At 38.8% G+C, this 72,089-nt stretch overlaps 3 protein-coding genes and 2 long non-coding RNA genes across 14 annotated transcripts; 2 read left to right on the top strand and 3 right to left on the bottom strand.

Annotated features, from left to right (window-relative positions):
* Nucleotides 1–7,963: 7,963 nt before the first annotated feature.
* Nucleotides 7,964–14,506, bottom strand: LOC114290331 (kinesin-like protein KIN-5C). 8 transcript variants are annotated; one of them, XM_082892438.1, is made up of 11 exons: nt 11,819–14,142; nt 11,332–11,384; nt 11,193–11,260; nt 10,870–10,968; nt 10,700–10,779; nt 10,441–10,597; nt 10,231–10,284; nt 10,100–10,144; nt 9,934–10,010; nt 9,627–9,724; nt 7,964–8,209 (listed from the first exon to the last, which is right to left on the bottom strand). In XM_082892438.1, exons 2-9 carry the CDS (start codon nt 11,348–11,350, stop codon nt 10,005–10,007), a joined length of 528 nt encoding a protein of 175 aa, XP_082748564.1. In that variant the 5' UTR covers nt 11,351–11,384; nt 11,819–14,142; the 3' UTR covers nt 7,964–8,209; nt 9,627–9,724; nt 9,934–10,004. The 8 variants fall into 8 exon arrangements, with proteins under 8 accessions (XP_082748564.1, XP_082748560.1, XP_082748559.1 ...); XM_082892434.1 differs by adding an exon at nt 14,152–14,506 and having other exon boundaries at nt 9,627–10,144; nt 11,819–12,284; XM_082892433.1 differs by adding an exon at nt 14,152–14,506 and having other exon boundaries at nt 9,627–10,144; nt 11,819–12,350.
* Nucleotides 14,507–24,719: 10,213 nt separating this feature from the next.
* LOC114306492 (uncharacterized) lies at nt 24,720–26,254 on the bottom strand. The gene is made up of 3 exons (XR_003644701.2): nt 26,115–26,254; nt 25,326–25,425; nt 24,720–24,915 (listed from the first exon to the last, which is right to left on the bottom strand). It is a non-coding gene; the product is annotated as an uncharacterized LOC114306492 (long non-coding RNA).
* A 1,636-nt stretch (nt 26,255–27,890) lies between these two features.
* On the bottom strand, nt 27,891–32,551 carry LOC114287013 (retrovirus-related Pol polyprotein from transposon RE2). Of its 3 annotated transcripts, none has more exons than XM_082892442.1 (3): nt 32,128–32,454; nt 31,710–32,036; nt 27,891–31,520 (listed from the first exon to the last, which is right to left on the bottom strand). In XM_082892442.1, the coding sequence occupies exons 2-3, from the start codon at nt 32,026–32,028 to the stop codon at nt 28,048–28,050; spliced, it is 3,792 nt and encodes a 1,263-aa protein (XP_082748568.1). In that variant the 5' UTR covers nt 32,029–32,036; nt 32,128–32,454; the 3' UTR covers nt 27,891–28,047. The 3 variants fall into 3 exon arrangements, with proteins under 3 accessions (XP_082748568.1, XP_082748569.1, XP_082748567.1); XM_082892443.1 differs by having other exon boundaries at nt 27,891–31,545; XM_082892441.1 differs by having other exon boundaries at nt 31,710–32,551.
* A 21,431-nt stretch (nt 32,552–53,982) lies between these two features.
* Nucleotides 53,983–54,725, top strand: LOC145801732 (uncharacterized). The gene is made up of 2 exons (XR_014343386.1): nt 53,983–54,060; nt 54,425–54,725. It is a non-coding gene; the product is annotated as an uncharacterized LOC145801732 (long non-coding RNA).
* A 3,174-nt stretch (nt 54,726–57,899) lies between these two features.
* Nucleotides 57,900–59,213, top strand: LOC145800722 (uncharacterized). The gene has a single exon (XM_082890451.1). It carries the CDS (start codon nt 57,900–57,902, stop codon nt 59,211–59,213), a length of 1,314 nt encoding a protein of 437 aa, XP_082746577.1.
* The last annotated feature ends 12,876 nt before the right edge of the window (nt 59,214–72,089 follow it).

Raw genomic sequence — 72,089 nt, forward strand, 5'->3', positions numbered from 1 at the left:
AGGGACCAAGTGTGCACATTTTGATGTCAAATGCAATGCAAACCAACAAACCAAAGCCCAATTCCTATCACTAGATCAAGGAACAAGACATGCATGCTAGATGCAATGCAACCTAGGCATGCAAGCTAAGGATGCAACATAGGAATGCAAGATGTGTATGCAAGCATACAAACAACATGCAAGGTAAGCATGCAAGCAAGCAAATGATGGACTTAAACATGATTTGGGCAGCTCTAATTAGGCCCAAAACAGTGGCCAAAACCAAGGAAATGAGGCCCAAAACACACGCGCACATGTATGCAAATATGGTCCAATCCCTAAGGCCCACCAAAGAAGTGTTGAACTACACTTAGTGCAACCACACATGGCATGAATTAAATGACTAAAAATAGAATTCTAGTATATTAGGACAAGGCCTAAAGATCACTTAGATGGCATCCAAATGTCCTAAATTCAAAGGCATGCACAAATACCAAAACATGGAGCATGCTACACAAGCTTCCAAAGCTTCAAAGAGGCATCCAAGGCAAGAATACAAGCATGTTAAAGGGACTGAAATAACATGGTAAATGGTCCCAAATCGCTAAATTAAGGCAAGGATGCATGCTATACATTCACACACTTAAGGCCAACAAACCAAAAATGCAAAGGGGCTATACTAAGCATGCCAAAGTCGACCAAACCAACCTAGGACAGACCCCAAACATGGCAAGATAAGCACAAAAGCTTCACAAAGCTAGGCCTAAAACATGCTAGAACAAGGGTTTACAACCTAAGGCATGTTAAGGCAACAAAGTGGCATTACAAGGTAGGTATGCTAAGCATGCATGGTGTACCAAAACCAACAAAAAATAGAGGCATATTATGACATAATAAACACAAAAAATAGCCAAGGCATGGTCAACAAGAAGCTTAGCTAAGTGCTCCCTCAAGAGGCCAAAAATGGTCCATTTCAAGGACAACAAGGAGAGGGGTTGGCCCTCTCCTTCTTGGGACATCAAGGCACCATCCTTACCACTAAAATCCCTCAAGATTTCAGTGGTGAGGAGGCCCAAACACCAAAGTCTCGGAGCTTACACAAAACAGCCCAAAATGGGGCCTCTCAAGGCCTAAGAGGGGTCAAACACCTCCAAACCACAAAACACTCTAAACAAACTACTTAGAGGGCCTAAAAACAGAACGTTTTTGTATTATACACTAAGCTCAAAAACAGTTCTAAGATAGGCAAAAATAGTATGCAAAAATGGGGAATAAAGGGACAACTTCTTACCCTTGAAGACCCTCTTCACCAATGAAGCTCCAGCAGCTTCTTTGTGCTCAAAACAACCCAAGAACCTCAAGAACAACCTCTGGTCCTTCAAGAAATCAAGGAAAGGTGTAACACTATGTGTTTGTGTGCAATAGTAAGACACAAACACACTTATACACACACAAAGGCCAAATGAGAGAGGGGTATAGAGATAGAATATGTATGGAACCCTAAACCTAAAACCAGAGCTCTCACATAACTTTTCTCTCTAAAATGTCTAACCTAGAGCCAAGAGGGGAGGGCTCCTCTTATAGAGGAGCCAATCTTGTAAAGCTTACAAGGTAAGCTAACAAGAAGTCCATCCCTCCATGCATGGAGGGGAACAAAATGCCATACAGCTGTATTAAAATATCTGCAATAGCAGATGAACAGTAGTCGGCTGCTCAAAATTGCCATTTTGTCAAAATTGAGTGCCGACCGGCAACAAAGAATGCCGACCGGCAATATATATTGCCGATGGCATCAAAACACCAGCCGGTGGCTTCTGGCAATGGCCGGTGATGTGTGGGGATGCCTCACAAGGCATTCCCTACCCCTCCAAGGCAAAACACAAGTGTTTGGTGCAAAACCAGACACTAAACAGTCGAGTTTGGAGATCCTGAGGCAAGGCGCGTAGCCGAGACCTCCGGGAACTCCAAACGAACACAAACATAGATGATCACCGGGTGTTCAAACGGTGACGTCCAAGTCTTGAGGACGGTCAAAAATGGGGTGTCTACACACATATACTCTGCTTTACTTTGACTGTATATTGCATACACTGTATACTCTGTACAATACACTGCACAACACACGGCTCTACCATTTCTGCTTTATTCTGTATTTTGCTTTATCTGATAGTCATACTTATATCTGTTCTGCAGTTGTGGGTGTATGCCTACTTTCCCAGGCTTGCCCCAGTACCTGATGTGGAGACCCCACTCGGCGTCTCCTTTTCTCATCGCTTTGATGTGCGATGCGTGCGGAGACCACGAGAGTCTTTTATTTTCTTCTGCCGCTACTTCAACACCATCACCGCCGCGGAGGTATGTTCAACTTTAGAATTTTCTTAGGCTTCACTTATCACTGTATGTTTGATAACAGATAGATAACAAACTGCATATTTACCCGCAGATCACCTAGCAGCCCTGGGCTCCGTTGCCAGCCGTGACCGGATCACTACGAGGGCGCAGAGGAGACTGCCCGTTGCCGGATTCTGTTTGAGGGCCCGGTCTGTCGGGCTTGGTACCTGGGTGAGCATTTCTTGCGTTAGACCCTGGGTTTACCGGAGCAGATAGTTCCGGGTCCGCCTCCTACACATATGAGAGATACTGAGAGGTTCACCGCCCAGGAGATGGCCGATTACATGATCGGCTGGGACGCGGGGGACTTCAGGGGCGAGGGCGACTTCAGAGAGTACGTCCAGACCTACATTATGCGGCCTCTGAGCGGTGGCCGCCAAGCTGAGAGAGGGGGACCTGCGGCACCAGTAGCTGGAGCAGGAGCTGGGGCAGGGACGTCGAGGACGGCTGGTGTCCGTGGCAGGAGCGGAGCTCGGAGGGGTCAGGGGGTTAACTGGCCAGGGCTACCCACGATACTGACATGCTGAGGGCAGGGTGAGGCGACATACCAGATTCCCTTTGTTCCTCCTCCCGCTGACCATGAGTTGGTCGGGTTCTATGACTTACCTCCGGTATGTACTACTTCCTCTTGCATCTTGCATTGTCATTTTATTTCAGTTTATTTTGATATTCCGCAGAATACTGATGCCTTTGATACTTTTGCAAGCGTCCTCCGCGTACACCTGGCAGTCTCTGGAGTTGAATGCCTCCATGATGGGGATGCTACAGCAGACCTTCGACCTCCTGGCCCTCTATAGTATTCCGGCATTTCTTCTGATCACGGCCTCAAACCATACTCATAAGCTACTTCACATAATCTGGTGCACAACACAACACTTGATAAGCTGCTCACGTCATTCATACACTGTACTCATATACTGCATTCTGCACTAATAAACTGTTCACGACATTTGCACACTGTACTCATACACTGCATTCTGCACTGATAAACTGCTCACGGCATTCACACACTGTACTCATACACTGCATTCTGCACTAATACACTACTCACAGTATTCTGATGTATTTTCCTTTTGTGCTTTTCAGCCTCCCTTCCAGATTCCTCTAGTGGGTGGCGCTCCGGCTGGGCCCTCTATTCCTGCTCGTGGAGGGCGTGGAGACGCTGTACGTCCCCATACCAGGGCAGGGCGTGTTCGTATCGGGAGTAGCTCTCGGGCGCCGACCCCTGATGATGACGATGATAATGATGATGAGTCCGAGGCAGAGGCAGAGGCCGGGTCATCTAAGGAGGCTGGAGACGACTCAGACTCAAGCTCAGATGGCGATGCTGATGACGATGACCCTGGACCTTCGTCCAGGAAGAGGGCGAGGACAGATCCCCGGGCCCCGAGACTACTGATGATGATCCAGATTGCTGCTTTTCTTCTTTTTTGTACTTTTTTTTTCTTTTTCTTCCTTCTCTTTGCTGGTAGTTAGATTACCTTGTACTGCCGCAGGCAGATTTCTGTTTTCAAAGCTATGTACTTGAAAAAGATAATGAAATGAACAAACTTTTTGTTTAAAAAGTGTTACATTTACATATCTCATGTATTGCATCGCATCACATCATGTTACACCTCAATGTGAATGGAATTGACCTGCTGTCTGAAAAATCGAGCATTTGTACTGTAATTATCTGATAACCAAACGGCCTCATAGCAAAACAGCCCAAGCAACACACTGCTCAAATTGAATGCACTGCCCATACTCTGTTAGGGATTAGTCTGCATACAGCCCCTAACACCACACTCGGTTCATTCTACACACAGCAAATCTTGAACAAACGGCCCAATCTGACAAGACGGAACACAAAGATGGAACCAGTTGAAGTTGAAGCACGCTCAGATGCCCTGAATTTATTTCTTCTTCTTTTGCTTCGCACAGATGTAGAGAATGGCACAGCACTCTGAGCATAAACGATTTTCGAAGTAAAAAAGGATTTTCAACCGGGGTATCGAGCCTACAACTGAACATAGCGGGAAGGACTCAAACAAAAGGGTACACAACCTAAACACAATGAGACATGCTCGGAAAAGACCCAAAACAAAAGTTGAGGTGAACAAAACGAAAGACACGACACGCGAACATGTTCAACGAAAGACCTCAAATCTAGAGGAGCCAGTTCCTCCGGGTATATTTCCCACCCTTTTTTATTTGTGATTCTCACATCACTCGGCCCTCAGGCTCGTTTTTTTCCTCTCAAAACCCTTTTTCTTACTTTTCTCTCAACTTACACCTCTCTATTCTTTATTCTCTCATTTTTCGTCCCTCCCCAAGGTGATTGGTGAACGAATAGGAAGTTGCGGGTTCACGCCCGACATGGTTAGCTCATGGTTGTTTCTTCCGGTGGCGCTTGGTCGATGCACGAGGTAAGGGAATAGAGTACCTTGATCCCTTCAGATTCGTGCTTCGCACTTGGTTCGATACCTCGTTGCTCGGAGGTTGAGAGAGCTCTCAGCCCTTTAATGACAGCTTAAGTTGTGCCCTTCTTGGCAAGTATGCTGGCGATGGGGGAAAGACAGGAAGCCTGACTCAACCGTGCCCATAGTTCATCATTTTGACCAGTTTTTTGTTTGGGTTTTCTACTAAAACAATTTTGACCAGAATGAGAGTCGGATTAACACACTTGTTCGATTTTTGATTTGAAAACCATGCAAGTCAGACTATGAGGACTGAAAATTTTCCTTTTTGGGTCCAAGAAAATGGTCCAGTTTCGGAAAATGAAATAATTTTCGAGAAAATGGTCAACCTCAGTAAAAATTCTCAAAAACTATTTTTGTAAACGGCCGCCGCCCAATGAGCGCGGAACTCACAACCTCGGATTGGAGGCAATGGAAAATTGCCCCTGGCTTGGAAGGGGTGGATGGCAACGGAAAGTTGCCCCTGGTTTGAACGGCGACATCATGGCAACGGAAAGTTGCCCCTTGCTTGGATGGTGCCGCAGCAGTCCGCAAACAGTCTTCATTGGTGGTGGTCGAACTCTTGGACACGGAGATGACGAAGACAGTCATAATCAATATATGGACACAGTCACTTTGGAAGTGTTGGCGACTGGACTTTGGGATGAAATCGAAACCGTTGTATGGACCGAGATGCTATGAAAGCGTTGGGGGCTGGACTTCAGAATGAAGTTGCCTACGTATCCCAAACATGGGAATCAAGCCTTACGTAGTTCCGGTTAAGGTACACTCGGGTATTCTAACCTTCACTTTTCAGGCTCTAACTTTTGCCAAGGTGCCTGATGCGGGTTTTCGACCTTGCGAGCTTCTTTTCATTTTCTTTTTTTTCTTCTTTTTTTTTTTCTTCTTTTTTGTATCTTTTCATTCTCATTTTTTTTCTTCTTTTTTTTTTTATTTTATTTCTTCTCTTTTTTTTTTTTGCATTTTTTGTATTTTTCTCTTGTTCTAACTTTTGCCTGGGTCGCCCTTCCGGGTTTTCGGCCCAGCGAGCCTCTCAAAGGGTAAAAGTGTAACAAGTCCATGCCAAATGGTTTTTGAAGTTGAAGCCTCTCTGTATCTAGGAGAACGGTTGTTGCAATGATTTGCAGAAGAATCCATCATGGCTGCTCCACGAGCTTCTTCTGGTGAGATCTAATCTTTTTTATTCGACTTTGGTGCCTCTTGTTCGAGGGCTACTTCAAAACTGGCCACACGGGCCTCCTCTGACAGTTGACCGTTGAATGTTCCGAATAAGTTCGAGGTTCTAAACAAATAGGTCGAATCTTGAGGCTGAGAGCGATCCTAGGCTGCACAATCTCAAGAGCGATTTCACACAGGTCTTCACAGGGCCGCGCAAAACATTTGTTTTTGAAAGTTTTTAAGAAAGCGACAAGTTGCTCACGCCGAAGATAGTGTGGAACCAATCTGGATCAAGCCAGGGTCCTTCTCAGTACTCACGCTAACAAGCATGGCTTCATTCATTAAAGGCTTAGCATGCCTCTCCTTTTCTCAAATTGATCAAAGTTTTGCAAAACTCGAGGAATCCCTTCCTCTTTGTTTTCACCGCAGTGTTAAAGAGGTTTTCAAAAACATAGGTCAATGCAATGATTTTCAGGGCACAAGAGAACAGGTGGAATGCACGGCCATTCGATTCAAATCCTTTTGACATAACTAGCTCAAAGTTAGCAATAAGCATGGAAACATGGTAGCTGCAGCTGCTCCATTCAAATTTCTCGGATGTAACTGGCTCCATAGCAGAGACAGACTCAAAAAGAAAGCAAAAAGGTTAAATACAAAAATGGTGTTCGAGGCAACAACCCCGGAATCACTCGACATTCTATACAGGGGGACTGACTCGCTACAACAAGACAGACCCTTAAACAAAAAGACTGAATCAAAACAAAGAGGCAGACTCAAAAACAAAACAGAGAACTGACTCAAAACCCAAGCCAGAAGCTACAAAACTGCATTTACAAATGCTCAAAAAGTGCGTGCCAGACGCCACATCTGAAATACACCGAGCACCGCTCGTAGGTGGTCCAACCCCTGATCACATACTCACAGCATCCTCAAAGTCCAACAGCTCGGTGGTAACAGACTTCGCTGAGGTAGGTGGAAGAATGACCTCATTATCGATCAGATCCTGCACCTCATGGCGAAGGCGGAAACAGTTGTCGGTGGCGTGACCGGTTTATTGGTGGTATGCGCAGTACAAAGCAGCATCATGTGTGAGAGGGAGATTCTTCGGGAGAGGCCGAGGTTCAAGGGGTTTGAGGTGCCCCCTTTCGGCAAGAATCTGAAGTGCCTTAGACAGAGGCAAGTAGAGAGCATGAAAGATCCTGCGCCCTCGGGGCAGGTACTTTGAAGTCTGAGTATTCTTACTAGACGCACTAGCAAAAGGGTCGGCAGGCACTGCCTTGGTTTTCTGATCTTTCACTACAAGAAGTTGAGTCTTGGATGACGAATTTTTTTTATCTCCGAAGAGCTAATTTCGTCACTATAGATATTTGTGAGGAAATATTTTCGTCACCAGGTTCGTCATTGAATGTTTGTCACTAAAAAGCATCGTGACGAAAAATAATTTCGTCACCAATGAAATTACTTTAGTGACGAAACTTTTTGTCACCAATAAAACAACATTTTGTCACAAAAAATCCTCATTTTCGTCACCAAATAGTTATTCAGTACCGCATTTATAACTTTAGTTGACGAATAAATTTGTCACACATATTGATCATTGATGAAGAAATAATTTCGTCACAGTAAGATGTAAAGCTGACGAAATGTTTCGTCTCCAAAAGTCAGACATGGGTGACGAAATATATTTCGTGGCAAAAATATGTATACATGACGAAATGTTTAGTCACCAAACAACAAAATCAATAAAAACTTTCATATATAAGCTGCAATAAATTTTGTCACAAAATATATTTATTAGCGACGAATAATCACTTTTCCATAATAACAAGTACAAATGACGAAAAAATTCGTCACTAAACGTGTCCTATATTTTATATTTCAATTAAAATTATTATTTCACAAATATTCCTTCTCATATCCCAATTGCCTTTTAAATAAAAAATCCACCAGCTATTATACGCAGTCCACATAACAAATTCACCAAACAATTTATATTATAAGTCAAAATATATCCATCAAATAAATTTAATAATAATCCATTAAGTATAACAGAAAAAAACTATCATAGCAAATCCTAAATTGAACTAACGTGGAGTCCGCACAAAAAATCAACTCTAGATCTTGATTTACAATTAGAACTAAATATCTGTTCAGGAAAAAAAAAAAAATCAACACTTGATCTTGATTTGCAAGTACGCTTCCAAATGTCATCAAAAACTAATCTGCAAAGAAAATAAACAAGGAAAATATTAATATATTAGCAATTACATCTAAACTCATATTTAAATAATTTATTTTATAAACCAATTTAGTAGAAATGCATATAACAATCCAAAACTTCAAAGAGTTAAAGTGATCCTTGATGATAAGCAACATGGATAACAAATTTGATAACAAAAGATTACAGGAATAAAAGCAAACTTCATGTTAGGAACAAGGGACAAGAAGGCAATTACTAACAATTAACAATTAACAATAGAGGACTTAAATTAGTACTGAAAAAAATCACTGTAAATAAATTAATTCTTCAGGGCAATAGCTGTGTAGGTGTTATATGAGAGGAGGGAGAGGAATGATATAAGACAAACCATGGCACAAGAAAAAAAAAACTAGAGAGACAAAGTTATAAAGGATGTGGTAGTGATGTCATGGACAAAGAAATTTGACAAAAAATTAAGGGTAATATTGATTTGGTGGTTTGATTATGTGACTTTGATTTCAATTATCTTGAAAGACTTGTGGTCATTTGTTGTTGATTTATGGATTTGGTGGTTTGATTATGTGGCTTTGATTTCCCTCGACATGCACTTAATTAATTTCCCATGGCTCATTACTAAAAAAAGTACTTTTTGTGACCGCTACAAGCTGTCGCAAATAATGAAAAAACAATTGCAAAAGACTTTTTGCGACGGCAAAGTAACGGTTGCAAATTATTTGCGGCTATCTAAACTACTTATGGCAATAGCTATTTTGCCTTCGCAAAAAATAAAGAAAAATGGTAACATATTTTTTGGCGACCATCTTGTTACCATCGCCAAAAAAAAAAAAAGTATAACATTAAGCACTCAAAATTGATCCTCATATCTGCTGCACAATATTAGAACTCATGTATGGTAGTGATTTTAAATCAAACACAGTATTCAAGGTTTAATCAATTCGGACTAGTTTTGTGTTGCTACAATTCTTTCCTGGCTCCAACACAACTCTCATAAGTGACGGATGATGTTTTATTATCACATGAGTAAAAGAGAGGACAGATAAAATATTTATTATCTTAAAAATACTGTCAAATGAAACACAAGTACAGTTCAATGCATGTTCACAATTGAACATGGCAGCGAACATTTAGGAGCTGATCTTCTGAGTAGCTAGTATGCCACTCACAGGTCTTGCTCCATTGCTTAAACCCAGAAATGGTACATTTAGCAGTGTAGATTGTTGTGGCAGCCAAGAAAGATGGTGGGAATTTGAGTATCTCATACTCCATGAGGCATAAGTTGATCAAGAAGATCAATACGAGCCCAAGTTGTTGCAAGGTGCACATTAGAATTACAATTTCTCATTTAGGCTGACTGTGATATGAAAAAATAAAAACTAAATAACACAACATATGGACCGAAATTGAGATTATCTGCTTACTTTCTATCAGATTGAGCAGCCTTAACGTATCTGATCAAGAAGACACATGGGGTTGGAATTGACATGTTGAACTGTAGTGTATTGAGCACCAATCTCTCCTGCATGAATGTGAACCCAAACATGTTTCATGTTAAAACAGAGTCTGTCAAACATTTAAGTGAAGCTTCAACTCTTACATTTTCAATTCAAACTACTTTCAATCGTTCAACCAAACAAGGTGAATGTATGGAACCATTTCAATTCTTCACCAACATTATTTAGATGGAGCTAGCAAAGAAATTCAAACAACAAAACTATTCAAGCATACCTGCTTTTTTCTGCTTAGAGATAATAAATTCATACTCCTTGAGAGCATACTAGCATCTTCTTAACTCTTCTTCAGTGCTGGCCAACAATTTGCTTGTTTCGTTCAAGTTTTTCTACAAAACTTTCAATCCTAAAACCATATATAACCACATACGGATAGAACTTACCTGGGTGGCATCAAGTTTGTTGTCTATGTTAGAGCATTTTTTAACCTGATCATCGAATTTATCTTGTAATTCCTCAAGTTGTTGGTCATAGCAAATTCTATTGTTTTTACAGTTGGTTAAATTAAACGGACCTTCTGGTGGATTTCTATTGTAACTGCCATTTGTTCAGTCTGATCTGCCATTACCTAAACATGAAGAAAAAAGCTACAAGATTAGAGGTGAATGTCAGATGAATAGACTTCAGAAACCAATGATTGAACGATGAAGGATACATATATGAAAAATGATTTATCAAATCAGGGACGCTTCGCCCCTTGTACTAAGAAGATTCCAATATCAACCTCAGGCTTATTTCTAATATGTTTTGCCCTATGTGCATAGTCTAGTGTACTCAAGGTCTCCTCCAGGCAATGGACTGCAGGTGATACTGTGGTAATAATGCATGTCTTGATTTTTGCACCCAACGAATCGCAAAGCAGATAGGTGAGCTTGTTATCCCTACATTCCAATTTAGCATAGTAAGTGCATAATTGGGATAGGGAAAAAAATCTGAAAAAAGATATAAAAACAAACTAATGGTCTAATGAAAACAACTTTAACCTGTATGGGACATGCACAAGATGCTCCACGAGACCATTAATAACTCGTCTGACAGTTAGCAAGTCTCCATTAGGTCCAGCCTGGCACAAAATATAGACATGGCATCAGAACTTGAAATGAGTAAGTATAGCAAACTTAAACATGAACTAACCACATAAACAACAAAGTACCTTTGAGCTCTTACATTCTCCTTCCATGGTGTAAGTTTTTCTTGTGCCAAGTTTCCATAGGCAAAAATGGCACAATTGAAACCCTCCAGAACTAAAAACCTATATAGTACTAAAAACCTATATAGTACATGAAACATTTAATGGAAGAAGCAGAAACACTTAAACACAGAAGTTAGAGACTTCGCTTCTTGGCTATGGTATTTATGTACCACAGGTTATCCTCTCATAGAATTTATCATTGCAACAAAAAAAAAAATAGTAAAAAAGATTTGAGATCTTTTTATTTGTATATGAGTACGACAAAATGCAGCTTTACAACTTACTAGTGCAGCTGCCACGCCAATGACTATTTGTAGCCTTGTTCTCCAATTCAAGGGAGTCTTCAGAGGATCTGCCAAGAGCCAAACTTTGATAACATAATCAAATTAGGCAAACATGTAAATTTTGTGTTCTAAAAGTTACCATTCAGATGCGCCTTCATGATTCCATTTTCTATGTCTTCAAACACTAGAAACCTGAAAAGGGAACAGTTAAATACATCAAAAAAAGAAGTTTCTCAAAACAACAGCTAAGGCCCTTTAAGGGTTAAATACATCAAAAAGATAAGTTTCACAAATGAGTAGATTGTAAGAGGTTCAAAAAATACACGAAATTTAGCAAACAATCTAGAGAAATGTTCAGATCAAATTTAAAAGCCAAAGCAAATCGAGCTTAATAATCCAAAAAAAAAAAAATGAATCTTCAAATCAAAAACCTGTTTCCAAATCAGAGTTTTCACCGCATTGATAAAAATAAATTGAATTGGAAAAAAATCATGTTGATCTTTGAAATCCACTTCCTCTGAACTAATGTTGATCTTCACGATAAGCCGAAGAGAATTTGGGAGCTGAGAGAAATATATAGGGATTACAGAGCTAGAGTTGGATTCATACATAGAAATTAGGCTTACCGATTATGAATCAATCGAAATCTTCATCAACAGCAGATCGAAATCTTCAAATCTTCCAATAACCATCATGGCTACCATTGATTACTGCACCAGTCTGAACCAAAGGCAATTCAGATGAACTGGAATCTGGCCTCCAAGATGGAATATAAGGTGCAGATGGCTAGCTGAGTGAAACTGGATACCCATTGGAAACAGGAACACTACACACTGGATTAGATGTACTAGTAACTGAAACGTTCTGTGTCCCAGGAGCACAACTAACTTCTGTTTGACTGTAATAATCTGCCCATTGCTTATATTGTTGCTGATATTGTTGTGAAGACCTAGTAGTAGCACTAGCATTATAAGCACCATTTGGGTCTGGAGTGTAGTTTGAATATTGATGAGAAGCGTAACTTGCATAGTTTCCTTCATTCCACGAGTTGGTTTAATTACTGTAACTGCCACTCGCATAACCTCCAGATATCTAATAATCACCAGGATTGTAGTAAGTGCTTGAATAACTTGCAGGCCCAGCATAAGACCCTGAATTCTGAAATGAGGAAAGAGGCTGATAAGGAGCACTTGTGTTTTGATATCCTACTACAGGCTGAGGGTATGGTTGATTAGATTGCTGCTGATAGCCAGCATAATAACCTGTGTATGTGGGATTGCCATATCCATATGGATCGGTATTTGGGTACATTGCATAGCTATTATATTCTTGTGGTACATTTACTGCTTTCTATTTTATTTACTATTTGATTTTTATCCACAATCTGTTAATTGCTAACAGCATACTGAATTCTCATATCTTATTAAAAAAATGAATAAATGAATGATATATAGGGAATGAATTTAATGGTGCATCCAAACATTTCATGGCTTTTGGGGTGGTATGAGATTTTGTGTCAGAACACATTTAGATTTATACTTTTCCTTTTGACATTAAATGTTAATTACTGGTTGGACCTTAACAAATTAAACCATTTAATTAATTTTTGCATTACTCTAAATTAAAAATAAATATTATTTTACAAGCGTACCAAGCCATACTTGTACCCTATTTCTTTTGAATTTTACCGTATCAACGTACCCGTATCATACCAGTACTCGTACCCGTACTTGTGCTTCATAGGTTTTCATGTTCAGATCTTTGACAAAAATGAATCAAAGGAAGAGCCTAAAAATAATTCTATTTAGACGAACCAGTTGATGCATAAGCAAGCCATTTGCATGCTTAAAGGCAGACACACCAAGCCAGATAGCTAATCTAAAGCAATGAAATACATGATTATCAATAATACATTCAAACTGAGGAGAAAGCAATTACAGTGGTCTCTCCCCAAACTACAAAAAAGATGAACATATTTTTACTTTCCGAACATTTTTTATGCCATTGATCTAACCACCTCAATTGAACAAGAGAGACATTGAGATAGTACCAAACTACAATTTTTATAGGAGTTGAGAAAGTAGAAGATATGAAGAAAGATTTATGCACCACACTTCAACCAAAAGAGAATAAGGCACAACTCTTTGCCAAGAGCTCTTCATCTAATTAATGCAAGAGTCACTGTAAAAGCATAAAGCATGTTTAAATATTGGTTAAGGTGTGTTAACAAAAAACACAGATTGGACCAAGTTTTTGATCTAGATTATATGAGTGGGCCCAAGTCTATGTCCTGAAATATTCCATCATGACTAGATAAGAGTTCTACAACTTTACAATTTCTAGGAAAGCCCAGCAGGTTGTGCATATTTTGGACTACTTTCAACTAAGGCTGCAAATTAACCGAACAAATGCTTTTGGTCAGCTCATAAGTTGGTTTGTTCACTCAGCAGACAACCCAAACTTGAGAACTATCTTTAAGCTAGCTTCATTAATAACATGTGTCCAATTTTATAATGTTATTATATATATATACGATTGGTTACATCATTTTCTATATTTTGCACTTAATCTTAACCATTCTCGATTCAATTTGATTTACGATTCACCAAATTAGGATTTCAATTCATGATGCAATTCTCAATTTCACAACTATGTGTGTGAACAATAATACATGTTGAAGAAGTTTAGTTGATGTACTAACCCAACATTATTCATCTAGGTGGAAAAATCTGAAGCACTACTCATAACAAGTGGACCAATAAGAAGTATATCAAACATAAGAATATAAAACAGGACCCAACAACAAAATCTATAATAAAAACAAAATAAATAGTAAAATTTATAATACGGATCGTAAAAATCATATACAATTCACAAACAAAACCCATATCCCACAATCCAAATCGAACCAAATTTGAGAAAAATCAAAGCAATTGAGAAGAAAGAGAAAAGCGATTACCAAGTGATGAGGCTCCTCAAAACTTCGAGTCTAAGTGACCAATCTGATGTGAAATGAAAAAAGCCCTAGACGGAGATGATTAGGCGATACAGAGTCAGAGTTGGGAGATGTGGGAATGATGATCGATCGAGGTTTGTCTGCGAAAATTGGATTTTCCAAAGAGGGGAATTAGATTTTCCGATTGGGAAAAGGAATTGGTTTTGGATTTGGATTTGGATTTGGTTTATTATATATATATATATATATATATTCTTCTCGATGAAGATTTCAAATTCTTCCCTTCAGCGAGATGATCGTGTTTGGGGAAGAAGAAACAATATCTAGAAAAATCAATCAAAAGGTTTAGGGGGAATTAGTAAGGTCTTTTTTTATTATTATTATTATTATCAATATCTCAAAGTTCCCCCCTTTAAAATTGGTGATAAAATAATTTTTTCATCAAAAATTTTAAAATATTAAAATTATTGATAACAAAAATATATTCTTCAGTAAGTAGTTTTAAAACATTTAAAATCAAATTTTTTTATTAAAAAATATTTAAAATTATTGGTGACGAAAATATATTCTTTACTAATAATTTTAAGATAAATTACAAACACACCCCTTGAGATTTGTTTAAAATACATATTACCTTTTGTGATTCTAAAAATTATATCCCGCCCCCTAAGATTTTTAATTTCATAACGAATAACCCCTTTTAATATCAAATTAATTAATAGTTTTTAATAATGTTAAAATTTTATTTTAAATAATAATTCAGGTAATTTTATTATTATATTAGACAGCGGTTAAGAATTTTATTTTTTCACAAGAGGATATTTGTAATTTTTCAAACCACGGGGAGCAATCCGTATTTTAAGTAAACCTTAGGGGGTGCATTTGTAATTTACTCATAATTTTATAATTGATGACAAAAATTTTTTTCACCAAAAGTCTCAAAATTTTGGTGCCACCCAAAAAAATTAGAGAGAAAACCTTTAGTGACGAAATTTAATTTTTCCTCACATAAACATAAGAATTTATTGACAAAAATAAATTTCTACACCTAATATTTTTACTTTTTTATTATATGTGACAAAATTTTATAATTTGTCACGGATTATTCTTATTTAGTGACGAAATTTATTTTCTTCATTATTTTTCGTCACCATAGGTTACTTAAAGAGCTAATTAACTTGTATTTTGTTCACACAGAGAGGGGAGAGGAAAACTGATAAACAACAAAAAAAAAAAAAGGAAAAAAGGTTAATAGTCTATTTTTTTTCATTACACAATATGTCAAAATTTTCCATCAAAAATTAGTGACGAAATAATTTCCTCACTAAAAAGTCTCAAAATATTCAAAATTATTAGTGATAAAAATATATTTCTCACCAAATGATCTTAAAATATTTAAAATCAAGTTTCTCAAAAAATATATATATAAAATTATTGGTGACAAAAATATATTCCTCACTAATAATTTTATAATTTGTGACAAATTTTTTTCTCACCAAAAGTCTCAAAATTTTGGCCCCATCCAAAAAAAATTAGTGGGAAAACCTTTAGTGACGAAACGTAATTTTTTCTCACCTAAAAAGAAATATTTGTTGACGAAAATAAATTTCGTCACCTATTATTTTTATTTTTTTATTATATGTGACAAAATTTAATAATTCGTCATGGATTATTCTTATTTAGTGACGAAATTATTTTCTTCACTATTTTTTGTCACCATAAGTTACTTTTGTTGTAGTGTTTCCCAGGTGCAGGGTTGGGAATAGGAGGAACTGTTCTGGCATGACGGGGCCTATCCCGATTTTCTGACTGACTTGAACTACCCTCAGGTGGAGTGGGGAAAGCATCCTCCATAGTTTTTACCACAACTGCGGATATCTGTTGCTTGTTCATCCCCCCGGCTTTCAAAGCCTCGACTGCCCGCAGCAGTTGTTCAATAGGATCGGCATTTGCCTTCATTTTGTTCTTGCCTCTGGCCTCGGCCTGATCAAGGGTTTGGGTTGCTACATCAGAGCGAAGCCCGGTTGTTGCTGACACATCGTTGTTGTAGCTGGAAGCAACCTCTGGTTGGCTGAGCTCTATCAAAATCTGCCCCAGTAGCGAGGGCTCCTGTGGTATGAAATTCCCGGCATACGGTGCCGCTGGCGGTGAAGCCGACATTCCATAGGCCAGATCGGCCACGGATCTCTGGAGGTCACCAATCATTTCCATCAACTCGAATGTAGTGGGCTCGCGAGCCTGATACAACTAGGGGGTCCAGACCGGGTGCGCGACAGGCGACCTAGGCGGATGCGATACATCAACATTGGTTTCATCCCGCAGGGTGATCGCTTGATCTAGCGTGCTGTCATAACCACAATCTCTTCTGAATTCTGCGTCATCATAAGTCCTGCCTCAGCAAGGGGGAACACTAGCTATTCTGTATCAATTCTCTGGACACTCTGAACTGAAAGGAAAAACAAACAACATTTCAGCCCAAACAGATCAATCACAGGTGTAGCCGAACAACATATCTCTACTACTGATCACTGTTCCCCAGAATCACTGTTCCCAAAACTGAACTTGATACCCGCAGATAACTGATTTCTCAACAACATTGATACTGGTGCCCTCGGGCCTGATACTCAAACTTGCAAACTGATATGTACGTTCCTGTAGAGATGCACTTTAAAAGCACATAGCAAATAAAGAGAGTCAAAACACCCCTATAGAGGGGTAGGGTTTCCCTGTCCTATTTTGTCAGGAGCTAGGGTTTCACTATGCACGCAGTAGTTTTCAAACAACCTAACATCGGGTAAGCAACCTGTCATAATTTGGAATGGTCACTATGGATTTCGATATGCACTAGGTCGAATGGTCGAAAAGGGTGCCCTGGTAAAAACCAGGGTTTGTGTTCCCATACTGTCAGAGCCCACAACCGATCAGCCTTATGGCATGCTTTGACAAAGTCAAGCCTCCGGCAAACCGTTCAGGAATAGCAGATGGCAAACACGGTGTCCTAGGCGCACCAATGCACATGCAATGCAAAGAAACACATAAGCGAAATCAAAACAGGATATCATGAGTTCGAGTCAAGCTCTCCAAAATCCCCAGCAAAGTCGCCAGAAACTGTAGACGCGCCCGCATGAGGCCCTCGTGTTACAGTTCGGACTCGATTTGTGTCACCATCCTTAATCTGAACCAAAGAGTCCAAATCCGGCAAATCGTTTTGAGAAAACAGATTTTTAGAAAAGAAGTGCCAAACATGGACTGCTTTGCCAGATACAGAGTCGCCACCTAAATATTTTTCATGGGGGAATTTAGAAAACCCTGACTCGGTGCCAAAGGCCACGTGTCCGCCATCACCAAAGTTGCCTCGGCTCGGGAGCTTGGGTACGATTGGGTAAGGTCAGCTATGAGCACCCCTTCTCGCCCGATCCGAAGATCGGCCTCTACTAACCATGATATCCAATTTTGAAAACGTTATGTGTTCTTATCCCGATTATTAGCCTAGAATTACTATGTTATGCGCACAACACAAAAGTATAGACTAGATTGCCTAATTTGGGAATAAGCATTGCATATCCGTTTGTTTTGGAAAAATGTTTTGGAATTTGCTACTCGCAAGTAGGCTAAAACACGGATTTCAATGAGCTATTCCAACTCAGACAATCCAACCTTCACCCACAGGCATTCAAGCAGTTATATCACATAAGCAGCTTGCCTCATGGTAATCATGTTATCATGGCAACACTCACACGCATGCAAGGATGCTAAAGCATAAATACTTACATCGTACTCCGTGCCAAAACAAAGAACTCGTTAGCAATCAATGCATGATCCAAGTCTATGTTTAAATGTCTAATGCAACGCATACGGAATGTCAATAGAGTAGGCCTGGCTAGTCTATGAATGACATGTGAAAATGCACAAATAGCATGTATTCAAGTTAGATTTGAAATACTAATGCAGTTAGCATGATGCGCCAAGCCCGGTGTATGCAATACTGATGAATGATGCACGCATGCATAGCATAAGGTATGCTAAATTAAACATGATCTATTACTAACCATCAAAGCAGGTAAGTAAAAGGGAGAAAGAAGTGCGGGTTGGAAGGCATGCACACACTCACCCACACTTATTACAAATTCGCCCTCGCTCGGAGGGGCCAAAAGAATAATACAATTCGAATAATGAATTAACTATCCTATCTAATTAATTATTACAGACCAACTAAATTAATTAAACAAATTAATTAATTTAAGAAAGCAAGAAAAAGGGCCTCGAGAAGAGGGCTCAATGCACGCGTGCTCGGGTCTTGCTCGGAAGTCCACTGCCATGCGTAGGCTCCCTCTGTTTTCCCTGCTCTGCCCCTCTGAGAACCGCCAAAGTCTCAGAATTGCTTCCCTAGACATTGTGAGACACCACCGGCTGAGGAGAATGGCCAGCGGCAGTAAGATGTGATCATTGGCTGTTGATGAAGCTATCGGCCACAGATTTATGGTCGGTCGGCACTGAACACTGCCGGTCGGCCAAGAATGTCTGCAGAACCTGCAATTGACAGCAGCAGAGGGCAAGGCACAGCATGGCAATGCATTTCAAGCAATGTATGCACCGACCATATCCCTTATCATGTTTATGACTCAAAGGGACATGGTCCTTGGTTCTCGGACCATCAAGCGCGCATTTCAATGCGTGATAGCCGAAGAGACCAAGTTGTGCATTTTTCATTTCAAATGTAATGCAATGCACATAGTCAAACCAAGGGGCTTCTACCTCTATCATGACTCACTTCAAGAGGTGAGGCAATGCATGCACAATGCAATGCAACCTAGGCATGCGAGCTAAGGATGCAACATGGCAATGTAATGTGTACATGCAAGTATGCAAGCAACCATGCGAGGTGAGCATGCAAACAAGCAAAGAGATGGACTTAAACATGATTCGACAATTCTCAAACAAGCCTAAATCAGTGGCCAAAGTGCTCAAACATGGAGGTCAACACACGCACACACATGCACATGTTAAAGGGCTAATACTTAAGCACAAAAGGGCAACTCTCAAGCACACTTGAAAGAGGCATAACATGGACAATTAGCATGTAAATTAAGCTTTGAAAATCATGCAAGAACATGGTGCCAAACCAACCCAAACAATGCAATCAAGGTATGCAAGCAAAGTCCAAGATTCAAAGCAAGCTAAAAGGGTATTGAACCACACTTAACAAGACCAAACATGGCATGAATTCAATGACCCAAAACAGAGTTTTAGCACATAAAACAAAGCCCAAAAGATTACTTAGGTGGCATCTAAATGACTTGAATTCAAAAGCATGCACAATGATCAAAACATGGAGCATGCAACACAAGCCTTTGACACATCAAAGGGACCATGAAATACAAGCATACAAGCATACTAAGTGGACTGAAATGACATGGAAAATGGTCTTAACCCACTAAATCAAAGCAAGTAATGCATGCTATACACTCACACCCTTAAGGCCAACAATCCAAAAATGCAAAGGGGCTATACAATGCATGCCAAAGTCGACCCAAACAACTAAGGACAGACCTTAATCATGGCAAAATAAACATGAAAGCTTCACAAAGCCAAGCCTAAAACATGCTAGAACAATGGTTTACAACCTAAGGCATGTTAAGGCAACAAAATGGCATTACAAGGCATGTATGCTAAGCAAGCATGGTGCACCAAAACCAACTTAAAATAATGTTGTTTCATGGAAAAATAAGCATAAATAACAGCTAAGGCATGGTCAACAAGAGCCTAAGCTAGGTGCTCCCTCAAGAGGCAAAAATGGTCCTTTTCAAGGACAACAAGGAGAGGGGGTGGCCCTGTCCTTCTTGGGACCTCAAGGCACCATCCTTACCACTGAAATCCCTCAAGATTTCAGTGGTGAGGAGGCCCAAGCACCAAAGTCCCGGAGCTCACACAAAATAGCACAAAACAAGGGCCAAACAAGGCTTAAGAGGGGTCAAACAACTCCAAAGCTTAAAACACTCTTAACAAACTATTTAGAGGCCTTAAAAATAGAACTTTTATGTATTATATGCAAAGCCAAAAAACAGTTGCAAGATAGGTAAAAGTAGTGTGCAAAAATGGGGTAAAAATGGACTAGTTTCTTACCCTTGAAGTCCTCCTTGACAAATGATGATCTTGTTGCCTCCTTGAGCTCAAATCCAGTCAAGAACACCAAGAACAACCCTCTGGTCCCTCAACAACCAAGAGAAGGTGTAACACTATGTGTTTGTGTGCAATAGTATGGACAAACACACACTAGACACACACAAGAGAGAGATATAGAGATAGGAATTATGTATCAACCCTAACCCTAATCCAGAGCTCCCTCTGAAATTTTTGTAACCCTAATGCCAAGAGAGGAAGCCTCTTCTTATAGGCAACTCCGTCTTGTAAGGCTTCCAAAACAAGCCATCTAAGAGGGAAATCCCTCCATACACGTGTACGGAGGGGAACAGAGTGGGTGCCAGCTATCACAGCTGGCACAAAATATCTACTAAAAGTAGATGAACAGTGATCTGCCATTCAAAATTGCCATTTTGGCAAAATAAATTGCCGACCGGCAACAAAGAATGCCGACCGGCAATATACATTGCTGATGGCATAAAATCATTGGCCGGTGGCCTCAAGCCATGGTCGGTGATGTGTGGGGATGCCTCACAAGGCATTCCCTGCCCCTCCAAGGCAAAACACAAGTGTTTGGTGCAAAACCAGACACAACACGGTCGAGTCAAGAGATCCTGAGGCAAGGCGCGCAACCGAGACCTCTGGGAACTCAAGACGAACACAAACAAAGGTAATCACCAAGTGTTCCAATGGTGACGTCCACGTCTTGAGGATGGTCAAAAATGGGGTGTCTACACACGTGCGAATTATATTCTGTCTATTGTCACAAGTCCTGTTTATCATGGATGCTAGCTATGACATCCACAGTGGTTTGGGGGCAGTTTTGCATTTTTCCCCCTTAACGCCCTTTTTTGGTTAAGTTTAAGGTATTTTCGACTCTAACTCCCAACCTACATGTGTGAATTACATTCCGTCTATTGCCATAGGCCCTATTTGTCATGGCGAAACTGGTTGTGACATCCATACGGTAGTTCGGGGGCTGTTTGCAGTTTTGCCCCCTTAACTCCATTTTTTGATTAAGTTTATGGCGTTTTTAGCTCTAACTTCCAAACTACACGTTTGAATTACATTCCGTCTATTGCCATGGGTCCTATTTGTCATGGGGAAGCTGGCCGTGACATCCATATGGTAGTTTGGGGGCTGTTTCGCATTTCTGCCCTCTTAACGCTCTTTTTGGGTTAAGTTTAAGGCATTTTAGTTCTAACTTCCAAAGTGCACGTGTGAATTACATTTCGTCTATTGTCACATGTCCTATTTGTCACGAGGAAGCTAGCCATGACATCCATTTGGTGGTTCAGGCGGCTGTTTTTCTTTTTTGCCCCTTAATGCCCTTTTTCGGTTAAGTTTTAGGCGTTTTTGGCTCTAACTTGCAAACTACACGTGTGAATTTTATTCCATCTATTGTCACATGTCCTATTTGTCACGAGGAAGCTGGTCGCGACATCCGTACAGTGGGTCAGGGGCTGTTTTGCATTTTCGCCCCCTAAATGTCCTTTTTTTGACTAAGTTTAAGTTGTTTTCGACTCCAACTCCCAACCTACATGTGCTAATTACGTCTAGTCTGTCCCCACAGGTCCTATTTGTCATGAGGAAGCTACCAGTAACATTTGTATAGTGGTTCGGGGGCTGTTTTTCTTTTTTACCCCCAAATGCCTCATTTTTGCCTTTTTTTTCCTCACATTTTTGTCTACGATTCTTTAACTGTACGTCCTATCAATGCACCTCTTGTTCCTACAAGTTTGTTTAATGTAGGGTGAGGTGCCAATGATGGTCTTTGGGTAGATTGGCAACTGTTTTGCATTTATGCCCCTCGGGGGCTCGTTTTTGCCTTTTTTTCTCATATTTTTTCTCTAATTCTTTAATTGTGCGTCCTATTAATGCACCGCTTGCTCTCACAAATTTGTTTAATCTAGAGTGAGATGTTCATGATGGTCTTCAAGTAGATTGGCATATGTTTTGCATTTTTGCAACCCAACGGCTCGTTTTTGCCTTCTTTTTTTTTCCTCACATTTTTATCTCTAATTCTCGAGTCGTGCGTCCTATTAACGCACCACTTGCTATTACAAGTTTTTTTAATCTAGTGTGAGGTGCTCGTGATGATCTCCGGACAATGCGGTGTCTATTTTAAATTTTTTCCCTAAATTTGAAAGTGAGAACAAACAAAACAACCTATTCACATTAATGTGTTTGGGATGGAAAAGATTGGGTATGCACCTAACATTATTTGATGTTTTGTCTTTTGAAAGAAACCTAATAAGAAAAAAAATATAGGTTTCCAAATTTAGTGTTCTTGGCTGCTCAAAACAAAAAATAAAAAATTAGTGTTCTCGAGGGAAAGTTTTCCATTCCAAAACACAAGTACCAAAATGTAGATTCCTAGAAAAAAATTCTATTTTATTTGTTTAGCTTCAAGACATCTATTATCTTTCGAACAACACCGAAACTCTGCATGACCCAAAAAAAAAAAAAAAAAAACTCAGATACCAAGATGCCATTCTACTCACCTGGTATTTCAACATCAAAACCAACATCTAACTGTGATCTTATTATACACTCCCTAAGAAATTGATCTGCTTATAAGTCAAACTCTAGAATCCATGGTACCATCACCTCAGAATTTAAGGGACAAAAGTAGTAGGATAGTTAAGAACAAAAAATCCATATAAAACAAAATAAAAAGAACCACATTTTTGTGCAGGGTGAACTATACTAGACTAACAAGCAGACCCCAGTAGGCAAAAGCCTCCAGCATCTCCTCAGGATGAAAGCGTAATCAACATTGCTTTACATTTATAAGTGATCCATGTAAATCATTGGTGTAGGGATTGCAAAAGCTATGCAACTATGTTGTTATTTCTTTTGCTTTTTTCAGTTAAAAAAAATTATTCACATTCTAATCCAAAGAGACATGTGAATAGTTAAAAAGGGCTCATTTCAATATTCCCACCAAACAGTAAATGGAGTCCCAAGAGTGTGTCCACTAGAAAGGAAAGTAATTGAAACCTTAATCTCTTCACAAATCTCAACATAAATTCTGCAGCATGTGCTCATTTAGTTCATTGACATTGCACAAGAGGCACATACATAAATCATTTATCAAAATCAATTCAAAGCACACTCCACACAGTACTAAGATCCGTGAATTAAATGATGGGATTAAAGGAACAACTTGCATTAATCCAATTCAACTCCATTTTATTGTTTGTAAACCATCAGGAAAAGAACTACTCAAAGGTTCTTCAAAGGAACATAAACTATTCATATTCCCATATGCCTACATATGGAACACAGCAACAAAGAAGAGCTAACATGATTATTACATACGAGAACCACACCCAACAAAGCCCAGCACATCTCCAAAGAGACACCTTGTAACATAGAAAAGTCCCTGTACCAGAGGTACTGTAACAGTTGAGCTGCAATTCATAAAGTAATCCCTATTTCCTTACTCTTGTACAGAATGACAAAATACAAGCAGATGTAAAGCAAGATTGTCCTATTTTCAACCATCTATATTTTCTGCCTACTTTTGTCATTTTCAAATTCATTATGTCCTTTTAACCTATTCCACCCCCCAACCTACTCTTTTTGGAAAAATTCTCTTTAATTCTCTTGTAATTTTCACCTTGAGCACTTTGTGCCATGAAAATTAAATAAATGTAAAACACTCGTGGTTTTGGCAGAACAAATCAAACTTAAAATTTTGTACCATTTCGAAGTTCTCCAGCCAAAATAATTATTGTTTGGGTGCCACAAAGTTCCAGTAATGTGGCCAATAAATCCATATCGCATCCTCACTATAAATTACATACGACCCCAAAAAATTTTTCATCCAAAATAAGAGAAAAACACAATAAGAGTCTATATAAAATTAAGAATAAAAGAAAAAAAAAGGAACTCTAAAATTCAAAAACTTTAAATGAGCACTAAAACAACTCATAAAAGATCACTACTTGGTCTAGAAGCATTAAACAAATACTAGGTAATTTGATAACAATGTATATGGAGCATGGGACTAAATTCGTAGGTCAAGACACGCCATGTGGAAGGTCCAGGTGCAAAATCCAACAACCAAGAACTAGTATTGGTTCTTAGGAAAATTGATTACAATAGTCATAACAGTTGTAACGGCACAGTAATAGGCACTCAATGTAGTTGTAACCCATTGTGCCTGTTTGGCAGAGCTTAATTACAGCTTATTTCAGCTTTCAGCTTAATTTAAGCTATTTTGATGTATTTAGTTTAGCTTATAGCTTATGGCTTATAGCTTTTTGGAAGTCAGAAATCAGCTTATTCTTTGAGTGAGACAGGAGATGCTTTAAGAATAAGCTGGAAATCAGCTTAAGCTGAAAGTTATAAGCTATAAGCTGTTGAGGCATAAGCTATAAGCACTTTCCCACAGCTCTACCAAACAGGGCCATTATATCTACTTGGTTATAGAAACAACCAATTTTTAAAAACTTTGCTATGTAGAAGAGAAGATATAAGATCTTTGTACCATAATTAGGTAATGATCGAATCAATTCTACAACAGGCTTCTCTCCCCAAATGACTTGACCCGCTACTACAGAACCATGAATATTTTCGTACAGATTAGTTCCAACGTTCTTCCTCAGCAGCCTTAATCTATATGGCAAATTAGTAAGAATAACGTCAGCACCCAAAAGGGCAGCAATGCAGTTGGAAACACAATAGAATAAGAGAAGCAATGATTTTCATATAAAATTAGTAAATAAATATAGAAAAATCTGAGTGAAAATTCCACTCATCTTGCTATGCACTTACTAATCACATTTATAGACATGGTCTACCATCTCATCAGCTTAGAATTCTAATAAAAGTCCTTATTTATTAACCATGTAATTTTATTTTTATTTTTTTGCTTCCGTCATTTGAAAGCCATTTCACCAACTGGAACATGAACTAACTCTGTCCGTTCATATGGTATGGTATAATGACAAAGATGGAACTTAAAAATAGTTGTTATTATTACCCAACTAATCCGCAGCCAGATCCCAATTCAACGACCTTCTTACCTTGATGAAGCATCATCCCTGATTCTACAACATGCTCTAAGAACTTCTCCAATACAACTCCACTGTCCCAAAGCATTGATCTTACTACTCCAGGAGATCCCTAAAGTTATAAAAATAAAAACAAATTTAAAAAAAAAATCAAAGATCTAAAAATGATCATAACTAGAATATAAACAAAGTGAAAAGATGGTCCAAATAGTAACTGATTTGCAAAATTATGGGGAAACCGTTAGCCAAATCAACTATCGCTGCTTTAGAAAGTTTTGATAAGTATTCAACTCCATAGGTCAGTCAACCCAAATATCCTTTCACCTACTACATATTCTTATTTATCAGCAAATGGTAAAAAAATTGTACAGTACGAAACTACAAAATATTTGCAAAGGTGTATTTGTAATTTACCCCCAATTGTGATTCTAATTTTAGAAATCAAACAAATGCATCCATTCTATCCAAATACAATAAACATGGAGCACTTTCAAAATAGAATTACAGATACAATTTGAAAGTGCATATATCAGCAACAAATTCATACTCAAACTAATGAAAGAGAAAGGAAAAAGAGGGAGAAATATATGAAACTAGCAAAATCAAACCATATTTCGGACATAAAACCCATAGTAGTTTAGAAATCAATCCACAATAGCCAAACCCATTTCAGAAATGAACACCAAATTCAACTGATTCAAGCATATAAAACCCTAGAGCCACAATCAGAAAAGGGGGAAACAGAAGAAGGGAGAGAGAGAGAGAGAGACAAAGAGAGAGAGCAAGAGAGAGATAGAGAACTTGTGATCTGTGGCTGTGCTGGTGGTGCTTTGCGGCGGTGACTGTGGCCATAGCCGTACCCGTACCCGTAGCCGTGGCTGTGGCAATGTCCTTCGTACAGTGGGTTGCGATAAGGTGTTTCTCTCTGAGGTTTGGTGTCTGATTGTCTTTGTCTGAGAGGTTTGACTATTGTTTTGTGTAACAGAGAAAGGGACGGGCAACAATAAAAGAGTTCGCGCCCTAAATAATTTCAAGCTTTAGAGACTAAAATCAATTTTTGTCGGCAAAAGGGTGCTTATTGGCGACTATCCTATTTGGTAGCCATAGGTAATTAAACGGCGACTATTTTATTGGTCACCAAAAGTATTTGGCGACTAAATCTCCATTTGGTCGGAAAAAATAATATTTGCCCACTAAATTTTTTAGTCGCCAAAAGAGTAACCATAAAAATATACCTAGTTTTTGGCTAGTAACATTTATTTTGTAGGCAAAAAATAATACAAGATGACTAAAAAAAAATTAGTAGCATAAAATTCAGACTAACGACGACTAATAAATATTTTAGTCGCTAAAAATGACATTTTTGCCGACAAAAAAATAAATTAGTCGCCAATAAATAATGTTTCCCGACTAAAAATTCTTAGTAGCTACATCCTATACCAACGCCGACTAATACATATTTTAGTCGCCCAAAGTGACATCTTTGGCGACTAAATATTTTTTAGTCGCCAAATGTGCAAAGTCTTGTAGTGATATTCTGTTTTAAATTGAAAGGTCCACATTGAATCACATCATTCAAAAAAATTATTTATGAATTTTGTATTTGCATATCATTACTTATATAAAATAACATGAAATGCAAAATTTGAAAACTTATCTAACCACCAATCAAATTATCTAGAAGAGAATTGTTTGGTGAAATTACATTTTTGTTTTTGGTTACATCTGATTTGGAGAGAGAATCAAAGTCATGAACTCAGACCATGAGTTCTAGGACAATCCATTGGTTCTGTTGACTTGATTTTTCTGTCGTATGAATTCATCAATTTTGATCCATCAATTGTGGTCCTGACCCAAGCTAAAGACATCAACCTCTTGAGGTTTGAATGGCTAGTGATTCGTAAATGGTGATTTTGCCTTCCACTCTCATGTCTACATCCAACCATAAGAAAATTTGAAAAGTCTGTAGAGGTTATCACAGGTCCGATTTTGCTGATACGAACTATTTATTTTTTAAAATTTGTTAAATAGAATATTTATGTAAAAAATTAAGATAATTGGATAGCAATAACTATATGTTTGAATCAAATGTATATTATAAAGAATGGATAGTTATTCTTAAAATTATATTTGTGGTCCATTTTTTTTAAAATAAATGTAATTCAAACATATAGGTGCTAATATCTAATCAACTTTATTTTTTGCATAAATATTCTACTCAATGAGTCTAAAAAAGTGAAAAGCTCGAATCAACGAAATTTATTTCAAAACGAGCTTACCAAATCCAAACGTTCTATCAAATTAAAATGAAAACTTAAAATAAGTCAAATTGTTTTCGTATATTGCTCTCTTTGCATTTCATTCATCTGTATCTCCCTCATTCAAATTTCTTTATCTAGCATATTATATGAATACAATTAGGGACCTGAAAATGATGTACGTGTGTGGACCATATTTTCAATAGCGATTCGGTCAAAACTCCCTCATAATAAAATTTTAACATATTAAGAATAAGCTTAAAATTTTTTTCTTGAAAAGTGTAATAATACTAAAGCAGATTCAAGATAAAGCAGAGAAGAGTCAAAACAGATTTTTTATTAATATTCAAATTGATCTCACTTGATCATGTACAGTATTTATAAACTAATATACTCTACCTAACTATAGTTACATTTAACTATAGTTCTAACAACTTTACAACTGCTAGAGTTAATACTAACTAGTGCTAACTAATCTAACAGACTTCAGATGAGGTGGAGTTGTTTTGATCATGCTGGTGCACCTGCATCGGCAGTGTTGAGAGTGAAGACTGCAACTGTGAAGGTGAAGGCTGAGTTTGCTTAACATGCCCCGTCAAGCTGACAGGAGAAGAATGAGCCAGAAGCTTGTGTTGAAGAAAGTTAAACCGAGAAACTGGAAGGGGTTTTGTGAGGATATCAGCAATCTGGTCAGCAGTAGCAAGATGTTTGATAAGCAACTGTTTGGAAGCAACACGCTCACGAACAAAATGATAGTCCACTTCAATATGTTTAGACCGAGCATGAAAAACCGGATTACTAGACAGGGCAATGGCAGAGAGATTGTCACACCATAGAGTAGGGGGGACAAAAGGAATGTGCAGATCCCGAAGAAGCATGCCAAGCCAGCTAAGCTCGGCTGAAGTCTGAGCAAGAGCGCGATATTCAGCTTCAGTGGAGGAGCGAGAAACAGTAGGTTGTTTCTTCGCAGACCAAGAAACCAAGTTGGGACCCAGAAAAATACAAAAGCCAGTAGTGGACCTGCGGTCAAGGGCATTCCCAGCCCAGTCGGAATCCGAATAGGCAGTGAGAACAAGAGGGCCAGGCTGAAACTGAAGGCCCTTATGAAGAGTTCCTTTCAAATAACGCAATAAGCGTTTGACAGCATTAAAATGACTAACCAAAGGAGCATGCATATGTTGACAGGCAGAGTTGACAGCGAAAGCAATGTCGGGGCGAGTAATGGTCAGATATTGAAGAGCCCCAACAATACTGCGATACAAAGCAGGCTGAGCAAAAGGAAGATCAGAGTCGGGGAAGCTGGAGGATTTAGTAGCCATGGGAGAGGCATAGGGCTTGCAGTGGGACATCCCAGCTTTGGCTAATATCTCAGTGGCATACTTAGATTGATGCAAAAAGAAACCAGCAGCAGACATGTGAACAGAAATGCCTAAGAAATAATTCAGAAAACCCAACTCTTTCATGGAAAAAACTTTATGCATTTGAGCAAGCAATGAGGTAATATAAGAAACATCACTCCCAGTTAGCAAAATATCATCAACATATATAAGTAGAATGGTGATGGCAGATGCAGTCTTCTTAATAAACAAAGAAGAGTCACAATGACTACCAATGAAACCTTGGGACAAGAGAAAAGTGGAGAATGTAGAAAACCATGCCCGAGGAGCTTGCTTAAGCCCATACAAGGCTTTATGCAATTTGCACACCTTATGAGGATGAGAAGAATCAATAAAACCGGAGGGTTGAGTCATATAAACCTCCTCATGAAGGACACCATGCAAGAAAGCATTAGATACATCCAATTGTTTGATAGACCAACCAAAATGAAGTGCCAGACACAATAAAATGCGAATAGTAGGCTGCTTGGCAACAGGACTAAAGGTTTCTTCATAGTCAATACCCTCCTCCTGGAGATAACCTTTAGCCACTAACCGGGCTTTATAACGAGCAATGGAACCGTCAGAGTTCTTTTTCAAGCGATAAACCCACTTACACCCGATGACATTCTTGTTGGGTGGAAGGTCAACTAAGGACCAAGTATGTTGGAGTTGAAGGGCATGAAATTCTTCATTCATAGCCTGAGTCCAAGCTGAAGATTGAGAGGCTTCCTTATAGGAAGAAGGTTCAGTGGGAACTTGAGCCAGATGAGCAGTAGGAAAAAGAGAAGTAGATTTAGACCGAGTGACCATAGAATGAGTGTTGGAGCTTATATGAGGAGCATTATGAGTAGAAACTGGAGCAGAGAGAGGTAAATCAATAGAAATGGAAGAGATAGGAATAGGATAAGAAGAGGAAGAAACTGGAGGATGAGGATTGGACAGAGGAAGAGCAGTAGAAGAAATAGGGTGATTAGCAGAACTAGGAACAGGAAGAGGAACAATTGGAGGTGCAGATGAGGAAAGAGAAACAGAAGAAGGAGAGCTGAAAGAAGAAACAGAAGAAGAAGTAGAGGGCCAGAAAAAAGAATGTAATTGAGTAACTGATGGAACTGGGGAAGAAGAAGAAGAAGAACAAGATGCAAAAGGAAAACAAGTTTCATCAAACACAACATGCCTAGAAAGATAGATATGACCTGTAGAGGGATCAAGACAGCGATACCCTTTTACTGACGGATGATAACCAATGAAAACACATGGAATGGACTTAGGTTGAAGCTTGTGGTTAGTGTAGGGCCGTAACCAAGGATAACACCTGCAACCAAAAATTCTTAGAAAAGAATAATCTGGAGGTTTATTAAACAACATTTCAAAAGGAGTAAGATTGTGAAGCTTAGCAGTAGGTAATCTATTAATTAGCAAGACAGCTGTAGCTAGTGCCTCAAACCAAAGATTTAAAGGCAAAGAGGCATGATGCATTAGAGCAATAGTTGTTTCAATGAGATGTCTGTGTTTTCGCTCAGCCACTCCATTTTGAGGAGGAGTGTGAGGACAAGTAAGATGATGTAAAATACCTTTTTGTTTAAGAAAATTTTGAAATTCAGTAGATAAGTATTCACCACCATTGTCACTGCGAAGAATTTTAAGAGATGTAGAAAATTGAGTTTCAACTAAAGCTTTGAATTCAAGAAATTTAGAAAATACTTCACTCTTGTAATGAAGCGGAAACAACCAAGTAAATTTGCTAAAATCATCAATGAAAACAACATAATACTTGTAGCCTGATACTTTGTAGCCTGATACAGAGGCAGAAAATGGGCCCCAAACATCTGAATGAATGAGAGCTAAAGGTTTATTAACAGTTGAATTGGACAAACTAAAAGGAAGCCTATGTGTCTTAGAGACACAACAATGAGGACATAAACCAGAGGACGGGTGAGAAGGCAAATGAAAAGTGTTAAGGATGTGATGAAGCTTTGTGGATGAAGGATGTCCAAGTCTGAGATGCCAATTTGGAGCAGAAGCAGCAGTTGAAGAAGCAGCAGTGGGAGAATTGGTACTCTTGAAACAGGCCTGTGGAGAAGATGAAGAGAACATGGAAACTGATTGAGGAGCATGATAAAGACCCTGAGAATTAAGGCCTTTATACAGAATGCTCTTGGTATCCTTGTCCTGAACAACAAACTTATCAGCATCAAAGATAACAGAACAGTTATTATCAGATGCGAGTCTATGAACAGATAACGGATTAGAAGAAATATGAGGAACATGAAGAACTTGTTGGAGTTTAAGTGGAAAAGAAGGAGTTGGAAGCAAACCATTACCAATGTGATGGATAGGAAGAGAAGAACCATCGCCTATTGTGACTTGATCAGTGCCTTGATAAGGCTGATAATCAGAAAGCTGATTCAAGTCATTGGTAATATGGCTGGTTGCAGCAGAATCAACATACCAAGTAGGAGGAGCAGAAGAGGACTGAAATTGAGATGGAGAAGCAGAAGCCACATATGCTGCTTTAGGTGTACCAGAGGTTGTGTGAAAATTATGATCCATGCGATGCCAACATTCCAAGGCTGTATGATTGTATTTGCCACAGATCTGACAAACAATTAGAGAACCAGTATGATGTGGTGGAGAATTCTGAAAAGATGCACTAGACTGAGACTGCTGAAATGGTAGATGTGGAGATTGGAAATTTTTTCCTCCGCGACGAGAGCTGGATCCTCGGAAATAGCGACTTCCACTTCGGTTAGAGAAATTACCTCTGTAGCCTCTAGGAGAACCATTAGAACCACCTCTGTTAGAAAAGGATCTGGTAGTTGCAGCATAGGCAAAAGGAATTTCAGATGCTTGAGAACTTTTATTTGCAGCTTCAATATGAATCTCCTCAGAACAAAGTAAAGAACTCAGAGTTGCAAGTGACATGGAATCAGATCTGGTGCGGATGGAAGTTTTAAAAGCATTATACTCAGCGGGCAATCCATTCAAGATTAAGAGAACTATATCCTCATCATCAACAGGTGCACATGCTAGAGCTAGCTGATCAGCTATGGTTTTGAACTCAGTCAGATATGCATCCATGCTTAATCCTTTCTTAGTGAGATGATTCATCTTGTTCTTGAGTTGATGAACATGAGATCTAGAAAGAGAAGTGAACCGAGATTGAAGAACAGTCCATACCTCATAGCTAGTCTTGCAATGAAAAACAGAGGAAAAAATTGCAGGAGACAGCGTAGCGGTTATGCAGCTAAGAAGATGAGCATCGACATTCATCCATTGAAGATACTCAGGATTAGAAACTTCTTTGTTGCTTGCATCGCTGAGAGTAGATGATGGACAATCAATGGATCCATCGACAAATCCGATTAATTTGGTTGCTCGCAATATATTTTGTATCTGATTTTTCCAGACGATGTAGTTAGTTGAATCTAACTTTACTGTGACAAAGGAACTGAGATTTGATATAAGGAGTGTGAGATTGGAAGGAAGTGATGGAGATGCATAACTAGATGAATCGGCCATGGGAGAGAAGCTTTAAGGAGCTTCGAAGAGGAAAGAACAAGACTCGTTGGAGCTAGTAGCTCTGATACCATAAAGCAGATTCAAGATAAAGCAGAGAAGAGTCAAAACAGATTTTTTATTAATATTCAAATTGATCTCACTTGATCATGTACAGTATTTATAAACTAATATACTCTACCTAACTATAGTTACATTTAACTATAGTTCTAACAACTTTACAACTGCTAGAGTTAATACTAACTAGTGCTAACTAATCTAACAGACTTCAGATGAGGTGGAGTTGTTTTGATCATGCTGGTGCACCTGCTTCGGCAGTGTTGAGAGTGAAGACTGCAACTGTGAAGGTGAAGGCTGAGTTTGCTTAACAAATACCACTATTACTAAAATAATATAACTTTTGATATAAATAGCGATTTTTTATTAAAATCCATATTTTTAAAATCCTCTGATCACGATCTATTAAATAAGATCTATGTTGACTGTGAAATTCTTACAAAAAAAATGTTTATTATTACCTGTTGGCTTTTTGGCTTTTCGAAGGGTATTTTTGTGAATGTGAGCGTGCCAGCAAGGATCAATCAGTCCTTACAGAAATTATAATTGCCAACCAATTATCAGACGATTGTGTTTTAGTTCTTTTCAGCCTCAATGAAGAGGACTTTTACTGGTGGCTTGACTTAGGAGAAATTAAGAGAAATAACAGTAATATGAAGAACAATTGAAGTATTTCATAAAAATGAACACTTACAACGGTCCGAACTCAGCCTCGGAGAGGTTTACAACAGCAATCTACTTGAATCTACTTGAAGCTACTCCTATGAATCGAAGTGCAGTGCGAGTATTTAAAGTGCAGGTATTTAAAGAACAGGTATTTAAGGACTGGAAATGTAAATGACTGGAAAGAAAATATATGAAGTAAATGACTGGTTTGTATGGTCTGAGTCCGTCCCTCTTTCTGGGGGCTACCCTGCTATTTATACTCGTCAGTGATGACCTTCGAACTGCACTTCGAACTGTCGAACTGCTCCTCCATGATCGCTGGTCATGCTTCCTTACAAGTGGCTCCATTACGCCATTACTGGCAGTTGAGCTTTCCTCTTGTACTTAGATTTGAATATGAGTAACCGTTTGAAGACACGTCATCTTGCATCCCGTTTATTTGATCTAGTGTTACTCGGATCATGTGAGGACCAATGTTTATTGTCACGTGTACGATCAGGATTAAAGGCTTGAATAACCTTCCTTTATTACCCTTACTATGCCACGTGTCGAACTGTAACTGGCTTTTACAAAATATGTAGCCAACATTACCCCCCGCACTAATATACCCAATACTTGGTGATATTAGTGGATTGCAATTTTCCCGCGCTTCCAGAACGTGTATGAAGTCCATATTCTGGAAATACAACCGTCATCCATTTGGAGATCATCTACATTAACTCGTCGAACATCCCAATACCTTAGTATTCGAACAGGTTATGGCTGCATCAACTTCCCTTTCTATTGATCAAGCATATGAAGAGCCTTTGAGTGATGTTGTTCCCCCTCGAAAGAACCTCCACGCATTCATTAGCCACTTTTACCCGCCCTTCTATATTCAGGTAATGGAGGCTTTTGTAGATTATAAACCTCTGGACTATGAACACATTGCTTTTAATCCCTTGGTTTACAAACTTACAGATACAAAGAATTCTTCCCCTAAGCTCCCTTTGTATTCTGACCGAACTACCCTCGAGCCTTTGCTTCGACAAGTTGAAAATATGGATCTAGGAAACTCTTCTTCACAGACCTCTGCATGGGATGAAATTGTGACCTCTTCATCCTCTGGAGCTTCTGGCTGGACAAGCTGGTCCACTCCTGAGACTTATGATCTAAGGGAGCGAATCAATCACCATTTTGTTGAGTTTACTGACCCTTTGGAGTTTCCCTCCTACGCTCGAAGCTCAGTGGTCTACCCTTACGCGCCCATTGACCTTCGACGTAGCTTGGAGGAGAATCTGCTTGTGGCTTGGTATACTTCTTCCATGCCTACGAAGATAATGCATCCTGCCCAACGTTCAGAAGAAGCACAAGGGTATACCCCTTCATTTTTAGCCAAAAAGGCGAAGATTTGTTCTTCTGATTGGCTTGACTATATTAATGCTTTTGCTCCTTCTGTTCCCGTGCCATCTCCCATAATAGAAGCATCCACACCTTCTTCTGCATCTGCATCCTCTGAGATAGAAACACCTGCTCCTTCCCCTTCGTCTTCTGAAGCAGAATCATCTTCTCCTTCTCCTCCTCCCATCCTTTCCTGGACAGAAAAACTAAGACTTGCCCTTCCAATGGACAAAGTCTTTCCACCTTACCAACCTCCGTCACCCCCTTCTCCAGCCGAGCGAAAGCAAGCTCAACTTTTGCTTGCGGCTTTCTCCCACCTGCCCTTCAATGTTCTTGAGGATGATATTCCTCTTAAGAATTTCCAATGGGCTTGTGATATCCTCACTAGGGGTCATGTCCTCAACCCTCTTGCTCAAGCAGAGCTCCATTTGTTTTTGGACCAACTCCCAGTGCTCCTCTACTGGCATCAGAATTCTAAGATCACCATCCAAAATCTGGATGAACTTTTATCTCTCCGAATTCATGCCCAATATGAAGCAGAGAATCTCATCGAAGAGCTCGATGACTTCAGGAATAAAGATTCTACGTACTGGGATGGTTTGGTTATAGATGACTTGGAACAAAAATCGAGGGAAGAGGCCTTCGAAGCAAAGGCTGAAGAACTCTATTATGAAGTGAGGGCTCATCAGCTTATGCAATCGACTTTAGAAGAAATAGAAGAAATAATAAAGAAAGAACAGAAATTTATTGACCATTGCTGGACAAAATTTCATGACCTTGTTATTTATTCTATTCCTTATTTTTATGAGCTTGAATTTGTACCGAGATAGAGTTACTTAATGTAATAAACAAAGTCTTTCTGTACTTAACACTGTTTGACTCTGTTTCCTTTTATCTCTAAAAGCTAACTCATAACTTTGAATTGAACAATTTCATACTTCGAATCAACTGTTTAATGAAGTACTAAAAGAACCAATCATGTCTTCTTCCAATTCATGGAGTAAAATTGACAATTCCGGCAGATATCATTTTAGTACTTTGATTTCAATGACTTTATATTAACTGTAACCAATATATGGTCATAGTTGATATAGCCAATCAATTTGAAACTGATCTCTTTTGGCTTCGAAGGGCAAACTATGGCAATTCCTTCTTGCTCAAACCAATAACTGGTTTGGATGTTCCGAACAATGCCCTTTTTTCTTTAAAGAGTTCTAGGGCTTGCTTCGAATGTTATCACTTCGAACAGGTCTTTAGATTTTTTGAAGTAGACCAATACTTTGAATATTCAGACATTTTTAAGCATGCAGTATGCTTCGAAGTCGGCTCCTGCATTTCGAAGCCGTTTTTGTTTGAAATTTTAGCGCCAAAATGTGGCTTCGAAGCTGGCATCAATGTGCTTTTCCCTCCAGAAATTATCGATGTTGAAAGAGATTCCTTGTTTTCGCACGTTTTAGTACTTAATGACTTACGAGATGTATCCCCGCACACAAAAGTTATTTAAAACCTTTTCACTCTGTGCCCCGGAATTGCTTACACATTCAAATCCCCTTTGGATTTCCATTTCTCTCTACTCCCTTCTATATTTTCCGAAAACCCACGATCAATGGCTTCTTCCCCATCAAAAGTTCCGACCATAGAGCGCGTAAGCTCATCTGTGGCTTTGAAGCGGCTTATTGATGCTGAATGTGAGAAATACAAGGGTGATGAGAAAAGTGCTATCGATGGGCGTTTCTTTATCCCTCGTCGCCATGTGCAGCGAGAGTACGTGCTAGGACCTATTTTCAAGGAGATCCCTTCCGAGCTTCCCGCCCTATATCCTCGCTTGGAGAATCAATGCCTTCTGTATGAAGGTGGTCTCGACTGGCAAGGCTGGAAAGTCAATCGTCCTCACCGATGCTGGCCCACGATGAGACCAGAGTGGCAAGAATGGTACGACCGAGTTGTCCCTGCTAGGACATTGGACCTTCAAGAACTCTGCCTTCTTGATGCTCTTCGACTATCTAGGGTAACTATCCCAGAAGACCCTTTTCTAATCCCCGCTGCTTTATGTTTCTGGAACCCTATTTTCAATTTCTTTCAGTTTAGGTGTGGGATGATGGCTCCCACTGTTCTTGATATTTGCCACCTATTAGGAGTATCCCCCATTGGTACCCCCATCACACCAGATTTTCCTGACTTAGTAGTCCCTTTCTCCCTCCCCTCTCTTAATGTATCTTACAGTGATTTTGTTAGAGTCGAGAACAAAAGAATGGGTCCAGTAACTGATAGGGAATTCTTTTCCTTTTTATTATATTGGCTTTGCAAATTTCTTTTCTGCACCTCCTCCCAAAGAATCATGCTCGAATTTGCTCCTCTTGCCAAAGCCTTGGTTTTGCAGAAAAGAATAGCCTTAGCCCCATACATTCTGGGTCATGTATATAGAGTTTGTTCCCTCTTTTGTGAGAAACCCCTAGATGCCAATCAAGGGGGACCATTTTGGATTCTTCAGCTTTGGCTCTTTGCCTATTTTTCTGAACTACAATCCAAATGTCTTAAATTTTCTGGGCTACACTCCCTCACTCATGGCATAAAACTGGCCAATGCTTCACTTTATCCAGCTACTTTTGCCTTTTATTTCTCCTTCTTTCATCAACTACCAGCTGCTCTTCCTGATCATCGTTTCCGTCCCTTCGAAGCTAGCATAGGTCCAACCTGGTTAAATCACTTCCTTAGTGATAGGCTCTGTGCTTTGCCTATTCATAAAGATATGTGGGCTTCCCTACTGATCCCTAGGGAACTGTTTATTGGGACCACCAACCCCAGAGCCTATAAATGCATAGCTGAGCCTTATTGTCCTGCTCAATTTGCTAGACAATTTGGCCTCACACAAGGAGTTCCAATACCTCTTTGCAGCAACACCAATCTGAGTCTTACTAAGAGGGATTTGAAGGTTCGAAAATCGAGATTAGAAGAGGCAACCTTCAAGTTTATGGATGATTTGGCCAGTTTTGAGTTCATCCCTTTCTCCCCTCATGGTACTGAATTGAAGAGATATCAAAATTGGTGGGTGAGCAACATGGAAGTTTATTTGGCCATCTCCTCTCAAAACCTATTGGAGGTGCTGGATGTGCCCAAGCCCAAAGAAGCTGAGACTGTCATTTCTTCCACTATTCCAATTACAGTAACTGCTACAACTCAGTTTACTTCTGCTGCTTCAATTCCTCCCAGAGTCACTCGAAGTATGTACCCCTTTCTCCTTTTCTCTAACCTCTTCATATAATGCTTGCTATCTTATCTCTAATCCTTCTTTTATGAAGGTGGTCAACAACAAAAGAAGAAGAGACTCTTTGAGCTAGAAAGGGAAAAAACTGAACTTCCAGAGATGGAGGAAGAAGAAAATGATCAAGAACAGGAGTCTCCCTTGAAAAGAAACAAAAGAGACCCTCAATTGGCTCAAGAGGGGATAGCCGCTAGGGAAGAAGAGGAGAAGCTCACTTTTGAAGAGTCTGGACCCCAACCTAAAAAGGTCGAGAAGACAATGGAGGAGCGAATGATTCCAACTCAAAGGAAAAGGAGAAGAAAAATTACCGTTTCTCCTTCCGATTTTACCGAAGATTCTGATTCCGAGACAATTGCTCAAGTAATAGAAAAGAGGAGGATGATCACTGTTCTAGCTACCAGCTCGTTTGAAGATCCCATCCATGAGGTTGTAGAACAAGAATATCCCAAAGCCATAGTTGTTCTTGAAAGAGCTGAGGAGAGGCAGCAGCAACAATTCCTTGGGACAAGTAAGTTTCTGCATGCCTTTATTCTTTTCTTGTCGACTTTTCAAGACTAAGACTTGACATTACCTCACATTTTCTTCTTTTTACAGCAACGACCACTGCATTAATCTTCCCAACGGAAACTTCCCCAATTTCAGTCGAAGTTGATCAGATGCAACGCGTGAAAACCATTCAAATCACGCTCCCACTTCCTAAGCCTATATTCGATACGTCTTTACCGAGGCCGAGTATCCCTGCATCTCTTTTCCTTGGCTTAGAGCCATACCTCCCTTTCTTGACTCTTGATCTGCCTCAGTTTGTTTCTTCGATCCTCACTCTTCCTCCTACTGCTACTTCATCTCGCATGGCAGTTGATTCTCCTTCAGGGGATGCCGATAATTTTTCAATTCATGACTCATCACCAATGCCTACTTCCAGCCCTTCCTCACTTGATTTGCTGGTGGCCAAGACCATAGAGACTGCCAAAGATGCTCCATCTGTTTCTCCCATCCCTATGCAGCCCTTTGTGTCTTCCACCACAACACTCTCTATGCCCTTCATGTCAAGGGATGAGGTAGACATTTTTGAAGAAAGACTAGCTAGTCTTTTTGACATTCCTTCTACCTCTCCTACTTCTACTACTGAAGCTGAGCCATTAGCCTTGGCTAACTCCCTTTTGGAAATCTTCGAGAGTTCTCCTTCCTCCAGCAACAAGCCTTTTGTACCTTTAGTAGATTTGGACACATGCTTGCAACTGTTGACTTCCTTTTCGAGGATCCCCTTCGAGGCTCTACAAAGGCCTATCATCAGGAACGGGTTCCTTCAATGCTGTAACATTGCTGAGCAGTCTGCCATGAGTGTTTCAAGTCATCTATCTCAGGCTGCAGCTACTATTGATTTCTATCTCAACATTTGCCATGCTGCTAAAGCTGCGGATGATAAGCTGGTTAAGGACCAGAGTTTTGTTTCTCAGGTGCATACTGAAGTATCAACTCTGAAAGAACAACACTCTTCTGCCTCCCACTTTCGAGTCCAACTTCTGGAGAAGAAAGCTCAGCTCGAAGAGGAGTTAGCTGCAGTAAACCAAGCCTTGGTTCGAACTGATAAGAAATTGCACATCACCAATCAAGGACTGGCTGATCGAAAAGAAAACATGGCTGCAGCTATTCAATTATTTCCTTCCCTTAGTAATAGGAAAGCTATTGTACAAAAACAATTAAAGCATTGTAATGATTTTTGGGCCAACTTGTGGCATAATGTACTTGATTCTTTATGAAAGCACACTATTTTGAATATAATTTGAACAAGCTTTGTGTTTTTGCATATGGTGTTTACTCTATCCCTTGTGTCTCCCAAACGGTTGGAAAATAAGGTTTTAGATATCTGCCATTAATCTTTTTGGGATGTACATAACCATTCAAATTTCTTAAATGGTATGCTCCGAAAGGCAGAACCCTATGAATTTGATATGGACCTTCCCAATTAGGTGACCATTTGCCAAACTTATGGCTTTTAATCCCAATTGGGAGTATTGTCTTCCATACCAAATCACCTTCATCAAAGCCAATGTGTTTGACTTTCTTATTATAATTCTCGGCTGCTTTCTTCTTTTGGAAAAGAATGCTATTTAATGCCAAAATTCTGGCTTCATCTATGCCTTCTAATTCTAAGCACATACTTTGATGGTATTGTTCAGGATTCAATTGATCTTGACATCTTACTCTCAAAGATTTGACATTAATCTCTACTGGTAAGACTGCGTCATGTCCATACACCAAGGCATAAGGAGTGACCCCTGTGCTTGACCTCGGTGAGGTTCTATATGCCCACAGAACATCCAACAATAGGTTATGCCAATCCCTGGGATTGTCATCCACAACCTTTTGTATTCCTTTTTTCAAGGACTTATTGGATGACTCAGCTTGACCATTAGCTTGTGCATAATAGGGTGTGGAATTAACAAGGCTAATTCCAAATTCTGCCGCAAAAGCCTTCACCATCTTCCCATCAAACACAGTTCCATTATCAACTGTTATGGTTTGCGGGATTCCAAATCTATGGATCAAATCTTTAATAAAACCAATAACCTCTGTTTGGTCTACAGCCTTGTATGGCTTAGCTTCGACCCATTTAGTGAAGTAGTCAGTGGCCACTAGAATGAAACAATGATGTTTCGAAGAAGGTGGGTGTATTTTTCCCATCATATCCATGGCCCACCCTCTGAATGGCCAAGGCTTTACTACTGCATGCAGGTCAGTTATGGGCACGTGCCTTATTGTGCCATGCTTTTGACATGCCTGACACCCCTTTGCATATTCTATGCAGTCTTTAAGAATGGTTGGCCAATAATAGGAATGCCTTCGAAGCAACCATCTCATTTTTACACCAGGTTGATGAGCACCACAGATGCCTTCATGAACCTCAGCCATGGCTGTTAATGCTTCTTTTGGGCCTAGACATTCCAACAATAAGCCATCTCCCCCCCTTTTGTAGAGAGCATTACCATATATCATATATTGCATAGACTGCAATTTAACTTTTCTACTGGCCTTCGAAGATGGACCAACCAAGTACTGCATTATTGGATGCCTCCAATCTTGTTCTTGTAAGTCATTATGATTGACTTCCAAGATCACATTCCTTTTATTCAAAGGTTGAATTAATCTCTGATATGTTGTTTGGCTTATGTCCCTTTGGGTATTATCCCTTCTCTTGAAGTTCGAAGCCTTTTGAGCCACATCATTGGCTCTATTGTTCAAGAATCTTGGAACATGGGTTACATTTGCTATTTGAAACTGAGAAAGCAAATGTAATGCAACAACATAATATGGCAAGATACTTATGCTTTGACACTTGAAAATTCCTTTCACTTGGTTAATCACCAATTGAGAATCCCCAAATATGTCAACTGCATGTACTTGTAATCCAATAAGAATCTCTAGTCCCACAATTAAGGCTTCATATTCAGCCTGGTTATTGGAACAGGTAGCTTCATCCACTCTAAAACCATGGGTAGTTTCTGTCCCCTGTGGAGACTTGATTACAATACCAATTCCAATTAACCCATTTGCTTTCGACCCATCGAACCACATTTGCCATGGCTCAACACTGGTCATACCAAGTTCCATGATCTCCTGGTTCTCAGTTTGAGATGGATGGTCTGCCAAGAAATTGGCTAAAACCTGCCCTTTTACTGCCCTTTGAGGGACATATTCTAGATGAAATTCTGATAAGGCAAGTATCCATTTGCCAATTCTTCCCCTCAACATTGGTCTAGATAACATATATTTAACCAAATCTGTGGTTGCAATTACCAAGACAGTTGTAGGCAAAAGATAATATCTTAATTTTATTGCAGCAAAATACAAAGCAAGACACAGTTTTTCAACAGCTGAGTATTTACATTCACACGAACTTAAAAACCTACTAAGGTAATAAATAGCTTGCTCCTTGCCTTCTTCATTATCTTGGGCTAAGAAAGCTCCCAATGAATCCTCTGCTGCAGCTATGTATAACTTCAAGGGCTTGTTCCCCTTTGGTGGCATCAGCACTGGAGGTTTAGCCAAGTAGGCCTTGATACCTTCGAAAGCAATCTGATGCTCTGCTGTCCACACAAATTCCTCTTCATCTTTCAGCCTTAACAAGGAAGAAAATATTTTAGTTTTCCCTGCAGTGTTAGAAATGAACCTTCGAAGAAAGTTAACCTGCCCAAGGAACCTTTGTAATTCTTTCTTACTTGATGGGGGTTTGGCTTCGATGATTGCTTTGGCTTTATTCTGATCAATCTGTATTCCTTTCTTGTGAACAACATAGCCCAAGAAATTTCCAGATGATACCCCAAAAGCACATTTAAGAGGATTGAGCTTTAACTTGAACTTCCTCATCCTTTCAAAAGCTGCTTCTAAGTGAAACAGGTGCTCTTTCATGGATTGGGATTTAACTACAATATCATCAATATAACATTCCAGATATCCTCCAATAAGATCATGAAAGATAGTGTTCATGGCTCTTTGGTATGTAGCTCCAGCATTCTTTAGACCAAATGGCATTTTAACCCACTCAAAGGTGCCAATATTCCCAGGACATCTGAACGCTGTCTTGTGGATATCTTCCTCTGCAATGCATATTTGGTTGTAGCCGGAATGCCCATCCATCATTGACAAGACTTGGTGACCTGCTGAACTATCTACCAGCAAGTCCACTATAGGCATAGGGTACTCATCTTTGGGAGTTGCTAGATTTAAATTTCTGAAATCGATACATACCCTCATTTTGCCATTCTTCTTGACTACAGGCACAATATTAGATAGCCACTCAACATACCTGGCTGTTCTAATAAAACCTGCCTTGAGGAGTCTAAGGATCTCTTCCTTGACCTTCTGAATTACTTCTGGACTCATCCTTCTTGGTTTCTGCTTATAGGGCCTGAAATTAGGCTTCATAGGGAGCCTATGTTCCACTAATGACCTGTCCAATCCTGGTAGTTCATTATAAGACCATGCAAAGCAATCTTTGTATTTCTTCAGAACAACCAAAAGCTGGTTTCTGTCCAGAGCATTCAAACAAGCACTTACATAAGTGGGCTGTTGTACAGAACCTTCCCCTAGATTTACTTCTTCTAAAGGATCTTGTGCATGAGAACTCCCTCTAGTTTCTGCTGCCTTTGAAGTGATCTTCGAGCTTGGTTCTGCCCCTAAGTTCTTCAGTTCAATATCTCTGCCCTCCTCCTCATAGACAAAATCTGTCCACAAGGCTTCCTCTTCCTGTATTTCTTGGACTTTTGTTTCAATGTCCAAGGCACAGTACTTACCAAGAGTCAAGACTCTAGCCTGTTGCTGCTGCTGTTTGCAGCCAATTATCATGGCCTCTCTCTCTTGCTCCTGAACTTTCTGGACTATTGCTTTTATGTCCAATGCTGAAAACTTGATCAAAGCCAAGGACTTGGCTTCTGGTGATTCCTCTCTTTGCCTATAACCAGGCATCATTGTCATCTCTAAGGACAACCTCTTCACCAGCACTTTTTTGGACTAAGTGCTTCAGGTGTGTCACCTCTTCATCAGCCGTCACTTCGGCTGAATTGTCATCTTTCATCAGTATACTGAGAGGTGTCACTCCCTCAATATACAATTTAGCCTCCGCAAAGTCTGCACAGGCTATGAAGGGTTGAGGATCTGCGTCGATCTCCTCTGTCTCTCCATTGCCCAAGGCCATCATGATTTTCTGATGTAAAGAAGAAGGCACACACTTGTTAGTGTGGATCCAGTCCCTTCCAAGCAAAGCATTGTATTTAGCATTACTGTCGATTACGAAAAATGCTGTCATACAATCCCTGGTTCCCACACTTAAATTAATGGGTAGAATCCCCTGAGCCATTTGTTTATCTCCAGCAAATCCAGCAATGGTTGTGCTGGTTGGTATCAACCTGGGATTCTTTTTCCCTAGTTTCTTCAAAGAAGATTTCGGGAGTAGGTTCACTGCTGCCCCATTGTCTACTAGGACTCGGTTCAGCTGTACCCCATCAAAGAAAGCTTTGATGTACAAGGGCCTGACGTGCTGTGTCATCGAATCCGAGGGGTACTCAAATGGATATGATAGATTGATGCTTACCACCTCTTCACTCTCATATCCATCTTCCATCGGGATGACCATTTCGAAGTTATCTTGCACCATACTTGCTTGTGAATCTTCACTGGAGATCTGAACTGGGTCAGCTTCCTGCCCCTCTTGATTCTCATCTCCAGCTTGAAATTCTTGTGGCAATATGTGCACCATGTTTACTGATACTGGGGGAAACGAGCCAAACTGGATGGCTGGCTGTACTTGTTTCCCCTCTTGGTTACTTTGGTTGACTTCCTCAGAAACATCCTGCATGATGCATTCTGGTATTTCATCACTAACTGATCCCTTCGAAGGATTTTTCTCAACTGGCTCTTTAGTCAGAAACGTTTGCTCAGCCATGAAGGCTTCAAACATCTCTTCCTCCACAACCTCTTTCTTCTGACTGACGCTAATCTCTTCTTCAGTCTCACTATCTGTTTCCATCAGAGCTTTCTCCAACCCTACCAAACTGGCCTTTTCTCTGGTTTTCAGTTCAGAATGAACCTTGGCCAACTGTTCTCGGCTGCAGACCACTGTGCTCTGTGGAACTGGCTTTGGAGCATGGTCTGATTTTAGGTTCTTCCTCCCTTCCGTTTTGACTGATGAAGAATTTTCTCCACCTTCCTTCAGATCCTTTTGGTACTGGGTGTACCTGCGCTGAATTTTTCTCCTCTGTGATCTTGAGATGACTGGGATCATGTCGGGTTCCCTCGTCTTTGGGTGTTTAAGCAGTACCCAGTTGTTCGGAGCCACCATAGGAGGCTTGATCATCCTGCCTTGGTTTACAGTATCTCCATAAGCACGTACCTCCCTAGGTTTGTTTTGCATTACAAACCAATCCGGGACCCCAGGTACCCATGAGCTTACTGATTCAGAAGCTGACCTGCCTTTTTCCACCTTTGAAGCCATCTTCGAAACTGGCCGTGAAGGTAAGTGCTTAGTTTTGTCCTCATGTTTTGAATCTGGTTCAGACCTTCGATAAGGGTGACCATTTTCTGTCCTGCGTGAAACTGATCTAGGGAGCCAATCTCTGGCTTTGATTCCATGGACTGAACTCCTCTCCAGCTTTCTTTCAGAATGGCTACTCTGCATTCTATAATAGTTATGTGGTCTGGATTCATGCAAGAGTTCCTTGCCTTTGTCATGCATTCTGTTTTCCACAGGCTCAACCACTGGTGGTCTCTGCCTATCACTAGCCGGATACGGCCTTTTGTTGTAAGCATTGGTTGATTTAGGACGTCTCTGAACATCCCTGTAGTATTGCTTCCCATCAGTTGGAAGCCCCTTCAACCACTTGTAACTGAGTCTGCACCTGGGGCACATTCTCTGCATCACTGCTGCTTCTAAAGAATCATCATCCAGTGACTCTTCATCAGAACATTCCATCTGGTGTGAGGAACCTTGTTCAATAACTGGTAGTCTTCTAGTATTCTTCTTGACGTTGGTTTGATTAGCAACATGCATCTGCACATTGACTTCCTCCAATTCTGTCAAGGACAAGTTCTGGAAATCTGATGTAATGACATTGGCTGCTGCCTCTCCAACTTCTGGAAAGGGATCACTGTCAATTCCCATGGCTTTTTCTGTTTTAGCTGAGAACTTCAAACTTCCTTTCCGAATCTGTTCTTGGATCCTGTCTCGAAAAACAATGCAGTTTTTAGTCGAGTGAGACCAAGAATTATGCCATTTACAGTATACTTTTCCTTTCAGTTCATCCGGAGATGGTAGTTTTACTCCTTTAGGCAACTTAAGGAAATTAGCCGCGAGCAAATGATCAAAGATGTCATCTGCTTTTGTTAAATCGAAAGAGTATTTTCTGTGAAAGTCTTTCTTTTTAAACTGCTGGTCTATAGTTGTATCCTTACGAATTAATGCTTCACAGATTACAGGTTCTTTGCCTACAATCTCTGCTGCATCTATTTCATAATTAGGATCTCTATAATATGTCTTATATGATGCATTATTTCGATCTTGTTCCTCTTCTAATAATGTTTCATATCGAGACACCTTATAGGTCAGTTCGACCAAATCTCTGAATTCAGTTGAATCAAACTTCTTTCGAAGCCTGAATTCTAAACCATTTTGAGCCAATCTGACGAATTCTGGCTCTGGCAGGATGACTCTACATTTATTTCGAGCCCTTTTAAATCTGGCAATAAACTGAGTAGCCTTTTCTTCAGGCCTTTGACTCAACCTAGCCAAATCTGCCATAGATACTTCTGGTTCTGATTGGAAGAATTGGGCATGAAATGCCTCTTCCATTTGTTGCCAATTTTGAATGGAGCCAGGTGTAAGGTTGATGTACCATACAAATGCTCCTCCCGTTAGGGAATTTGGAAATAATCTCAGTTTCATATAATCATGGTTAGTGAATTCACCGCATTGAGCAGCAAATCTAGCAATATGTTCTATCGTTGATTGATTTCCAGTCCCATAAAAAAGGGTAAAATCTGGTATCCTGAATCCCCTTGGGTATTCATGTACTCTATCTACCCATTCTGGGTATGGTTTTCTGTATATAGGAGTCTGGACCCCCCGAGCCATTGGTCCACATATCTCCCTAACAATATCAACAATCTGGTCTCTAGGGACCATATTTTGTGCCTGCTGAACCACTACTGGAGGAGCAAACACAGGATTTGGTGGATAAACTTGTGCTTGTGGTCCTCTTGGTCCATAAGGTGGTAAATTTGGGGCTGGTTGTCCTTGCGGTGCAGGTTGCTGTTGAGGGTATGGGTAACCTCTTTGAGCATGACCTGCGAAAGGACCTGCAACAGGTGCTGGGACAGGTGTCGTGTCTCTACCATTTGTAGGAAAACCCTCCAACCCCCCGGGTGTAAATTCGAATAAGGGATTGGTGTACCCTCTTGTGCCAGGTATGGCTTCGAACATAGGATTTGTAACCATCCTTACACCAATTTCTTGTACTTGGCCAGATCCACCAACTTGTGTGGCTTCATTATTAAGTGCTGAGGTATTTTGGCCTGCTATAGGCCTTGAAATGGGTTCATACCAAGACTGAGGTGATGGTCTTTCAAAGTTTTGGGTACTAGTTTGACCATTAACTTGCATAGGCTGTTTTTCTCTAGCCAATCTTTGTTGGGGGACATTTACAACTTCCTCCGTTTGTCTTGTGTTTGTTGGTTGGTGGTTATTCATTCGATCCAAAAAGGATGTTGCCCACCTTTCCATTGTGTTCATTAGTTGTTGTCCCATGGCATTCACTAAACCATCCCATGGATTTGTTGGCATAGTGGACGGTCCAATTCCTTGGTTTTGTCCAATAATATGAACATATGGTTCTTGTCCAGAAGTACTGGTCTGCTCGACCATGGGTTCTGACAATACAGGAGTTTCCACAGGATGTGTTACCACATTATCCTCTGGATTTGGTATTTCTACCTCTCCTTCCACGCCTTCTTCGAAGCGTTCATTTTCTCCTTGTCGTCTTCTTCTAGCCATTTTTAATTAAGTCCCACCGGGCGTGCCAAAAATATATGTTGGCTTTTTGGCTTTTCGAAGGGTATTTTTGTGAATGTGAGCGTGCCAGCAAGGATCAATCAGTCCTTACAGAAATTATAATTGCCAACCAATTATCAGACGATTGTGTTTTAGTTCTTTTCAGCCTCAATGAAGAGGACTTTTACTGGTGGCTTGACTTAGGAGAAATTAAGAGAAATAACAGTAATATGAAGAACAATTGAAGTATTTCATAAAAATGAACACTTACAACGGTCCGAACTCAGCCTCGGAGAGGTTTACAACAGCAATCTACTTGAATCTACTTGAAGCTACTCCTATGAATCGAAGTGCAGTGCGAGTATTTAAAGTGCAGGTATTTAAAGAACAGGTATTTAAGGACTGGAAATGTAAATGACTGGAAAGAAAATATATGAAGTAAATGACTGGTTTGTATGGTCTGAGTCCGTCCCTCTTTCTGGGGGCTACCCTGCTATTTATACTCGTCAGTGATGACCTTCGAACTGCACTTCGAACTGTCGAACTGCTCCTCCATGATCGCTGGTCATGCTTCCTTACAAGTAGCTCCATTACGCCATTACTGGCAGTTGAGCTTTCCTCTTGTACTTAGATTTGAATATGAGTAACCGTTTGAAGACACGTCATCTTGCATCCCGTTTATTTGATCTAGTGTTACTCGGATCATGTGAGGACCAATGTTTATTGTCACGTGTACGATCAGGATTAAAGGCTTGAATAACCTTCCTTTATTACCCTTACTATGCCACGTGTCGAACTGTAACTGGCTTTTACAAAATATGTAGCCAACATTACCGTCGAAATTGATGTAAACAATATCATATTACTCTGTTTGACAGTAACATATTATTTTGGTAATATTATCCAAGAATATATATATATATATATATATAAATATATATATATATATATATATATATTACTTAGTCCTTACTCAATTATGTGTTTCCTTCTTGAGGGGTTTATGAAGCAAAATAAATTGAGTTGTTTTTTTCACCAAATAATGATCTAATGGAAGAATTTTGACTAAATTTCACTATTTTCAATAATTACATGGTTTATTAGGGTAGGAAATTTTATGACCTATAAAAAAATTTTGGAGACCATAGAACTTGTAAGATGGTATTTGATAACATAATTTAATATTCAAAATTTAATGTTTTAAGTAAAAATTAATTAGATTTATTTGATAATCACAACTCACATTATTTAAAAATTTTAGTGACCCTTTTAAGTGTAGACTGAAAGTTAAAAAAAAATTCTTACATAATGTTGTCTAAATTCATAATTATTTATACATAAGTATTGACATACACTATTTTAATCTCAACATCTATTGCCATCACTATTACAGTGCCACCATGGTTACTACTATCATTGCCACCGCTATTACCAATACCACAACCACATGCTCCATCACCAATTGGCATCGTTATCACAAACATCACCGTCATTTCACTGCCACCACTACTACACCACACCCGCACCACAATCTTCGTTTCTACTACTACCACCACTACCCAAGTACCACAACCTTCCACCTCTATCACCATTGCTACTACTGTCATAATCACTATTCTCACTATGCTGTAACCGCCACCACAACTACAACCATTATCCCTCCACCTCTACTATCATCGGCATTGGTGTTATATTTTGTGAAGTAAACTAGTTTCTGGAAGGCCAAATAGAAATCTAGAAGCTAAAAAAGAGTAGCTCCAAATCTATTTCAACCCTGGCTGCTCACGCACTATTCTTTTGTAGCGTGTAGAATTCAATTTGTATTTGAATTGTTGTCTCTTTCTTTGTCTTTTTGCCTATATCATCTATGAATAGGCAGTGTTTGTTTGAGTTCAAAGTGTGGGTATTGAAGGAAAATAAGATAGAAAAAGGAGAGAGTCAGTCTTAAGAGAGAGAAGAAAATATTTGAGACCCCACCAATCTGCCACAATTATTTGATTTGATAAGTGTCAATTTTTAATTGATTATAAGCTTAATAATAATTTATCACCGGTATCACATCATTGTAAATGCATTTGTAGTTATAAAAATGTAGGTTTGGAGTATTGTTGAGAGAGAAATATAATTCTGTGTCTGTATATTGTTTCAAAAAATATTGTTTTCTCTCCAATGTAACCCAATTGCACAATTGTATCCTGTGGTGGCATATTAGGTGATTTTTTTAAAAGATTTATTGTATGTAAAATTATGAATTGAAATTAGTAAGAAAAAAGTAGAGATTAAAAAATATTTTCTTAATTTTTAAATAATTACCTTTTTAAACTTATTTAAGTTAATTTTGTCTCATAAATTCAAAGTTAAAGTTGCACTAAATACACTGACTACAAATTCTTAAAAATAAAAGAAGAAGAAAATATAGAAAAATTTGAAAAAATCGCAACACATACAACTATGGTATAATTAATAAAAGTACATTACAAACAAGGAGCAATGATTCTTTACAGCGATTTTTTCAAAGTGATTTTAAAGTAATTTTTAATATGACTGTTTTTAATCTTAACTTTTAATTATTATATCTTCAATTTTTATAAATTAAATTTTAACTATTCAAAGTAACGCTGCGAAATCAGTTTAAAATCACTATTAAATTTCTGTATGTATGCATATATGAAAGGTCTTGGTTTGGACTTTGGACTGCTTGATGAGCATGTGTCTCTCGTGCTTTGAGAAAGATAGTTGAGACTGAATTTGATTCTTAAATAACTCAATTGTCAAACACCATACTAATTAACTTCAAAATTAATCAATCAAAATCAGGAGCATTTAATGGGAGCTACGTCCACTATAATAAATTAGGATTTTAAAAATAAAAATAAATTAGAAGACAAAATAATGTTATACATATAAAATGATTTAGTAGAGTTTTAAATTAGACTAATACTAGATATCCCAAATAATCTATTAAATGTTTACCAAATCTCTCACATGGGTTTAGGACCTACACACATGTGGGTTTGTTTGGGTTCTATGCACATGTGAAAAATTTGATAAAATATTTGATAGATTATTTGGGGTTCATGATATTTTCCTTTAAATTAGTGATTCCAAAGTACATGGCCTTCAAAAATGTGTTTAATTAAAAAACTAAAATTGGCACATCATTCTGGTGACAAAACATTTTTTGTTTAGTGATGTAATCAATTTTTAAAAATAAAATATCTTAGTTTTCAAAAGTGCTTTTATTAGATGTTTAGACATTTAATGATGAATTATTATTTCTTCAGAATTAAAATGTTCACTTGTAAAAGTAAATATTCTTTGCAGGAAATTATTTTGTCTCTAAAAGTGCATTTATTAGACACAGCAACCACTGTTGTGTAGCCCTATGGGCTCATTTCGAGACACATTTCAATGATCCAAACCGTTGACATTTTAGAGTACATCGAGTAGACCATATTTGTAAAAAATTAAATTTATCGGATATCATTAATCATTTCATCGAATTGCATTTGTATCCACAAAAATAAACACAATTTTGATTTAAAGTATAAAAATGAATATAAATGCGAGTAGATGAAAGGGCTAATGATATCCGATTAACTTGATTTTTTGTAAATATGTTATACTCGATATACTCAAAAAATGAACGATTTGGATTATCGTAATGGGCCCCGAAATAAGCTCATATTGCCGCACAACAGTGACTGACACTACAACAAAATACACCTTTGGCGACTAAAATTGGCGACTAAAACAAATTTAGTCGCCAAAAGTTTTGGAATTGGCGACTAAAACTTTTTTTTGGTCGCCAAAAGTATGAAATTTAGCTACCAAATTTTTTTAGTCGGGATATATTGATTATTGGCGACAAAAAATTAATTTAGTCGCTGAAAATATTAGAATTGGCGACAAAAAAAAATTTTGGTCGGCGTATATTGAGCTTTGGCTACTAAAATATTTAGTCGCCAAATGTAAAATTAAAAATTTATTTTTTATCTTTTGGCTACCAAAAGTTTAGTCGCCAAAACATATTTTCAGCGACCAAAAATTGGTTTAGTCGCCAAAAAATAAAAAATTGGAGGGAGACATTTCTAATTTAAATTTGAGGGATTTATAAAAGTAATTGGCGACTAAAGTTTTTAGTCGCTAATTGTGTCACATATAAGTAATTGGCGACCATTAGGTACTTTAGTCGTCAATTGTATAAAATGATATATATATATATATATATTTTGTACCAAACCAAACCCTAAAATAATCTGCGCCTCTCTCTCTCTCTCTCCATTCGGCGTCCCTCTCCCTCTCCCTCCCCATCTCCGCTACTCCTCTCCCCTCCCTCTCTCACTGCCGCTCTTCTTCGCCTTCGACGGAAACCGAAGCACCTCCTCCTCACGCCACCGCCTCCTCCTCCTCCGCCAATCTTCACAGATCCACCGTCGCGAGATCCAAAGGCTTCATCGCTGAGATGAACTCTGCTCCATTGATGCTCCGTCTCGCGTATGCTTTCTCTCTCTCTCTCTCAAAATATTCAGAGGTTTCTTGTGGGGATCTTAAAGATCTGATTGGTCCTTTTGATTTTCACTTTTGATCTTAAAAATAAATACATACATACTATATACACACATCAACCTTTATCATCGTGGTAGCTTTCGATTTATTCCCTTTCAATTCGATGCATTTGATTATCTTTATCCACTTTATTTTATTGGTTTTTCATTTTCGAAAAGATTGTCATAGTTTGTATGTTTTATCGATGTTTCGATTTTCCCCCTTACAAAATGGGTTAATTTCTTTTTTTTCTTTCCTTTTCCTTTTCGATTTCAATTTTTATTTGTTTATTTTTTCGACAATTGATTTTGAGTTTGTTTTGCAAGTATTGATCAGTTTTTTTGGGTTTGTTTTGATTTTGAATTTTGTTTCAGGTTCTATAGCTCTGTAGAATTAGTATATATCAACTTTAGAACTCTGTGGTAGATCGCACAAATCTCAAAATTTTAAGGAGCTTTGCACGATGTTCAACCAACAGGTATGCTCTTTTCATCACTTGATATACTCGTCTATATATATACATATTTTGAGTAGGCAAATTAATAGTCGGTTCCCCTGTTAAAAATGCATAATTTTCTGTTCATTGTAAATTTGTGTGATGACTACACTAGAATAAGTATCATTGGTTTCTTCAATTTTTGTTTTTGTTTCACTGATAAGTAACTTACATCAATTTATCCTTCAGTAATTTTGTATACCTTTGATGTTTCTGTTTCAGGAATTTCTGGAAGCACTGATACTGGGAAGAAAAAGGTCCTGCTTTTGAAGGGGAAAGAGAAAGAAATTCCTTATGTAAGCCTTTCCTTATATCCGCTGCCATCATTCTACTGTGTTAGATTTTGTCATGAATAATGCAGTGAGAAATAAAATACACATGCACCTAACATGGTGTAAGAATTTCAAGAAAAAGAATTTGAATGCCTTCTAATTGTGCTATGGCAATTTTATAAAGTGAGATAATATATGTCAAGATTAAAAAAGAGAAACAAGCATGTGGGTCTTTGATACACTTTAAATCTGTGGTTTAGGACCTATATAATTTACATGAAATGCAATCGCAAGTTGAAATCTTGGATCCATAAGTCATGCATGTTATGCATGGTAACCTTATGGCCCTTATTGAAGCTGAAAATCAGCAAGTAGTAGTGGCTGGCAGGAAGGAGAGCTGTGGATATCTGTGAGGAACATGCCCTCAACTAGTTGTGTTATGAATTGTGAGACTATGCCATAATATGTTTCATTCTTTTGTTGCATCCTTATTTCACTTCTTTTAATAAGCCAACATGTTTTAGTATGTTGAATGCAATGTATGTCCTTCATTTTAATATGACTGTATGGTCACATGCTCCTATCAAAGGGTGGATCAACTTTGAAAGCATGGACCACTTTCTCCCCTCTTTTTTCAATTGATGTCTTATCTACTTTCTCTTTCATTTTTTTTTTATTTATTTTTTAGGGAAAATTACATACACACACAAAAAAAATAAAAACCCACAGTTTGACCATTTTGGTGTTTTTGTTAGTTGTTTTTGTTAGTTGGTTTCTTGCCAAATTAACAATTAGATATTAATTTGGTTTAATCCTCTGTTATGTATGGATATACATGGTCTGAACTTCGAAATACGTCTTGGTATATAGTTGAGATAAATCAAACCAAACGAAACTAAGCCTTGTTTCCCAATCAAATGAAGTCGGTGACATAAATCCTTTTCTGCTACTCCGCTCTGTCAAGAGCTATATGCTCAGTTGAATTAAACAAGTTCATTTTTCCCCCTACTACTCTGCTCTGTCAATTTCTGCTGCAACACTCTTTCAAAGACATTGGATTTGGTAGTTATCTGTTCATTTTTTTACCCCTTTGCATATGCCCATTTCCATTTACGGTGATCATATCACTCTTCCTAGCTGTTGAGATAAGTAGACAGATTTTTATTTTGTTTCTTAACAATCTTAAGTGTGAGGTTTACTCAAATTTTGCTTCCTTGAAAGTATACTTGGAATGAGAGTGGGTCTGATCTGCATGTGGCTTAACAATGCAAATCTACATAATTAAATGCTGTAGGTTAAGTCAAGAATGATGGGGGATTGTTCTGCATATAAAAGTACTCTTGATTGTTTCATCAAGACTTTAAAGAACGATGTAAGTTCATCATCTTTCTACCCTGTTTTGATACATTGTTCATCATTTTTCTTCAATATTTATGAAAGAACATGATGATTTGACAAGATGTTTTCTTTTGAAAGCTTTTGTGCCTTTCTACAAATACCTAATATAATCAAACAGAGAATAAAATGGATTGTCATATATTTGATCAAAAAAAAAAAAAAATTGTCTCAATATTACTTGTTATGTTACGCAGGGGCCTTTTGCTTTCAACTATCTCAATAGTAAGCTTATCATCATATTTAATGTGGTCACTTTTGGCAGTGTCAAGAAAATGAAGCTTGATTTCCTTTGTCAGGTTGCTAATTTTTTTCTTTTTTGTTCTTTTTTCTCATAACAGGCTAAGAAGTTTGTTAGAAGTATAGAGTCACCTTGAGTTTAGAGGATAGACAGTGACGCCAGCCGTGAAGACATTTTGGATGGTGATTGCTTCCATAACCGATGAATGTTTAGAGAAAAATAAAATGCATTGTTGTTGTTTTTGTTGTTGTTCCCATCTTTTGATGCTTAATAAAGGGTCCTAACGGAAAAAACAATTGGAAAGATTTTGGCAACTTGGTGACATGTATGCAGTTATGATTTTTGCATTCCTCTGGTGTGAATATGTAGACAAGGCTTTCTTGGGCCGTAGTTTATCGAAATCTAAAGGGTGAGGATCAACTCTGGTGACTCGACTACATTGGTTACGAGACAGTCATTGCAATGCAACGGTTGGACTGCAGTGAATATGCAGCTTTCGATTTTGCTTCAGTAATTGCTTTGAGGGTTGGACTGCAGCTGGCTTCATCACAAGTTTTTATTTTATTTTATTTTACTTTTTATGTTTTTGGTGTTTTTGTTAGTTGGTTTCTTGCCAAATTAACAATTAGATATTAATTTTGTTTAATTCTCTATTATGTATGGAATTATATTTTTCAGATTGGATTATACTTGATTTGTATAGAATTGTTTTTGGAAATATTAATTTGATGTTAAATATGATTTTTTTTATGGTTGAAAGTGAAATGTGTGTGTTGTGGAATGGTTGCTAATTTTATCAGTATATAGATAAATTTATTTATAAAATGGAAAAAAACTTTTGGCTACTAAATATTTGGTAGCTAAAAATAAAAATAAAAATAAAATGGAGAAAAACTTTTGGCTACTAAATATTTGGTAGCTAAAAATAAAAATAAAATTGAGAAAAACTTTTGGCTACTAAATATTTAGTAGCTAAAAAAAAAGCAGACTTTAAGCGACTAAGAATTTAGTAGCTAAAAAAATAAAATGAAAAAAAATAAAAAATAAAAGATGAAAAAAACCCTTTGGCGACTAAAACTTTGGTCGCCATAGATACTTTAAGTTTTGGCGACCAAAGTTTTAGTAGCTGAAAATAAGATTTTTAGTGACTAAAATTTTATTTTAGGCGACTAAAAATATTAGTCGCCATTTATAGTACTTTTGGCGACTAAAAAATATTTAGTCGCCAATGCCTTCCCCGACAAGTGTTCCGCGACCAGTCTAGCGACCAAAATATTTAGTCGGGCAAAGCATTTGGCGACTAAAAATTGTACTTTTGGCGACTAAAAATTTAGTCGCCAAATGTGCATTTTGTTGTAGTGTGATGTGCCCCCGCACAACAGCCACCCCATCTAAATTTTGTCACTAAAAGTTCTTTTTTTGATTTTTCAAGACGACCGAAATAGCTATTTATTGACAACATATATTGATCTCCTAGATTTTATTGCTGGGATACCGCAGGGCAAGAGAAATTCGGTGGTCTTCGAGATGGTTACTAGAAAAAAAGAGGCGGATATGAGAGGCGGGTGGATACCGGTTGTTAGGGATAGGGGCAGATCAGGACCTTGGAGGTTGGAAGGAAGTGAGGGTGTTTTTAACGTGTTCGTGGATAACCTACCAGCATCTTTGAACCCAAAAGGCCTACATAATCTATTTGCAAAATTTGGAGTGGTAATCGATGTCTTTATACCACAGAAGAGGCGTAGGATGACTAACACAAGGTTTGGATTCGTGAGGTTTGGTTGTTCTGTGGCAGCTAACATAGCTGTCCAGAAAGCACATGGGTTATGGGTGGATGATCGAACCTTACAGGTCAAACATGCCGAGTTTGGGAAGGATATGGGTATGGGTGAAGCTGAAAAGAAGCCATTACGAAATCAACTTCGGGGATCAATAGCCTATGCTGATAAAGAGAAAGATGGACTTCATGGGTGTAGTGGTCTTAGAGATAGACGATCATATGTAGATGCGGTGGTCGGCAAAAGGGGAGAAAGAGGTGAGGGTATCTTGGTGAAGGCAGAAGAGATAGGGAATGGTTGGCTGCTTGAGAGTATAATAATCAGATTGAAGGTATCATATGCTAATATTAGTTTGAAGAAAGAGATAGCAGCGATAGGTGTGGAGGATGTAATGGTAAGAGAAAGTGGGGGAAGGGATGTTGTTATAACATTCAATTCAAAGGAGGAAAGGGCACTGAAATTTCCAACTATTAAGGAACTGATTGGTGATTGGTGTGAAGAAATGTCCGAAGGAAAACCAGGGCAGGTGTTGGAGTAGGAAAGAAGCGTATGGATCAGCTGTTATGGCATTCCATTGCATTTGTGGAATAGTTCCAACATAACAAAGATAGGTGAGGTATGGGGGAAAGTGTTATGTTTTGAAGGAGATATGAGTGAACCAGTGACATTTGTGTGTGCAAAGGTGAAGATTTCTACCAAAAGCATGGAATCCATAAATTCGGTTGTAAATCTGGAATGCAGGGGGAGGGTCTTTCAGTAAGGGTGTGTGAAGAGCAGGTGATCAACCTAAAATCTGGAAAATGTCCTTGCAGATGTCATAAAGTTCAACATGAGGTGGAGATTGGCAGTTCGAATGCCATGGATGATCATATCAGGAATGAGGAAGATGAAGATGCTGACGGGGAGGGTGATTCAGCAGATGATATGGCGAATGGGTGTGATGTGGCCCATGTAGGTACGCCAAATGGCGAAAATCGGAGTGAGGAGGTGGACAACAGGGAAGGTCGGAGGAGTATAGAGGAAGACATAGCTGGTACAAGTGTAGGGGCTAACATAGAGGCTGCTGTGGACTGTAATGCAATGATGGATGTGCGAAAACAGAGGAACGGCTCTTCGGAGGAGACGGTAGTTAGTCAGAGTAAGGTTGAGCTGGTTAGTATGCAAGGTTTTGTTAGAAGTATAGACAAACCTAGTATAGAAGGGCCGGGCGTAAATATTGAAGTTATGTTGGGCCAGATTAATACACCAAATCAGGGGAATGGGCCTTGCTTCCCAAGGTGTGGGCTGGGGCAGCAAGGAAATACTTGTAGTAACAAGGTTAGAGAAGTTGGGCCAGTTGAGAGGTTATCAACTCTATCAGAAGCTCATGGTAAGGAACCCGGTTGCAGTCTAAGAAGGAATAAAAAAGGGAAACAGAGGATCAAATGTATTAACAAATACAATCCGAATCTACTACTACGAAGGTCAGCCGATCCAAGGAGAAGACATGGGAGCAGAGGTGCGGCAACAAGCTCGGCACGGCCCAAGGCAGCGGATTGGCGAGCAGCAGTGGCGGGATCGTCCTTAAATGCATTTATAGAGGATGGCATGGACAGAGGGAGGGTCGTACTCAATGAGGCTGAAGCAACACTGAAATTGGGGGAACTTCTTGGGATGAAACTAAATGGGAAAAGGGCTGAAGTAGTGGAGAAAATAATGGACCTTGAGTTGAAGGATATGGACCGAAATGCAGGGGGGGTGGGAGTTGGGGAGTAGGTTTACCTGCTGGGGGGAATTCGGTGAAGCAGTGATATCCTAATGAAGATTCTCTCATGGAATGTTAGGGGGTTGGGGAGGAAGGAGAAGAGAAGCAAAATTAAGAAGATTGTGAGGGAGAGACAAGTAGATATTGCCCTGTTCCAAGAGACAAAGAAAGCAGAATTATCTGAGGAAGTTGTCAGATCAGTTTGGGCAAAGGAAAAAATGGAGTATATGGGGGTGGATGCCGAAGGCTCTGCAGGGGGTTTGCTGTGTATCTGGGATCCTGATATATTCCAAATTAAGGAGTGTTGCAGCAACAGAAGGTTCATATTGTTATCAGGTACTATCCTTAACCATTTTCATTGTGCTATTTTGAACATTTATGCTCCTAATGATGTGGGACCTAGAGGGAATATGTGGCAGAGCTTGTTGAAGCTAAAAGCGGAATTTCTGAACCCATGGTGTTTAGGGGGGGATTTTAATGAGATTAGACAGATTGGGGAAAGGAAAGGGTGTTCGAGGAGAGATAGAGGAATGAAAGATTTTAACGAGTTTATTGACAAGTGTGAGGTATCTGAATTACCTTTACTTGGGAGAAGGTTCACGTGGTGCAACTCTAGTCTTGGTGAGAAATGGAGCAAAATAGATAGAATTTTTGTAGACCCAAAATGGATTGAGGTATTTAATTTTAAGTTGTGGGGTCTCCCTAGACTGCTCTCTGATCACTGTCCACTGCTGTTAATGGAGGATGAGAGAGATTGGGGTCCAAAACCCTTTAGGGTATTAAACGCCTGGTTTCTACACAAAGATTTTCGTAAGTTTTGGGAGTTGAGTTGGAGTGAGCCTGGTGTTGTAGGCTGGGCTGGTTTCATTCTGTCTCAAAAATTGAAGAGATTGAAAGGTACACTTAGAAGTTGGAACTGGGAGGTATTTGGCAATGTTCAAAATAAGCTAAAGACAGCAGAGGGTGAACTCCATAATTTTGATATCTTGGCTGAAGATAGAGAACTTGATGGGGCCGAAAAAATTAGGAGAAGTGAAGTCAGAGCTGAGATGTGGAGGTTGAGTAGGATGGTTGAATGGTTATGGTTACAAAAGTCAAGACTCACCTGGGCAATGAAAGGGGACAAGAATACAAGATTCTTCCATGTGGTTGCAAAAGGCAGAACTAGTAGAAATGAAATAAATTCTATACTAGAAGGGGAGGCGGTGGTGGAAGAACCGGGTCAAGTGAAGTGCAAGGTGTTTGATCATTTTAAAAATCAGTACTCAGAGCATTGGCCATCAAGACCTGTGTTGGGGGGTTGCTTCTCAACAGTGATAGGCAGGGGGAGGGCTGGATGGCTAGAATCAGATTTTTCGGAAGCATAAATTAAATCAGCAGTGATGGATTGTGATGGGAATAAGGCTCCGGGACCGGATGAGTTTAATTTGATGTGTTATCAGAAGTTCTGGAAAGTTATGAAGGGTGATGTGATTCAGTTTGTGAAGGAATTTCAAACCGATGGGAAGTTGGTAAAGGGTTTAAATAGTTCATTTTTAACCCTTATACCTAAGAAAGAAAATCCAATAGGGCTATCGGATTATAGACCTATTAGTTTGGTGAGTTCTATTTATAAGATTTTAGCAAAATTGTTGTCTAATAGACTAAAATCTGTTTTGCCTCATATCATTAGTGAATCTCAGTCTGCGTTCCTGAGTGGGAGGAATATTTTAGATGGTGTGCTAATAGCTAATGAAGTTGTAGACGGATGGAAGAAAGCCAAGAAGAAGGGGTTACTTATCCAGGTGGATTTTGAGAAGGCCTATGATTCAGTTAATTGGGGGTTTCTTTTCTCAATGTTATCTAATTTTGGGTTTGGAGCAAAGTGGATTAAGTGGATTAAGGAGTGTGTAACAACTGCAAGGCTATCGGTGCTTGTTAATGGATCTCCTACGGAGGAGTTTAGCCCACAAAGAGGCTTGCGACAAGGAGATCCTCTGTCCCCTTTCTTGTTTAATATTGTGGCAGAGGGTCTTCATAAGTTGTTAAGCCGTGCGTCCCAGTTGAATTTATTAAAAGGGGTTAAGGTAGGCCATGACGGCGTTCTGTTAACGCATCTTCAGTTTGCAGACGATACATTACTGTTTTGTGAAGCTCAGGTACATGAAGTGCGAAAGTTGAAAAGGGTGCTTAGGTGTTTTGAAATCATGTCAGGACTCAAAATAAACTTCCACAAGAGCGTAGTATGCGGGGTGGGTGTCTCTAAGGAGTTGTTAGATAGCTGTGCTGCAGTGTTGAACTGTAAAACTAAGGCACTACCTCTAAAGTACCTTGGGATGCCATTAGGTGCTAATCCAAGGAAGAAAGCTACATGGAAACCAGTGGTGGATAAAGTCAAAAGCAAGCTGGCTGGTTGGAAGAGAAAGTTGTTGTCATTTGCAGGGCGGTTAACACTTGTCAAATCGGTAACTTCAGCATTGCCAGTGTACTACTTATCTTTGTTCAAGTTGCCTGAAGGGGTAGCTAGAGAATTGGAGAAGATTCAGGCTACATTTTTATGGGGTGGGACTGCCTCGGCTAGAAAAATTCATATGGTGAAGTGGGATGACTTGGCAAACGCAGTGGAAAAAGGTGGGTTGGGTATTAGAAAAGTTAGGGATGTGAATAACTGTTTATTAATTAAATGGTGGTGGAGGTTTGGCTGCGAAAAGGACACTTTGTGGAAAAGAGTAATCTGTGGCAGGTATAGGGTGGAGCTTGATGGATGGATCCCAACTTTTTTCCCATCTAATAGGCACTCGGGAGTTTGGAAAGGGATTATAGCAGTGGCGGAGCAGTGTAGTAGCCTTAAGGAAGTTTACTTCAATAATTTTAAGTTGAAGGTGGGGGATGGGAGGAGAATCAGATTCTGGACTGATTTGTGGTGGCAGACTGTCTGCTTGAAGGATGAATTTCCAACCTTATTTAGGTTGGCTGTGGTTAAAAATGAATCCTTAAGAAGTGTGGTTGATAAGAGAAGTGCAGTGGGTGGATGGGTCTTGGAGTTCAGAAGAGGGCTATATGAGTGGGAAGAGCATGAGGTGTCAAGGCTGTTTGAATATCTGAGGGGGGCTCCTGTTCAGTGCTCAGAGGGAGTTGATAGGCCTTCATGGTTAGGATCATCTAATGGGATATTCACAGTGGCTGATATGTACAGGAGGGGTGGGGTAAATATGGGTGCTAAGCTGAGCATCACCAAAATGATTTGGCTTAAATATATCCCTCCTAAGGTGCAGGTCTTTGGTTGGTTTGCATGGAAGAAAAGACTTAAGTCTAAGGAATTTTTGCAAAAACTGGGGGTGATCACCTCTAGTGATTCTATTGCTTGTGTGTTTTGTGGCAGTGACACAGAATCAGTGACTCATGTATTAGTATGGTGTCCTTTTGTGTGGAGGGTTTGGTCTGACATGTTGGCATGGTGGGGTATCCAAGCTGCTATTCCAGGATCGGTGGAAAGTTTATTGCTGTGGTGGGCAGGGGAGAAGCTAAAGAGGAAGGAGAGGAAGATCTGGAGGGTGATTCCATTGTCAGTAATGTGGTCTGTGTGGAAGTGCTGGAATGAATGTGTATTTAGAAAATCTATCCCAAATCTGGAGGACCTATGTGATTTAATTAAATATAGGGTTGCATTTTGGTTGAAGCTAGTCTTCAGTGAGTTTAATTTCTCAGTCCAGGACTTTGTGTTTAATCTGAGGCAGGTGAGGGAGTGCTTGGGTGGGTGTGCTGGTATGGTGTCCTGAGCTGAGATGTGCTGTCAGATATTTGGAAGGGTAGGCTGCTTTGAAATACAGTGGACTGGTCTCGATGGGCAGAAGTTTCAGCTGTGTTGCTGGGTGTAAATATACATCGGGTGGGCTGATGTGGGTCACTGTATTGCTCAGTTTTTGGGCTAATAAATTGCACTGAACAAGAGTGCAGGGGTAATGTGGAAGGTCTCTGGTCTGATGAGGAAGTCTCTGGTCATATCAGTTTTTGTTCTTACTGGGCTGTGTGGAGTTAATTGTTTTAATTGGGGATTGCTGATTGGCGGGGCTGATGTGGTGTTATAGTGCTGATTTGTTTATGTGGCTGTCTTCATGGGTCCATGTGGCTGTGTTGCTGATTTGTTTACCTCTGTTTTGGTTTTCTAATATGTTTTTGTTCTCCCTCTGCTTCTATTTTGTTGGTTTCTCACCAACTGGCGCTTGGATCTGTTCAGGCCTAAGCTCCTCTTTATTGATGTAAACTTCATTCCTTGAATGTTTTGTCAATAAAGATTTTTCTTTGCCGATCAAAAAAAAAAAAAAAAATATATTGATCTCCTAACATTTTTGTAATAAAACTTTGATTTTTGAAAACAAAAAAATTCCCTAAAACTTTTATATTGTAGTGATGCTAATTAATCCAAGAGTAATGTAATATATTATTTTATTTTTTATAAAGGTTTTATATCACTATTTATATGAATATCCATGATTATTTTTTATTTTAATATAATTATTAAGCTATTGATGAAAGCAAAAAAATAATAACTTGCCATGTAGCCAATGATAAAAACAAAAAAAATAAATATAAAAAAAATTAAAAAAAAAAAAAAACCAATCATATATAGAAGTCCGCTTCATCTAATAGTTGTCTCTCTTTTATAAATATAGACCACCTCATGCCTCATTTTTACACCGTTTATGATAATATTTTGCCTAAAGTTTGATATTGGAGATGTCCATATCCATAATCATATATCACTTTTCCCCCTCCCTTTCTAGTATTCTACTCCCTTTCATCCATCTTCCTCATTTTCTTATCTTGAGTATCACATCTTTGCTTATTAAAATTCTTCATCAAATCACAAAAACAAATGCTATTGAATCATTTGTTAACTTAAGTCTTGTTTCGGAACATGTTATTTTAGTAATTTTTTGATTTTTTACGAAAAGATATGTAGAAAAGTTGAAAGAGTAATATAACAATTTATAATGACTTTTTGACTAAAATATATAGTTGACAAACGAGACATAGTCTTTCAATGCAATTCCTTTCCAATATTTTCTCCATTACAGTCTTTTAGTTTTGGAGAATCAACATTAATTTCCTTTCCAGTATGTTCTCCATTATGGCCTTTTAGTTTTTGGAGAATCAACACTAATTTCAGTTGGATCTTGACAAGAATGCAAAGAAACAAAAGTGTTAAATTGAAAAGGAGTATATCCTCAATTTGTAGGCTTTAAGTAGTAGGGATATTAATCTGGAAATATCCTAAAATTTGATTTTTTTTTTTTTGATTTATTGTGCAATGTGAGAAAAAAACAAAATAAAATAAAAAAATTGTCTCCCACTATCATGGGAACAATTTTGAATTTAAATTTGACTCGTTTCATCTTTGACATGGACATTTTGATGTGTGTCGTTGAGAGACTCATATTTGGTTTAGTGCAATTAATTTTATTCATATTGTCATAATGAATCAACTGTTTCTCTTAGCATAACCTACATTTTAAGATGGACTAAGTCCCATATTTTAGTGAGATCAACATTTCTTTAAAATTTTCACTATCTTAACTTTGATTAATCAAATCAATTTTACTTGCCTTGACCAATTAAATAGTGATTGAAACAGTTACTATTGAAATCATTGGGTTTGTGATTGTTTCATCAGTTTGGATTCATCATTATAAAATCTTATCTCTCATGTGATTGATCTACTTTATTTATTTTTTCTATTAAATCGGTTAATTAACTGGGATTAATTTGATTAAATTTGTTTGGATTCAAATGTTCTTATTGATATGTTGATTTCAGTAAATATGTATAGAGGATGGGAATAGCTCCTCTCTATACTATTATTCTCTATATTTTATTTTATATTTTATTTTGTGATCTTTACTTAAATTGACAATAAAGATGAGTTTTGCACCACTCAAACTGAAAAATATATTTATTTATTTATTTCAAAATTTGCCTTTATTGGCAACATGGGAAAGACAAAGCATACCCACTTTGACAATTTTGAATGGGATTGCACTAACATAGATGGAGGAAAAAGTTGGGGTTTGTCAATCTTAAATGTTTTTTTCTTTCAATTATTTTGGTCTAGTGGTGTTTAAGTATATAAAATTCAATACTTTGAAAGTTAGCTCTGAAATTAGTGTTACAATATTGAATAAACAAATGAAACAATATGCGAAGTCATCTATGCATTGGAAGAAAGTACATGAAGCCAATTTGCATTTCTTAGTGTTGCTTTTCATTAATCTTTCTTAACTAGTGGAATAATCTGTAATAAATTAATATACATATAATCATAATAATTATGTGAAAATTAAATTTAACAAGATTTTGAATTCAATGCAACTCTAGAATTATATGAGCATATTGCTAGAAAAAATTGAGAAAATACTCATTTCTTCGCTGTCTTTCTTAACTTGGACGACCATAATATTTTAAGTGATAGAAAAATGTTATATACATTAGAAGTCACCCATCCTTTTATAGAGTGAGAAGACAGTAAAATAAATTCTATTAAAAAAAATCATATCCATCAAAGTTTTATTCTTATAATTATCCCATATTTAAAATTTTAATTTTCAAACTTTATCTAAAATATTTACTTATCTAATTGTGGAGTTCAAAAACCACAATAAAATAAAATAAAAGAATGTAAAAGATATAGAGACTGGTGGGTCACATCAAAATGTGAAATTAAGATGATAAACAATCCCTTTTAGCCAAAATGTAGTTTTGAGGGAGCACTTTAACATATAACAACGTTGTTTTAAAAAAAAAAATAAAAAATAAAAAGGGTTCAGTTTGACGTATCTTTTCTTTCCGTAGCTAGAGACCACCAGTAGGAGGAGCCACACAAATTAAGAAACATTAGATTTATAAGAAATGTCTTTAAAAACATTTGTTGAGATGAATTTATATGAAATAGACCACTGCACCATTCAAATTTTTAGAAAATAATTTTATTTTCCCACTTCTATAGTGGGTGAATATTTTTATAAAAATAATAATATTGTAATGATCACATTTTCTATTATATTTTATTTAGGGAGTTGTTATTATCATTTCATTTTATTTCAAATATACTCCCCTCCATATATAACAAGAATAAAAAATGAATTGTATTTACAATAAAATAGAGTTAAATAAAAAAAAAATAAAGTATGTTTAAAATAAAATTAAATGGGAATAACCACTCCCTCTATTTATCATCTTAGGTTTACTATTGAAAAAATAACGTATGGTCCTCCCATATATGAGATTAATTATCTTACTGAGAATCTCAACTTTTTTTTTTTTTATCGGCAAAAAAAAACTTTATTGATGACAACATACAATGTATGGAATAATACATTAATAAAGAGGAGCTTGGAGCTAAAACGAAGCTCCAAGCGCCAGCTGGTGAGGAACCAACCAAAAAAACAAGAGAAGAAAGGGGAAAAAAGCATAATAGAAAACAACAGAATAACACAACCACCATCTCCTTCAGGAACAACATACACACAGCAAAACCTACCAACTGAATCAAAACTCCTCTACACAAGCCAGCCCAACTGAATGCAGAACAAAACAACTGGATGAAACTCCTCTGCATACAGCAAAACTTGAATCAAAACTCCTCTGCACAAGCCAGCCCAACTGAATGCATAACAAACCACTTGGATCAAACTCCTCTGCCTGCCAACTGAATCAAAACATAATTCAGAACATCAACAAAATCCAACCCAATTGAGTGCATAACAAAACAGCTGAATCAAATTCCTCTGCCTACCAACTGAATCAAAACAGAATTCAGAACATCAATGCAATCCAGCCCAACTGAAAGCATAACAAAACAGAGATCCAGCCAACTGAAAAGCCCAGAGATCAATTCATCCACAAAAACCAGTTCATCATTTCAGCCACAAAAACCAGAATCAAACTGCAAAGCTTCGGCAAGTCAGCAATTAACTACACACAGAGACAAACTTGATTCAGGTTATATATAACATCTTGCACCGAATAATTAAACCCCTTCAAAGAGGATGAAACCCAAAAAGCAACTTTAACCTTTATTAGGTCTTCCAGCGCATTCCAATCCGGTTGTACCTTATTAAATAAACAATCATTTATGCTTTTCCACACTGACCACATAACTGTTGGCGGTAGTACTTTCCAAACTGCTTGCATCTTCTTCTTCAATTTTATACCTGACCACGACAAAAGTAAACCCTCCACTGATCCAGGAATAACCCAGATGTAATTCCACCAGTTCACTAAATTGGCCCACAATTTCTAAGTGAAAGGACAATGAAGGAAAACATGATTTACAAACTCCACCTCAAATTTGCAGAACACACAGAGAGCAGAGACATTTGAACTCAACACTCCAATTCTTTCCAAAAATTCAGAGCACTTAATCCTACGTCTCCACGCTAGCCAACTCAAGAATTGAACTTTGGGAGGGGCTAAATTGTTCCAAATACACCTAGTGACTGAAAAATCTATCCTTGACTTGCTTCCATCCACTTCCAAGTTGATGCCACAGTGAACTCTTTAGACGGCTGAGCTAACCAAGAACAAGAATCTTCCACCCCTTGATTTAGCCTAGGCGCATTCTGCAGGAGATCATTAAGTTTTTGCACTTCCTCCTCTTCCCATGCTAAAAGGGGTCTTTTGAAAACCAGATTCCAGTCTGAATCTGCCACTCTTCTGTGAAAAAAATCAAATAACTTTCCATCCTTATCAATTGATAATGTGAATAATCTGGGAAAAGACACACTCAGATTTTGGTTGTGACACCACCTATCAGTCCAAAAATGCAGTTTTCTACCATTTCCAACAACTAACCTGAAATTTTGCAAGAAGAAATGACGCAGAGCAATGTTAGCTACAACCATTGATATTATATCTTTCCACGTATGCGACAGCTACACTGAACTGATAAATAAGGGGCACCATTGCAGACGCGCCCCGAGGGCCTCATGCTACAGTTCAGACTCAAATTGTCACGACTCTTAATCTGATCTCACAATGTGCAATGTGAGATTGATAAATCACCAAAGAGTCCAAATCCGGCAAATCGTTTTAGAAAACTGATTTTTAAAAAAGAAGTGCCAAACATGGACTGCTTTTCTAGATACAGAGTCGCCACCTAAATATTTCATTTTGGGGGAATTTAGGAAACCCTGACTCATTGCCTAAGGCCACGTGTCCGTCATCACCAAAGTTGCCTCAGCTCGGAAACTTGGGTACGATTGGGGAAGGTCATCTTTAAGCACCCCCGCTCGCCCGATCAAAGATCGGCCACTACTAAACATGATATTTTGTTTTTGAAAACACATGTGTTCTTATCCCGATTAATTAGCTAATCTTACTATGTGATGTGCACAACAAACAAGTATAGACTAGATCGCCTAATTTAAAACAAAGCATTGCATATCCGTTTGTTTGGAAGTGGTTTGAAGTTTGCTAATCGTAAGTAGGCTAAAACACGGATTTCAATGAATCGTTCCAATTCAAGTAATCCAACCTTCATCCACAGGAATTCAAGCAGTTTATATCAACTAAGCAGTTGGCCTCATGGCAAGCATGCTTTCATGGCAACATTAACACACATGCAGTATGCTAAAGCGTAAAAGCTTACCTAGTACTCTAAGCCAAAACAGAAACTAGTTAGTAATCAATGCATGATCCGAGTTCATGTTAAGATGGCTGATGCAACACATGCATAACATAACTAGAAATAGGCTCGGCTATTCTAATATGGCATATAAGGTGCTACATTTGATACATGTATTCAACTTGGAATTGAAATACAATGCAGCTAGCATGATGCGCCGAGCTCGGTGCATGCAATATAGATGAACGATGCAAACATGCAAACATAAGTATGCTAATTGAAAATGACCCTAAACTAACCATCAAAAACAAGTAAGTAAAAGGGAGAAAGATGTGGGGTTAGAAGACATGCACACACGCACGCACAATTATTACAAAATTAGCCCTCTCGACGGAGGGTCCGAATGAATAATACAAACCAACTAATTAACTAACTAACAAGCTAATTAATTATTACATAACCGAATGAATAACTAGCTACAACTAATTATTACAAAACTTAATTAATTAACAAACTAACTAATTAAATTACAAAACCAAATGCTAACTAACAAGTAAGCAATTAAACAATGTTGCCTCGGCAAGTCGAAGAAGGTGAACATGCATGCTCGGTTCCCGTCCCAATAAGCTCTCCGGATGCTCTTTAGAGGCACTGTCTGCAGGATGTCTTCGAGGAATACCTGCTGAACCTTACCAAAAGCAGTCTGGGGATTACATCAGTGGCCTGCCGGCCATGGAGAGATACTGCCAACCACCTGCCGGCCAAGGGTGGGCACTGCTGGCCAAGAATGAGGGACTGCCGGCCATCTGTAAGGCACTGCCGGCCACTGATGTACTGGGACACCAAGCTGCAACAGAGCAGAAAATAGAGAAAATGGAGGGTCTCCCAAGGGTATGTACGCACTATGTCACTCCATATCACCTCAAAACATTAAGGGAAAGACATAGTCGGATCGACGACCATCAATCACGCATCCTGATTCATGATGGCCAAAGATCCAACTTGTGCAAATCAGTATGAAATGAATGCACAAATAAACACGTAAAGCCTAAAACTCTACCATGTGTGATCAAGAGTGTCAGCGACCTAGAATTGAGACACGTTTCATCACTTGAAGTATGAAATGTCCCTCATTTTTCGTGCTCGGATTAACACTTAATCCAAACAACAATGCAACTATATGGCATACTCAATGCTCAATGCTAAGAACTAGATGGCATGCACAAAGAAAGGCGATCATAACTTTCTAAGTACAATGTAATACATGCATGTACAATGCAATGCAACAAGGGTAACAACATGGCATGCAACAAGTGTACCAATGCATGCAACAACATGTGATATGACAAGCATGCAACAACATGCAAAAATGGATAAGCATGTAACAACATGCAAACATGCAACAACATACAGGGTAACAAGCATGTGACAACATGAAAAAGATGGACTTAACACAGCCATGCCCAAATCAGTGGCCAAAATGATGAATTGATGACACAAAATGCAAGACAAGCATGCATGCCAATTGGCCCAAGAATTAAGGCATAAAGAGGACAACTCTCAAGCACACTTAAAGAGTGACAAGCATGGAAGTATGACAATATTACATGCTCTGAAATGATGTTAGGAATGATGCCAAATCACACACAAAACACAAGCATGGCATGCATGAAGCTCATAAGCTAAAAACTAGCAAAGGGGCTTAAGCCATGGCCATACAAAGCAAGCCCCGAAGGGCCAAGGGGACCTAAAACAGTCCTAAGGCAGGTCCAAACAAGACTAAAAACAAGCTTGAAGCTAGCCAACACAAGCTAGAACACAAGTCCGGACGACATGAAGCATGCAAGGCTACAAAAGGGGTAATACACTACACCTATTAAAACCAAACATGGCATGACACGGACAACATGAAATAGAGTTACATCATGGTATAACAAGACCAAAAATACACTGATATGATGAGCCAAAGGCTTAGGCTTAGTGGCATGCACAAAAGTTCATTCTTGAGGCATAAAGCACAAACCTTTCAAGGCATTCAAAGCATGTCAAATGCAAGTGTATGACCACATTTCATGGACTGAAATAACATTTGAAATGATGGCAAAGCATGCAAACATCACATGTATGGCGTGGTAGGGGCCTCAAAACCCAATCAAAGCATTTACACTATAGCTATACAAAACATGAGTGATATGGCCATGGTATCCCAAAATGGTCCTAGGACAGCCCAAAATAAGAATAAAATCATGCTGGAGCAAAGCCAAAATATGCTAGGATGATGAGTCAAAACATCATGCACATAAAGCTAGTGAGCAAGATTTGTTCTACAAGTATATGGAGCATGCAAAGGATGACCAAACCAACTATGGACAGAGTTATGTCATGGAAAAACATCACCAAAAACATGCTGGAATGGACTCAACATAAGCTAGGATGACATGCTAAAGCAAGAAGCATATAAAGCTAGTTTATGAGATTTACACTACAAGTGTATCATACATGCATGAAGTGACAAAACCAATCCAAAACAGATCTAAGGCATGGTAAAACATCACCAAAAACCTACTGAAATAGATCCAACACATGCAAGAAAGACATGCTACTTTGACAAGCCACAAATGGGATTACACTACACATACAAGAAGCATGCAAAATATGACCAAACCAACCATGGACAGGCTTAAGGCAGGTCCTAAAAGTCACAAAAAAATGCCTGAACCAAGCCTCAAAAATACAAAGAGGCATGGTCCTTTGGAAGGCCAAAACCTTAAGCAAACAAAAACAAGAAGAGAGGGGGCCACCCCCTCTGATTTGAGACCTCAAAACCACATACCACTGAAAATCCATTGGATTTCAGTGGTTAAAAAGCCAAACCAAGGCTAGCTCAAAGGCCTTAAGGCATGGCTCAAAACAAGGTCAAACAAGGCAAACAAGAGGGTTGAAGTCCCTCAACAGCACAAAGACCTTAAACAACTTCCAAAAGCACTTAAATACAAGACTTTTTTCATTTGAAAACAAGGCCTAAAACAATATGCAAGAATGGCCAAAATGAGATACAAAAAGTGCTAAAAATGGGAAAAAGCTCACCCTTGAAGTCCAACTTCAAAACCAGCAACCTTAGGGGCCAAAAACCAACTTTCAGAGCTCAAGTAGCACTCCTAAGAACTTCAGCCCAAAGGTGGTGGTGTGTCTCTATGTGTTGCAGTGCAAAAGTGTAAGAAAAAGGCACAAAACTAACAACAATATAGAGAGAGAGTAAGAAATACAGAGAGAGAAAGCTATATCTCTTCTAAAATGGTTGAACCTCTGCTAAGGAGAGAGGGCCTCTCCTTATATAGAGGGAAAACAATGCAAAGCTTCTTCAAGAAGCTTGGCAAGAGCTTCATCCCTCTATACACATGTATGGAGGGGAGATGAAAGGATTCCAGCTGGCTCAAAAGATCTGGAGTGAAACCCGCTGAGACAGGGGTTCTGCCAGCCATCAGTGGTGACCGGCATTGGCTCACTGATGGCCGGCAAGCTTCACTAGTGGCCGGCAGCAACAAAGGCATGGCCGGCAGTGCCAGACCATGGTCGGCAGTGCACCAAGAAAAGCATTTTGAAAGGACCAAGTCATGGTCCAAGAATGGGGCAGAAAGGATACAGGGTTCGGAAAGCTCAAACCTGTGACGTTTCGCCGCGAAAGTCGAATACCCGACGAGCAATCGAGCTAGTGGCTGGATGTACCTGCAAGCACAATCGAGTCTTGAGGATGGTCAAAAATGGGGTGTCTACAACCATCCTCCACCTAGACCTCCATACTTACTACATATCACTTGTTTCCACAAAGCTGCCTTCTCCTTGCCATACCTCCACCACCATTTAACTAGTAGGCACTCATTAACCTGGCTTAGATTTCTCCCACCTAGCCCACCTTTAGTTTTACTTAGGCATATCTCCTTCCAGTTAATTAAGTGCACTTTCTTCCTAATTTCAGACCCTCCCCAAAGCAAGTTGGCTTGAATTCTGTGTAGTGCTTTTGCGATACCCACTGGCAGCTTTAAGATGGATAGGAAATAAACTGGCAGGCTTGTCAGAACGGATTTGATCAATGTTAATCTCCCAGCAAAAGTTAAATACCTTCTCTTCCAAGAAGCTAGCTGGCTCTTAAACTTGTCTATCACAGGTTTCCAAGATGCCTTTCTCCTTGGATTTGCTCCTAATGGCAGCCCCAGATAACTCATTGGCAACTTTTGACTGAGACAATTTAGTTTTTTTGCAAAGACCTGGACAATATCATCCTGCACACCTACCCCACACACCTTACTTTTATGGAAGTTTATTTTGAGTCCAGATATCAACTCAAAGCACCTTAAAATTCTTTTCACGACTACAACTTCTTTCCATTCAGCTTCACAAAAAATAATGGTATCATCGGCAAACTGCAAGTGTGTAATTTTCAACTCAGTTGGTCCTACAGATACTCCTCTAATCAGGCCCACTTCCTTAGCTCTTTCCAAGAGAATGTTCAGACCCTCCGCTACAATATTAAAGAGAAAAGAAGAAATCAGATCTCCTTGCCTAAGCCCTTTCATGGGAGAAAACTCAGAAGTTGGAGAGCCATTTACTAGCACTAAAATTCGAGCTGTGGATATGCAAGTCT

The sequence above is a fragment of the Camellia sinensis genome, chromosome 10, assembly GCF_055761805.1.
Source record: "Camellia sinensis isolate YWXY chromosome 10, ASM5576180v1, whole genome shotgun sequence".
Taxonomy (NCBI): Eukaryota; Viridiplantae; Streptophyta; class Magnoliopsida; order Ericales; family Theaceae; genus Camellia; species Camellia sinensis.

What these genes read in the sequence shown, in the direction of transcription:
- LOC114290331 (XM_082892436.1), bottom strand. An exon ending in ATATTAGAAATAAGCCTGAG is followed by an intron (nt 10,285 to 10,440) that starts GTTGATATTGGA and finishes CTTCATGTTTAG; the next exon opens with GTAATGGCAGATCAGACTGA. An exon ending in CAATAGAAATCCACCAGAAG is followed by an intron (nt 10,145 to 10,230) that starts GTCCGTTTAATT and finishes TTCGATGATCAG; the next exon opens with GTTAAAAAATGCTCTAACAT.
- LOC114287013 (XM_082892441.1), bottom strand. Translation starts at nt 32,469, where the DNA reads ATGGCCGATTCATCTAGTTATGCATCTCCATCACTTCCTTCCAATCTC. An exon ending in TTCTCCTAGAGGCTACAGAG is followed by an intron (nt 31,521 to 31,709) that starts GTAATTTCTCTA and finishes ACAATCATACAG; the next exon opens with CCTTGGAATGTTGGCATCGC.
- LOC145800722 (XM_082890451.1), top strand. Translation starts at nt 57,900, where the DNA reads ATGAAGATTCTCTCATGGAATGTTAGGGGGTTGGGGAGGAAGGAGAAG.